This window comes from Acromyrmex echinatior, chromosome 12 (genome assembly GCF_024713525.1).
Source record: "Acromyrmex echinatior isolate Ae372 chromosome 12, ASM2471352v2, whole genome shotgun sequence".
NCBI classification, from domain to species: Eukaryota; Metazoa; Arthropoda; class Insecta; order Hymenoptera; family Formicidae; genus Acromyrmex; species Acromyrmex echinatior.
Genome location: NC_141863.1, coordinates 10,805,402 through 10,877,490, shown reverse-complemented (window position 1 = coordinate 10,877,490; position 72,089 = coordinate 10,805,402). Strand labels below are relative to the sequence as shown.

Sequence of the window (72,089 nt, the reverse complement as noted above, 5' to 3'; positions counted from 1 at the left end):
TTATGTTGATCGACATGTCCAATTCGTGACATCTTCGCGATCGCAGTATACGCTTCGATGAGAATCCCAGCAGCGATCCAATGTTGGGCTTGTCAAAATTTATTCTGCATGCACATCTAATCTCGCATCTCATCGTGTGTAGTTTGCGCGGAGCGTAATCGGATATTCTCCACCCTCACCATTATCGTCATTAGTGTCATTGTTGTTGTTGTAATTGTTGTTGTTATTGTCATCATGCACTAGGTCAACGGTTTCAAGTTCGTCGCGGTGCGAACGTTTCCATAAAATCGTAAGTTTCAAAAATTCATTTATGTCTCGCACTTCGTATGAACCCTCGGAAATGTAATTGTAATTTCTGCATCATCTTTGCCAAAATAAAATTTATTGTTCGATTCGTTTACATTCGATATCGTGTGATAAGTCTCAAAAATCGCCAGACCGAACTCGTAATCGTCGTCATTCAAATCTATAGAGGAAAAATAGTTCGCCGCAAGGACGGTGCTCTTTCCGCTCAGCGTAAGTGTCAGCGACATGACGGAAAAAGTGTTCGACTAATACTGAGATTTTACAGCACTTCGTCGTGCTTTTTAAATTCACGCACGTCTTACTGTTTATAGAAACCGCAGACACATCTGTCCGCAGAAACTCTGATTGTACGTCTGACAGGACGTATGATTGTACTCCATCGTGGTAGAACCGTTACCAAAATATCGCACCAGTTCCTTGGATGGTCAAAGATTACCGAAACTGTCAAAGTATACGACGCAGTTGTTCCTCTTCGCGTACGCTACCCAGTGAGTACCAGGCCCCGTCGCATCGTCCAGATTCACGATACTGCTTTCGTTTCGGCGCGCGCCGCTCATCGGTAAAGCGTTACGCATGAAAAACACCTCTAAAGTACGGTACGTGCATACGTCTTGCAAGTACGTCCAATTGCACGTTGATAGTTGCACCCGAGGACATTTTATCGTCTCTTTGGTGTTTTTTGTTCTTCGCTGTTACACCCTGTCCGCGTTTATAGGGGCTGAGATACAATTCGCGTTTGTATTTGTGCGGAGCGAAATACAGTCCGCGGCCTTTCCTTCGCATTGTGACGTTGCAGCTCCTCAAGCTAACGTCACGCGGCTTTGCTATCGTTTACTGCTTTCGCCACGCTGGCCGCAATCAAGGATCCGAGCGCGCAATATTGACAGAAAAGATAACGCATCACCTCGTTTTGCCGTTGGAAGTATCCACTTTTTTGTTGTCTTTTTCCTCGTTGTCGTCTTCTTCTTCGATTTCATGCCCATGCCGATCTTGGTTTTCATCACTGCCCAAACGGCAGCAGCGACGGCTCTTTCGCTCAGAGCCGAATCTCTCGCGGTGACGCGTTTCCACGCCTTCTCGGCGAGTACCTTGTCTGTCGCGTGTCTATCAGTGAAATCGTTGCTCCGAGAATACGCAATGTCGTGTTCTCGGCACGCCGCGTCCAGCGGATTTATGCCCGCGTTTGGTTAATTGCTTCGTAATCCGAATGACCGGGCCGCAAAACTGGTAGCCCGGAATATGTAACTCGAAAGGAAGTGCGTTTATAGCTCAATTCAACAGACTGCCGCCCGACGCTGACATTTACTAGAATTCTTTATCTGGTGTGGGACCGTCGATGTGCGTTCCTTGCCACGGCTGATTGTAGTGCTTGTCGCAGCGACGATACGTTCGAACCTCTGAATCCGTCTTCACGTGTTCAGGAAGCTTGTCCCATACGTAATTGATATAGTCACCGTGCACGCGTAAGAGTACGACCTTCGGTATATACTGCAGCTGCTCGGCGTTTAAGTTCTGAATGTCGAAAAGATGACAGAGCGAGATACATTTTGCTATTGCGCGACTAGTTCGCGCGCCTTTAAATAGTCGTTCGAAAGCGCGTAACCTTTAGTGTGAGCATGAAATTCGTGCTGCAACCGCTATCGATACGCGTTACGAACTGCGACGCGAAATCGCGAATGATGGGAGGCAGCGTGGAGAAGCGCAAGCACGGCGAAATGCTGCCGAGTACTATACGCGCGATCATTTGCGACCCATAAAATTAGTAAAACCAACGTTCTCATAAGCTTATTCGAGAGCCCGAATGGCATACATTTCGAAAATGTGTACATCTACTCGAAATCGTTGCAACAGCCAAAGTATCGATATCTCGAAAATTTGTTTACGTCTATCGACGACATCGGCTACTTTACGTTCTCCAACAACAGCGATGTCGTTCCACCGAGTGAGGCGCGTCCAAATTCTATTTTTATCTTTGATGACGTGCATGCAACAAGCAGGAAAGAATACTTTTCGATGAGTCGCCATGCGAACGTGATTTATCTCTGTCAGACGTACGCGAGGATACCTAAACATCTGATGTACGACAATGTGAAACTGTTGATTCTGTTCAAATAGTATGGTACTAACTTGAAACACGTTTACAACGATCATGAATACCGACATGTCGTACGACGAATTTTACACGTTGTGCCGCGACTATTGGCAGCAAAAATATGGATTTCTAGTGATAGACAAAGACAGTGGGCTCACAAACGGACGATACAGAAAAGGATTTAACGAGTTCACGATACCGTAACATGACCAGTCGTTGCCGATACTTAGCCAGAGACGAACATGGCAGATGTGCGCGAGCGTGAAAAAATCGCGAGGGAGATCGAGAAGACGAGCGAGTCGATCCGCAAGAAACATCTGAAGACCGGTAGAATCGAGAAAGGCATCGCGTTGGACAGACATTTTAAACCTCTTATCGAGCCGCTGCGACTTTTCGTCGACAATCCCGGCGTGCGCGCGACAAAGAGAGAGTCGCGCGATGAAGATGCAGCGTCTGCCTCTAAATGTGAGAGGAAGGAGGAAAAGGAACAAGAGGAGAACATTTTCGAAACGACGGAAGACCCGCTAGCGACGAAGGTTCAAAATCAGCTATAAACGTTGGAAGGTCGAGAGGCATTACGAGCTTGAGTCCGCTGGGTCAAAAGTACTTCGAGGCTGTCCTGAGGGGAGTGCAAAATAAAGAGAGCGGTATAGATCACATGTATGGCGTTTACCTACACAAGAATGAATTGATGTTTTGGGTAATAAACGTTTGGACGTGGATGACGCGGACAACATAATTATCAACGGTGTACGATACGCCGGTACACCCGATATTTACGAGTTGATTTTTAAGAGAATTCCCGGTGACGCCCTCTACACGGAAGATGATATGCACAAGTACAAGAGCATGCTGTGACGAACGCGCACTAATACAAGTACCATACGCAGGATCGATTATTGAGCAACAGGCGATACAAGTACAAACACGTAATCGCGCCGTTGATATCGATCACCCCCAAGAAACAGAAGAAGAAATCTGGAAAGGGATTACCTCATGCAATGACATTGAACGACAACGCGATCGATTACGTGCACTGGGATGATCCCAACGAGCTGATGGATCGTCTACGATTGCTCGACGCTTCGCACCGAGCAGGCAACAACGGTCACGACAACGAGATGCTGTCGATCATCGAGAAACTTCGTGAAGCTGATCTTATTATAAATTAAATCATGTATTCATGAAACGATTCAGTCGAGTAACATCAGCGAGAAAAAATACATTATGTTCTTGTACTCTATGTATTACACGTCGAATCATGAAAAAGAAATCTGAAAAAAAGAGAGAAAAAATTAGCTCCGAGAGACGTCGTCGGGGAATTGCACGCTTCTGCGAGAAGAAATTTTCCGTGAAGGCGCGTCTGGAGATACGACGATCTGTGGCAGGCTGATGTCGTTGAGATACGCCCGTACTCGGGCTTCAACAGAGGCCACCACTACATACTCACCGTCATCGATGTGTTGAAAAATACGCCGTACCACTCAAGAGCAAAGGTGGAAGCGAGACAGCTAACGCTATCGCTCAGATCGTTCAAAAGAGTAGATGTCCGAAAAATTTACATATGGATATGGGGAAAGAGTTTTACAACGCTGATGTGCAGAAAATCTTGAAAAAGCACGATGTTAATCATTATTCCACGTATTCGATGTTGAATACAATATAAATCATTATTCAATGTATTCTATAACGAAAGTCAATCGTCGAACGGTTGCAATTATATGTTGAAAAATGTGGAAACAATTTACGCACAACGGAAATTACAAATGGATCAACTTGCTGCCGCGTCTCGTGTCAGATTACAACGCGCGCAAGCAACGCATCATCGACATGCGACCGCCGACGTAACTCCCGCGATCGCCGAAAGACTCTTGGACACGGTGTACAGCGCGATAAAGATCGCTGGTCCTGCAAAATTCAAAGTAGGTGATTTAGTACGCGTGAACAAATATAAGATGAGAAGAGTTACACGCCAAATTGGACCATCGAGATTTACAATCGTTAAGGTGCAGCTACCAATCCTGTAACCTATTTACTCGAGGATTATCGCAGAAAATCGCTGGAATGTTCTACGTATGAGTTACATCGCGCTACTCATCCAGACGTGTATCTCGTGGAGAAAGTACTGCGCAGGAAGGGAAACAAGATGTACGTCAAATGGCTGGGATTCGATGGATCGCACAATTCATGGATACACATATACAATATTATTTGATAAAATTTTGATTCATGTATTTTATTTCTACATATAAAAAAATATATCAATATATGTATATAAACGTATATTTTATATTACTTCCTATTCATCTTCGTTTTGCAGTATACAGATATAAAATATGTATATAAATGTACGATATGTGAAATGAAAATAATAGTAGTCCATAATAAATGATACTACATAAAACATAATAGTAATACTTATATAAATGTAAAAAATATACATTACGTGTAAATTATAATGATAATAGTACGTAATAATAACATGTACACTGTATGAAAATATTTAAAAATGTAGAAAAAACTTACACAAAGTACAAATTAAGATAATACATAAAGCACAATAGTAATACATATATATATTATATGAAAATATAAAAAAAAATTTAAAGAACATAACAGTAATATAAATGTTGATACATATATTATATATTGTATATTACAAAGGTAATATATCCGCTAATGCCCCCATGGTAACGTCTCCGTCGAGTCTACGACGTATCGTTTGTGGTCGTATGGACTCAAAGCGATTTTCGGTTCGGATATCGTATACACATCACGTGTAGTTTAGATCGTATACACGATTGATGCCTAGTCATTTCGATCTCTTCGTTCAAATACCGCGTGTAATTGTCGAACGTTATCGTTCGCGCTACGACGTTACTCATTACGCCTTTCGCTTTTTTCTCTTTTGCCGTACACCCTCACCGCGTACATCTTCGCTCTGAGACCAACGAATTCGGTTATTATCACATTGTTATTTTCGTCCTTCATCAGACAGGGTATTTTTTTGTTCGCGAGAGGCATACCGTACGCGTTGTCCATCGGATAATCGCTCGTGTCGAATCTAGTGATATCGCGTTTCATAGTCTCGTAAACGTCCTCGCACTCGACGCGGTATAGAAGACTGTCGGTGTACATAATTTTACATTTGTCGCGAAACAGTGGTAACATATATTCGTACTGTAATGAAATTCGTACAAGCAGACTTTCGATATGTCGAGCATATACATATCCACGTAAATCGGCTTGTTAAACTTCATCTCGAGTTTGCGCAGTTTGACGGCGATCAAATTTTCCGCAAAGATGCTACGGCTGTGGAAATTCGGTTTCGCGATCATTGCCTCCGCACCGTACCGTCCATCCCATTTTGTTAATAATTTTTACGTCAACGTGGTTGCGCACATTCTTCATAGTTTTACCGAATACCGGTTCATTAATTTATATAAATTTTTCTCGAAATCATTTTTAGCGCGAGTTCTGAAATTTGTATTGAGTTCAATATAATCGCGAAGCCATGGAGATTGCGCGAATTGTAGTACTCGATGAATCTTTGTTACGCGAAGACCGTGACGAGTACATTGCTGCAGATTGCGGTAATGGATGAAGTAACACTGTTTATCGTACAGCGTCGTTAGAAGTTTAGCCTCGCGCTTGCTGGGCGGCTTATCATATATGCGTCGGACAGAACGGCAGATCAGTGTGTTGGTTGCGTAGATGTTGTGGATACTCGAGATCGATTTCGAAAATGTAACCGGTGGATGAATCCAGAACGATCGCGCTCACGTCAAAGTTCGCAGCGTCTTCGACCCATCGAAATTTCGGCGTATGGCAATGATTGATGCATCGCCCACCCGTATAAATTGTTAACATCGATAATAGTACATCAAGTACGACGACGGTTTCAATGAGTCGTTCGAACGCATGTATTTGTTATTAGCCTGCGCGTATCTGTTTGAACATTGACTAAGACTGCCGCGTATACCGCGCTCGATGAACATGATCATATCGATGTCGGTGAGTAACTCAAATCTTATATGCGTACGTTTTAGCAGCGCGTCCCACGTGAAACTAGGCAATGTATAGTAATGCGTGGAATCGAGACCGTAACTCGCGACACAACTTTCGCGGAAATTTTCGAAAATGTCGGCCAATAACAAGACATCGATTTTCAAGTACAGATCACTATACTAACGCTCGCCGAGTTTGAATGGAGAATCGCTTCCAGACATTCGCGGCGTGAGCGTAATCGCTCTCGGATACTGTATCGCCCGTTAATGAAAAACTGAAAAATGATTCGCGCGGTAGTAAACACGTGTCCTGCAATTTTTCGACGTAGTCAACGTACTCGTACGGAAAGACACCTTTACGAGTCAGTAATTCTTCATCCGATAGTGTTGAAAATTTGGAACGTACTATTTTTAATTTGTTTATGCGAAACGACGCCAATTTATCGAGGCTTGCATTTAGAAATTTGAAAGAATCGATAAACCTTAATTTTATGCATTTTCGGAAATCTGCTCTCTTGGCCGCATCTTGAACATATTTTGTGAACGAAATATATTTTTCTTTGGTTATCGATAACACATCTACATGTCCTTCGTACGCGATAGCAATTTCTTTAATTATAAAGTGCGCGTCGTAGCCTGATAAATTGTGAAAAACGATCGGAATATAAAACGAATTTTTATAATTAAGATTGTAATTTTTGCATGCGCTGGACCACGATATCTACCGGTGAGATGACAATGATCGCGGACTCGCATATCGTCCGGCACGAACGGTTTCTCGCAAATATGACAACGCGTCGCACTACGATACGCCTCCAATTGTTCTTTCGACAACATTTCCATGAACACGTTGGTGGATACAATATTTTTCCCTCGATGCGCCAAATCGTTGAGTTATCGCGCGAACCGATATGACGATAACGCGTCGTTGTACGAACATCGCGCGTAATATCCTATACTAAATACCTCGTGCCATTGATACGTGTACGACGACACATCTTCCGTAGAACGTACTCCAAGTCAGCGTAGACGATGAATGGGACACGCTGCTTATTACAGTGGTTCTCAAATTCGAGCCACTTGTCGTCCACGCTCGACAGTCGGATAGCCAAATCGTTGATTTTCTCGCAGTCCATTACGTGCGACTGCAATTTCGTATTGAAGTAGTGCAAGCATACTGAAAAAAAAACAAAAAATTATAACTATTACTATTACTTTATTAGTAAGACAGAAAATTTTAATAATTTTTTCATGTATACTTACTGATCGCAAAAAAATTTCTTGTTCTTTTTCCCACTAATCTGCGAGCTCACGAGATGGGATAAATTTTTTATCCACGCAAAATATCCAATACCGTCGTTGCATGAATCTTGCACATACAGCACGTTGACATGTTTCTCCTTCTTTTCATTGGTCGCAGAGGAAGGACCTGTTTATTCTTAATAATCGACACCGTGTTTAACCGTTCGAATTTAGAAATATCTTTTAAAGTCATTGGAAACTCAATGTTTGTGAGATTCAATACTGTCGCATAATGCGGATACGACGATTCCCGATCCGTATACTTTTCAGCCGGGTACAGCGCGACGACCATCGACCACGTGAAGCACGCATTGTCCGTCGTACGCACACTGAACATCGCTCGTTTCGTCGCTATTTGCCATGGCATTTTGGTATGACATCCCGCGCGAATGGGATTTATTTTGTTTACATTGATAGTCAAATTCACTATACGTGACAATGCTCGCTGTCGCGTTCCTGGAACTCTTCGAGCGATGCTAGGATAGGCTCGATGACACGCCGCTCGTATCACTCGTGCAAATCGGTGTATTGGTATATCTCGCTTCTTTATGCTCTTATTAACACGTTTATCCTTCGTCGAACTCACCGTTGAACGCGGTATTCACTTTTACGCTACCGTGTCTTTCTACAGCGTCTCGCACACGCTCGAGCACTATTTCTCTTCCAAAAACCGCCGCGGCTCAATGTGATTAGAGTTTATCACAGTACCTGTCAATATATGGCTTTCAAACGCGGCGTCGATCTCTCGCCAGGTGAGAGATCTTTCGTCGCGACTTGTGTACTCGTCACCAACGTGTATGAAACGTCGCTCCAATTGCAATTTTGCACCCGCGAGCCGCGCGATCCTCGCCACCACGGATTGTCTGTGTTCAATGGCGAAATGCGGAAGCTTGACACGACAAAGTTCTTCCATGCACTCGTCGAATCGTCGCAGCCATGCGAAACACTCCACTAGAGTAGCGACCTGATCGCACTGCTTCAACAATTCGCGTTCCACTCGCTCGTGATTTTCCATGTCTTTTTTTTTACAATCTTTAGATCACGTCATACTCTTCCACGGAGCACTTGTACGTAACTTACTGTACGTAACTCGTTCATACACGTTTCAACACCGTGACATATCTAAAATGTCATAATGTTCTAACATCTTTTCATTAGGTTTGTTTGCGAAAGTGCACTGTTCACACTCAAAACATTGATCGTCGCATCTATCGAAAAATAGTTTTAGCGCAAATCCCGATCACAAAACTCCATTCATATTGTCAATAAGCAGCAGTTCGACGCACTTTTCATTACCTGTGGGAATCTTAATGCATATGCATCAACTTTGGCTCTTATCTGCGATTTTCTTCGCCCAATAATAATCGTCCTTTATTACATTGACATTTCTATTTCACCAATGTCTCTTTTCATTCTCATCGTCCTCGTAACATTTGTCTCGTAACCGTGGGTACACTTTCTGTCGCGCGAGTAAAGACCAGTCAGAAACGTGCTCTTTAATAACTATTCCATGTTTCTCATCACGTATACCTAATGTTCGATCGCATAGGAATTGCACCGGCGATTTTCGCACACCTATGTCTCTTTTTTTATAGATTACGAGAACATATAGCACATCATCTACATTACAGTCCTCCCACATATTTTCCAGTGTTTCGTTCACAATACTATTCGCAACAATTTTTTCAATGTATGCAGTGTGAGCACTTGTTGCACGGAAATATAGTGTACATTGACACTCTGCAATTCGTGCAAGACCGACCGCTTAGCGCGTCAATATAACCGATATCTTCCTTACAAGATACATTTCCACAACATCGGTGTCAGCCAAACGGATCATTCATGCTGCACATACAATTAAAGCATCATCAGTTGTATAATAGCACTGGATCATGCATTGTTTAGTACGGCCATTCAGTGCATGGATTTCTGAAGACGGCACAAATTTCTCTGCGTAATCCATATGCGTGCTCGCTCAAATCGCTAGCATAGCCAGTGTCGTCTGATAACATTTCTTCATCGGAATCTTGATCCATTATTTAACTATTCCAGTTCCATGTTTCGAATATACTCGACTATGTTAGCTATGTTCGCACGATGATTAACTTATTATCAACAACCGGAGCGACCGATTCGTTTGTCTTCCAGGGCATCATCTGTGGTGTCGGCACTTATGATCTATTATATATTATATTACGTCCAGTGGACTTCAAGATTTCTCCGTTTCGTGAAAATTTCGGCCAAAAAAAGAACAGTCGTTAATACAAAGCGCGAACATAAAACTCGAGCTTTAACGATCACCGATCGGCGAGCGTGATAATATTCAAGAAACGTGCCATTAGAAAATCTTCCCAATGATATTGGAAACATAAACAAAAACATAGATCCTCAGAATCGTCAAATCCACGGCAATAAAATTTACGACAAAGGTTACAAACCATGTAGAGAAAATCCTATTTATATACAATCGGTTCAGTAAATACAAAATCTAAATATGGATCCTGTGTATATAAAGACTCATATTTTCAAACGTAAAAGCAAGTTGAAGGGCGTTTTCTCGTCAACAACAGGAAGTTCGAAAAACAAATGAGCAATCACAAAGGGTAGCATTTAATTTTTTAGATTGTCGATCATAAAATTTAAGTAAATATTTTCTATTCGTTAGAACGTATGTTCAAGTAATAAAAGAGAAATCGATGACAAAAAAGAGTGCGTTCGATTTGGAGTACTCGCCTTTGTGCGAATACCTGCACATTCTGCCTTCCACATTTACTGCAGAAGAGTTATGTTTTTTGTTTAGCAGCCGAAAAACATCGACGCTTCTATTAACGCGTGACGACATGTCACCGATCTGATAGTGTATATAAACAATATATATAGCTTTTTTTCATTCAATCATAAATATTAATTACGAGCGATAAGACATGGATCGAGTAAAAGAATATATCGTCGAAAATCGATCGAACGTAAGGAGTATCGTCCCTTGTTATCAGGTCCATCAAGTCCATCATCATCGAGGGAAAAAGCGAGATAATGGGAATGTCCTAGTGAAAAAGCATCAAAATCGTGTTGCTCATTATCAATGTCATCAATGTCATCAAAATATTAGGTGTAGTAAAAAGAAATCCATTATTTTTCCGATGACTTTAGTAATTTGTATTTCGTCTACACGTGATACAGATTACTAAAGCCATCTATTGGAAAAATAATGGATTTCTTTTTACTACAACTAATATAAGCCATAAGGTATCTTATTTAGAATGACTAGTACTAATGCATTTTATTCTCTGCTGAAAAAAGCGAATAGTGATTAAAAATGTTTCGTCCTCTTTTTCCAGAAAGCTGCTAGCGATGTTCGAGCCACCGATCGCATGTGGCGAACGCTGTGGATCGCAAAAAAAATATAATAAATAATGAGAAAAAATCAGTGTAATAAGTGTAATGTGAATAAAAGATTTTTGTTCGCATTACTATATATGTATTTTTTTTACTCCCCATTCTTTGTCTCGCCGCGCAGGAAAAATTGTATTGAAAAAATTGTATCGAAAAAAAAGGATATTTGTACTCTATTGATTCCTTTTTTCCATCCTTTCTTTAACATGATCTTAAGTGTTTCATATGCAGCGCAAATGTATCCTAGGTAGTCTCGTTATGACAAAGGATGCTTCTCAGCGTCAGTCTTGGCTGAATCTTGTCCGCGCGCGAAACTAATACGAAGAGTTTAATATATTGCAACGTGAGTGATTTTTTTCCCCAACGTAAAAAAGTATTTTACCATTAACGCTAAATAATACTTTTGCACGTTTATTAAGTGATTGAGTGATAGTGAAAGTGATAATATTGTGTGATTTTTGTTTTAAATTTCGTCGACTTTTTTCCGGGATATTTTTCATAACAACATCAACAACAACGATGAATAATTTACGGGATTTGAATAGGATTCGTTACGAATATCTCATTGAAGGAGTAAGTTTTTTCTTTTTATTTGTATCAAATATTTTAGTGAATTTGTGCTTCTAACATCTTTTTACTTTTTTTTTTTCCAATACCTTATAGTCGATAACTAGTAGCTCAGGCTACAGTTGCGAAACGAAGTGGGGATGCAAATTATCCCCTCAGTAAGTATAATAAATAGATTTATTTTCTAATTCACTTTTTATAATACTTCTTTTAAATTCACTTTATTCATTTTTCAGGGTGTACCTCGTTATTATATTCAAATAAAAGAATTTATATCATCACATGGCAAATGGTACGAGCTGACAGACAGCGGGACCGGGAGGAACAAGTTGACATATGGGAGAAAGGTGACTTCTTCCTAGCTCAACTGTTCGGTCTCCGACCGTACGAGCCCGATCCGGAGCCGGAAGATTGGAATTGTAAGTATCATAAATTTATATTATATATGACTTTCTCTTCTTATATGTTGCATGCTAATGTAACGCTTTTGTTTTACAAACGATGACGTCTCAAATATCATATATTTAAAAAATTTTTAATTTTCATTTTCATTTTTTTTTAATTAAAATTTTTTAAATTTTTTATTTTCATTAAAAAAAATTTTTTTGAATTAAAATTTTTTAATTTTTTATTATAATAAAATTTTTATGTGGTGTGAAAAAAATATATGTAAATTATATTACTCGGATTTCGCATCTATTTGTTTTCTTCTTTCCTTCTTATTTCCGCGCTGCTAAATTACGTGCGTCGACAGCATCTTCACTCGACGGTACTGTCACGACCGTATTAAGTGTTCTCTTTTTAAGTCATTAAATAAAAACGTATGATAAAATATGTTTGCATGCAAGAAGATATATGAGAGTGACAACGCAGCGGCGGGAAAGATGATGAAACATAAGAGAAAGAGAGATGGTAGGTATGTGCTATAAGTGTTTGCAAGCCTTTGTTACCGATGCATTTTTGGAGAGAGAGAGGCGGGTGACGACAAAAAATAAGGACCGGGATCCTACGTTTATGTAACATCAATAGCGCTGGGACCTTTCCCCCTCTTTCTCTGCGTTACGAGTATCCCCCGCGCCTATGAATATCCCCCGCGTCCCGCGTTTCCCTCTAGCCTTATGGGTTAGAACCCGCCTTGCTTTACTACTATGGATAATATTAATTCTATCCTTCACCGAGGGGTAAAGGTTGTATATAACGGAACAGAAGGAGTGGAGACTGCTTCGTTACATACAATAATAGTGAGAGAGCATTCTTCAGTAATATGATTTAGCATAAACAGTATAGATTTCCAAGATGTCAAATCTAACTTATTGTATATTTTCCGTATATTTATTGTACGCAATTCGTTAACACGTTGAAAAGAGAAAAAAAAACATTCATTAAAAATCGTTTCGTTTATTTGAATATAAAACCCTTCTTTTACAAATAATGACATAACCTTCAAGATAAATTGAATCAATAACGCGAACTTTTTCGAGCATAAACTCATTAATTTGGCAATTTTCTGACTTTATGAAATTCCTGAGTGCCATTGTCGAAAGGTCGTTCATCTATCATCGTTATTATATTATCAACCCGATTAAGTAAAAACGCTACTTTCTCGTATTCGGTTATGAATTTTTTGCGACGGATCTAATCCTACTGGATTTTCGAGGGAATCAATCCCGCTAATAATAGATTGTTCCCCTATCAACTAATTTCATCGGAAATGTCAACTATCTCGAACTCGTCATCAGAGGCATCCGAGTATCTATTACTAGATGAGGGAGAAGAGGGAATTCAAGGGGAATCGAAAGTAAACCGATGGTCTCATGATTCTTTTTCAAGGATTTCAAGGGATTGTTGGAAATAGAATTCCTCTCCAAGGTCTTAAATAATATCGATTTGATTCAGCCGAAGCGATTTGACTCGCGTCGGGATCGATTAATAGCGTCACCAGTAGCTGATATTAGTGGTTCACGAAAAGAAGAAAAAAGGAAGAAGTTATTGCAATATCAGCTGTATCAAATTCGTCGGAGGATTCAGTCAATGGTGGAGAACTTAATCTCACATCCTTACCTTCACCAGATCTTTTTCGAAGTCGATCATCATCTGTATTTGAACTGTCCATGATTTTCCACGTCTTGTCAAGACAAGTCTTTTTCCAAAATAGAAAGCACTGGAAGGTATGTGATATATCTATATCGGGATTCTTTGATAGCATTATTATTTACCATTCCTTTTTTATATATGATTTTATAGTCATATTCTTTTAATTTAGGACGCCACTGCATAAGACAGGATGTAGGATCTTTTAAATGACTACGTTTACACGGCTCAATTTACGCCGAAGTTATAACATCGATATTATAACTATTGACGTTAAATGCCATGTAAATTTTAAGATGAAGTTATTACTTCGATGTAGTAACTCAAAGTAATTTGATGAAGAGACTTAGAATTATAATCATCGACATAAAAAAGATGTGTAAATGCGCGTTATAATTTCAACGTAAATCGAACAATGTAAACGCATAAATTAAAAGAATAAAGCCAAAATATGAAAATGAAAAAGCGCAAAAGTTGGGAAACCGAAGAAACTCGATATTTTCTCAAATTAATGAGAGAACGGCAAGTAATGAAAAATTTAGACGGAAAAAGAATTCGAGAAGATGACATTTTTAACAATTTAGAATCGTCTATGAACGAAAAAGGTTACACTAAAACGTCAAAGCAAATGCAAACTAGATTTAGAACATTGAGGCGTAAGTAAAAATATATTTTATAGAAAATATTAGGTGTTGGAATTAATTCGTAGCGTTTTACAAGAGATGGCACAAGCAGTACACTATTTCGTTGTTACCTATAGTTCTGTATACATTACATCTAAACATCTGTAAACATCTATCATAGGACGTCATTTGCCGTACATAACCTTTCTTGAAATCATAAATAACAATACTGTATAATTCATTGAATATGTCAAAATTTGTGCCAGATAAAGTGTTTTTGCGGGGAGTTTTGCTTCATTACTTTAATATGAACAAAAGTGCAGCTGAAGCTCATCGTATTTTAGTGGATGTGTATAGTGAACATGCTCTAGCTGAGCAAACGTGTAGGAAGTGGTTTGCACGTTTTAAAGCTGGTGATTTCGACTTGGATGACAAGGAGCGACCTGGTCAGCCGAAAAAATTTGAAGATAACGATTTGCAGGCACTGCTCAATGAAAACTCATGTCAAACACTTAAAGAATTATCTACGTCATTGGAAGTTGACTTCTCAACAATAGGAAAACGTCTTAAAAGTTTGGGCATGATCCAGAAGGAAGGACATTGGGTCCCATATGAATTGAAACCAAGGGATATTGAGAGACGTTTTCTCACGTGCGAACTGCTGCTTCAACGGCAGAAAAGAAAAGGTTTTTTGCATCGGATTGTTACCGGTGACGAAAAGTGGATCCATTATGACAATCCAAAGCGCAGAAAGTCATGGGTTAAGCCCGGCGAACCATCAACATCAGTGGCAAAGCCCAATATCCATGGCTCAAAGCTCCTGCTCTGTATTTGGTAGGATCAGAAGGGTGTCATATACTACGAACTGCTAAAACCGCATGAAACCGTTACTGGAGATCTCTACCGACGGCAACTGATGTGCTTGAGCCGTGCATTGAAGCAAAAACGGTCGGAATACTTCGAAAGACACGATAAAGTCATCTTGCTGCACGACAATGCTCGTCCACACGTTGCAAAACCGGTAAAAACATACCTGGAAACACTTAAATGGGAAGTGCTACCGCACCCGCCGTATTCTCCTGATATTGCACCTAGCGACTACCACTTGTTTCGATCATTAGCTCATAGCTTGTGCGAGCAGAAGTTCACATCTTACGAAGATTGTACAAAATGGTTCGATTCCTGGATTTCATCTAAAGATGAACAGTTCTTCCGACGCGGTATTCATTTACTGCCCGAAAGATGGTCAAAAGTAGTAGAAAGTGATGGGAAGTACTTTCATTAATGTATTTTTTAATACTCATGTGAAATAAATAACATTCTTTCATTTAAAAAACGCTACGAATTAATTCCAACACCTAATAAATAAATTTATTGGTTATGCATGTTTTTGATTTATGGATAATTTTGTATTGTAATGTTATTTGTAATGTTTTTTAGTTCAATATAACAAAATCCGAAGACAAATGAGATAAAGTGGATCTGGCAATTACATATCCTCATTTCCATATGCCGAAGAAATGAGCCAATTTTTGACTTTTTGTCCCGTTGCCATACAGGATGTAAACAGCATATTATTACAAAATCTCTCTGAGAGCAGTGACAATAGTTAAGTGATTCTGTTACATATATAATTTTAGTATGTAAGAATTGTAGTAGGTAAGAGCCTAATGAAAGCATATTGTGTATGAGGTAATATTATTATATAATAGATGAAAATATTATTCTATACTAGATTCAAGCAATAGGATTTATGAAGATGCTCTAGAACCATGACGGTGTAGTCCCAGGATGTTCATCGATATCGGACAATAATTCGACAACAGACTCTATACAAAAAGATTCGTTAAGCGAATCGTATACTGTAAATGAAAGCATAGTTAATAATTTTATTCCTGCAAAAAGACGTCGAGTAAAGAGATGAAAACAAGCTATGCCCTTGAAATATGCAGACAAATTAAAAGAAAATTATGAAGAAATTCAAAACAAAATTATGATAGAGAATGGGCGCTTTGTTGAACAATTAATTAAATCTGAACAACAATTTGAACAAGAAATAATTAATAACATGCTTGAAAGCCAAAGAAGTATGTTAAAAGAAACAACTAACCAATTGTTAAAGGGTTTACAGAATATTTTCGCTCCTAAAGAACGCTCCCGTCTCAACTTTCTTTACAGTTTCAGTTCCTACATTCAATTTTGTCGCTTAAAATAATCTCTTTATAATCTTCCTATTTCATTATTCTTCTCTATTTTCACCACCTAATCTTAAATCGCAAGCTTTTTCTTCAAGTCCTTTTCCTAAAGTATTATTAAATTTAAAAAATCCAACTCCAAAGAAAACTACAGCCACAAGTATTCAACAAACTATCACTGTAAAGAAATATCCATAAGCTGAAAATCAAAAGTCTATTTCCGCACAATCAATATTGAACGTAACATCACAAGATTCGCAGAATAAACAATTTTCGAGTACTCAAGATTCGTAACAATTTTAAGATAGTGAGGACACACTGGGTATCGATTCTGTAATTTTTTTCTAGAGTAAAGATATGAAAAGTGAAATTTTTCATGTATGTACATATACACATGTACATACAAAAAAAGTTTCATTTTCTACGCTCAAAAAAAAGTTACATCATCGATCTCCTGATTAAACTTAAAAATTATATATCATTATATATTTGGCATTCGCTTAATTACTTTTCTTTTTGCGATATATTTTATATTGTACCTACTGACCGTCAGTGAAATATTAGAATAAGTTGAATTGGTTGTATTATGTGATTACCATAATAAAAATATAATTAGACATAAAGATATAGTTAAGATAGCAAAAAAAAATAGCTCGTGGAGGGTACAAGATTTTATTACATCGTTTATGTTCTTCAGAACTCAATTTTCAGCCAAATGATTTTTCAGAATATCTCTTATGTTACTGGCATCAAAGTTATTCAAATTTCGAGCTTTTCGTTCTAGTTGCTGAATTTCAGTTTCTATCTGTCTTGCTGCCCGTTCCCACACAGGTAAAAATATTTCATTTCACGTCTCGACTATGTTATGTAAAGTACATAGCTGATATTACATAGGCTACGTAAGTATAGTGCATGTTCATTCGTTTGAATAGTTGTCACTAGCGAGTTTTTAGCCTTCCAAAAGCTATTTCAACACATACGCGAGCAGAATTCAAATATACATTGAAGGATTCTTGCTTGAAGGAGTGAGGCAAACATTTTTAGTATATCCTTAACGAGCCATTGCAGATAGGCAGGATCTCCTATTATAAGATAAGGCACATTTAATATTATTTTCGTTTCCTGAAATCAGTTTTTTGTAAATTTTATGAAATTGTAATATTAACTGTAGTAAGGAATAAATCATCTTGTACCAATTTTAAGAATTAATAAATTATAATTACTATACAATTTTGAAGTCTGAAAAACCGCAACATAATGACACGATTCTGGTACGCCACAGCAAATATTACAAAACCTAAAAAATAATGACATTAATTAATCATTCTATTAAAGACAAAAACAGTTTTATTAAAGATAAAAATAAACAAATAATATTTTTGCACATTATAATACCTGTAGTTGTTATCTACAACTGCTTGCAGTATCATAAATGGTCATCCTTTTCGATTAATAAAATCTCTGTACCCATCGCTAGGAGAAAGAATGGGGATATGTGTCCCATCAATTGCTCCAATTAATTGGGGAAATATGCGTTTTTATCTCAAAAGCAACAGCTATTTCATGACACTCATCATTGTCAGGCATGATTATCCATAAACTCATTAGTTTTGTATTAATTGCATCAATTACTCTGTGAATACACTTCCATACAGTGGCCTTCTGAATCCCAAAGTTATTTCCGATTATACGATAGGTATTCACAGCAGCTGGATAAGAAATACAGACAAAAAGCGACTTGTTTTTTGACTCGAGTCTCTCGAGTTTCTGATTTAAATTTGGAGTTTCTCGTAATTGATTGAATAACCAGAAAAAAGTTGCTTTTGTCATCCGAAAATTTTCGAACCAGTCTTCGTCCTTAAAATGACCATTAACAATTCGGTCCCACCAATCAAAACTTCGTTTTTTTCATTCATATTTTTCTTTTTCGTGAAAATTGTAATAAAGGTTCGAGATCAAGCAAATGATTTGATAGCGTTGAATTTAACAAGAATTTCATTTCTTTCTGATGTCTTCGCCTTGTTTTAATTAAAAGATTTTGAATATGTAATATGGGTTGCATGATCACGTTTTTTACATTTGCAAAATATATAGCAACAAACGAATGGACGTGTTTCATGTTCTTTTCGATCACTTCATGTCCAAAATTTATAACAACCTAAAATGTTAATTTCACTTTTTAGTTATATGTATATTAATTTCATTTAACAAATAAATATTTAATAATTTCCAAACATACTAACCTAAAAGTTCACTTTGCTTCTAGATTTATTTCACTTTGATGGGAATAAGATAAGCGTTATTCACCTTAAGTAGAAATTAGAACATTAAACACGTTCTTGAACATGTAAACGCGACTCGCTTAATTAGGAATTATAACATCATCGTTAAAATAACTTCAACTAAATTGAAGTTGTGTAAACGTAGTCAATAATGTAGCCATGTTAAAGGTTGGTGATCAGTAACTAATGAAAGTATGATCGTAAATGTAAGGTCGAAAATTATTAATGCAATAAGTTATCGCGAGTAATTCTTTTTCTATCGTGGAATAATTTTTTCAGCTAAATTTAAAATTCTAGAGACGTAGGAGATAGGAAGATCCTGACTAATTTCCTCCTGACTTAAAGCTCCAGCAATAGCACAATTGGAAGCTTCTATAGTGATTATGAAATCGTGTTCAAAGTCTGGGTATTGGAGAACAAGCTCTTTACAAAGTAATTCACGAAGGGCATCAAATGCATTTTGAGTTGCATTATTATAAATGGCAATTCTTTTTTAATAAAGTTTGAGAAGCAATTTTCGAAAATTCGTGGAACCGAATAATAACTGATAATCGGCTAAACTTTAAAAACTGACGAACATTCTTGGCGTTACGTGAAACTGGAAAATTTCTTACTACTGTGAATTTCTCACTGCTGCGGAATCTGGACAGATTCCGTCCTCACCAATCATGCCTTAAGTATGCTACTTCGACGTAAAAATTCGCACTTGTCAGGTTGTAAAAATTTGCCGATCTTAGCTGATTCATTAATTTATTCATTTTAATGTCATGTTCTTTTAAGGCTCATCTATATCTATTGTAAGCGGTCGTGATCGTAAGAATAAAAGCTACCGTAAACATTGTCTGTCATAAGATCGTACCGCAAATGTAGATGATTTGAAACAGTGTAGGTAACTTGGAACGGCATGTACTTCTGTTAAATTCAATGGATGGATTAAATTTAACAAAAATACATGCTGTGCCCCAAGTTACCTGCACTATCCCAAGTCACCTACATTTACGGTAAGTATCTTAACGCAGCTAATAGCGAAATAATAGAACATTAGGGCCAAATAACATTGTAGGTATTGGTTTTTTATCATAAAAAATAATGAATTCGAAATAAACGTTACCGAAGATGATGGATTCGGCCTATCAATTGACCTCGCAATGCTCGCGGATTTCACCTAACTTCATTGACTATCATATCCCCTGCTTAAAAAGTCCGATAGAATCAGATAGGAAAAAACTCTATCTGATTGAAAGATCGTGTTTGGTTCGTAAATTTCAAATTACTTATCTGAAATATATGATAGATTTTCTATATTTCTCTATCCTTTTTGTCATATAGCTTATATATATATATATATATATATATATATATATATATATCGTATTTAATCAATTTCTATCTAGTCATATTTTATTAAAATCAATAATATTCTATCGTGTTTTTGATTCGTAAATTTCAGGTTATTGATCTGATATATTTGATAGATTTTCTATATTTCTCTATCGTTTTTGTCGCACGGCTTAGATATCGTTTTTAATCAATTTCTATCTGATCATGTTTTATCATAATTAATAGTATTATATTAATCGTAAATTTCATATTATTTTTAAAAAAGAACTTTTTATAATAATTAAAATTACAATTATTATTTTTTATTATTCTTTTGTAGAGTTCATTTATATTTTCATATTGCAATTCATTAATTACAATTATGCATCAAAAATTTATAATTTTTGAAACGCATATTGGAATTGACGGGATTTGAACCTGAGATCTACGGAGTGATAATCTAGCACTTTAAGTCTAGCACGCTGAACTATAATCACACGCTTGTCTGGATACTTTAGCATGTGATAATAGAAACAATGCGATTATAGAGACATTTTTGGATTAAGTTACATAGATTCTTATAAACATTGTATCACGTTTATAATATACCTTAAGTATTGTTTTTAATCTTAAATTTTAGATTACTTGCCTGATATAAATTTTCTATATTTCTCTATCATTTTCATCTTATAGCTTAATTATCGTTTTTAAACAATTTCTATTTGGTCACGTTTTATGAAAATTAATAATTAATAACATCCTATCGTGTTTTTGAATTGTAAATTTCAGATTACTTATCTAAAATATTTGATAGAGTTTGTATACTTCTGCATCATTTTCGTCAGCTCAGATATCGTTTTCAATCAATTTCTATCTGATCATGTTCTATCAAAATTAATAATATTCTTTCGTGTTTTTGCTTTGTAAATTTTAAAATCTGAAATTTAATTTTAAATTTTAGAATCTGAAATTTACGATTAAAGATATGATAGAATATTATTAATTTTGATAAAACACACGACTAAAATAATTGATTAAAACCGACATTTAAGTTGTATAATAAAAACGATACAGAAATAAAGAAAATATGTCACGTACTTTAAACGAGTTATCTGAAATTTACGATTCAAAAACATGATAGAATATTATTAATTTTAATACAACATGAACAGATAGAAATAGATTTCAAACGGTATTTAAACTATGTGAAAACGATAGACAAATACAGAAAATTTATTTAATATAGCAGGTAAGTAATCAGAAATTTACGATTAAAACGATATTTAAGTTATATCATAAAAATGACATAATGTTTATAAGAAACTATATAATTTAATCCAGAATGTTCCTATATGTTAGAATAAGATTTTATGAAAAAATTATCGTATTCAATAGTTGGCAACATAATGTGATATTTAGGTTATTAAATAATTAGTTACTCAATGACTTAAATGAATGATTAATTATATAACAACGGTGGAATAATTTTTTTATAACATCTATCTATTTAAACAGATAGGGACATTTTCGGATTAAATTGTATAGATTCGCATAAATCATTCTGTCACTTATTTTATATTAAATCAAAGAATGTGACAAAGGAGTTTGTGTATATAATTACTTATTCCATCGTTTAAATAAGATAAGATATAAAACGATATATTAATTGTATAACTTTATTATGTATGCTGAAATAATCTGTAAAATAATTGTTCAATGATCTGAAGAATGTCATATTATATTGCCAATGATAGGATATAATAATTTTTCTATAACATCTGTCTTATTCAAACATATAGGAACATTTTTGGATTAAATTGTATAAGTTCATATAAACATCTTTTCGTTTATTTTTTATTAAATTAGATAATGCAATGATCTATATGACATTGTATCGCTAATGATAGAATACGATAATTTTTTTATAATATCTGTCTTATTCAAACATATAGAAGCGTATTAGGATTAAATTGTATTGGTTCATATAAACATTCTTTCATTATTTATTAATAAATCAGATAATATGATAGGATATATATATATATATATATATATATATATATATATATATATAGAGAGAGAGAGAGAGAGAGAGAGAGAGAAGTGATTTCCGATAAGTATTCTATCATTTATTTAATATAAGATATAAAACGACAGAAATTTATAACTTTTTCATTTGTCGTGATTTTAATATCCAATAGATACGATAGATTCTAATAAAAATTATGTAGGATTCCTATCAGATTTCTATAAATTTTTTATCAAATTTTTTTTGCAAGGTCACCAGACAAGTATCGTAATAAGTAAGAGTTGAAGTTGAGTTTACGATAGCTGTTACGGCGAGTTATGATCATTGTAAGGAGCTTACGACATATATTACGATAGATGTAGATGGAATTAATGAACTCGCGTACGTTACTGTCATCCATGTATACGAATAAGTCTATCCCCTGTAAATCGCTAAAAATTTGATCCATAATAATCTTTACGACTGAGGCGGTCAATCAAATTAATTTTCTATTCAATCATTCGTTTTTAAATTACGCTTTAATTCGTTTACGACGTGGCGGGAGATTACAGAACAGCGAAGCACACGCTCTCATTGTCAAATTACCAGACAACGGGAGTCGGTAACGAAGCACTTTAGCAACTGCAGCTGAAATTTTCCTCAGTTCCTCATATTCCTTTGAAATTTAGCCAAAAGCGATTTCGCGTTTGTGCTCGGGTGATCGATACCCGGCCAATCGTATATTGATCGTGGTTCGCGCGAAGGGGTAGCGCAGGCAAAGGTGTAGATAGAGTGGGTGACCGTGCTGTGCCGTGCCGACAGATTTCGATAGCATTGTACATATATTGGAAGCGAAGAGTCCCTGAGGGCTCTTTGTCGCGCGCACAATCAGAACGAGGAATAAAGGATACCGAAATTAGTTTATTCTCTGATGGTCGCCGATAAAATTATCTGGTATATCTGCTGGAGCGGTCCATCCGCCTCTCAAGCGTATCGTTTAATTTCATTTGGAATAATTTCCTGCAACGAGAGTTCACAGGAAAATTTCTGTCAAAGATACTGATCATTGCGACTTATGCGCCAGGATTATCACATTGACCTAGTTTTGAGACGAAATAATAGAATACAGGACAATTAGATTAATCTGTAATACGCAGCAGATGATACATATTATAATGATTTAATATTGCATAATTTTATTATAATATATCTAGATATAATTTACGTAATACAATACGTAATCGTGCCATAAAATTAGTTAGAAATTAGTTAGAAATTTAACTTGCCTTATTAAATTGGCTAATTATAAAATAAAAATAATTATAATTATTCAAAATATGTTTGTCTTTTGTGTTCACAAATTTTGCAATCGGGTTTTAAACTTTCGCAGTGGGCATAGCTTTAACGAATATCTTCGACGATACTTTCACCAAATTAATCTTTAAATCCTCGATTGGATTTAGAACAAGCTTTATTTTTTTTTTATTTCATTTATTTCCTTTAACATTCAAATAATTTAAATGAAAGGTTTATTCTAAATACCGAGACTCTGAAAATTAATCTGATAAGAACATCAAGACTCAATGTATCACCACTATTTGAAAAAATTTATAAAGTCAAAAGATGAATATTTTTGAATTGTGATCATTTTTATATTGTACTTGGTCAATTCAAAATGAATATAGATTTTGTGTTGTTCTTTATCTTATTCTATTTTAGTTATAAAAAAAATCCATTTATATCAGAAATGAACTTCATAACGACTGCATATATAAAAGAAAAAAATTTTACATCCTTTATTATCCTTTAGTATGAATGTTCTGGTTTATAAAAAAATTGACTGATTCCCCAAACTGAAAGGATGATTTTAAACCAATCTTTTAGCAAAAAAGTGTTACATCTAAGCAAAACTATTTTTGAACCTTATTTTGAACTGATTTTTATAAAGAATTGCTTATTTCTAATAAAAAAAAGTCTATTTCAAATCGATTTTGTAAAATTCAGCAAAGGGATTCGAAGGTGTAATCTATTTTTTGATAATTATATTGTGCATTTCAGATTAAAATCGCATTAATATTGTTGATAAAAGTATAAAATGTCATTTAAATTTTGAGTTAAAATTTAATTTAATCTTAAATAATATCTTGAATAAAAATTTCCTCGTTTTCAAAATCTTATAAAGATGCATAATATGGTCCACTTAAAATAAAGGAAACATTTCTAATTGCAAAAATAATTAATTTACACGATATTATACAGTGTCCGCCAAAAGTTCCAGGCCATCTTAATAATTTCTGAATGATTCGAGATTGAAAAATTAAAAAAATGCTGTCTTAAGTGTTCTTAATTTTCGGAAAAATAAAATTAAAGAAAAAAACATGGATTTTTCTATTTTTTCCGAAAAATATAATTTACAGAAAAATTTTAAAAATATTTTCTTGTAGTATTTCGTAAACTTTCAGAAAAATAAAATAGAGGAATCCACTTTGTCCATTTTTTTACTAAAAAATATTCTTTTAGTAGATTTTCTTCACTTATATTTGAATTTAATGATGGAATGTTGCTTTAAATCATTTTCACAAAAAGAAAAAATAGGAAATTTATCTCCGTCTATGCGTCATTTTATGTATGATAAGTTTTTTGAGTGTGTTGACTGTAGGATGAAAAAATTCTTTTTCTAGAAATATTTTATATTGCAGCTGAATAACATACAAATATACCTGCAATCTTTGTCATACTACAATACGTACGTAATAATATCCTTATAAGAAATATGTTCTTTTTCCATACTCCGGGAAAATTAAACTTCTTATACAGTTTGTCTTTTCTCTTTTTCTTTTCATCAAAAAAAAAAGGATAATTCCGTGCAGGAGGTTTAGTTTTGGTATCGCGTACATAGTTTTTTAAAATTAATGTTCAATATCTTTACCAGGAGAGAGAGAGAGAGAGAGAGAGAGAGAAAAGTTCATAAATTTTAAAAAAAGAAGGTCAATACGTGATTAGATTTTAAAAACAGCAAATAATACAAAGATATACACCACAACGCAAGATGTTCGAAGCTAGAATTTTATGTTTCAATAGATTAACGATAAACATTTTGACCTCAAAATAGGCCATCTTAAATATTACAAAGTTTCTTCCTCTAACTTACGCATATATACATATTTGCGAAAACTGTATTATCTGTATGAATCATGTTAAATCTTGTACAACAAGAACGCTCGTTACACGTAGATATATTTTTTCTGGAAAATTATCATTAAAAGAAGTTAGCAGTTGTGTAGTCATCGCTCAAGAGAGAAATGTCTAACACCGATCCGTCATATTCCCATGGATCATTCTTAGTTATTGAATACATAATTTCCAAATTCTAATGAATTACAAGATTTGTCAAGACAAGTAACAATGGAGATAGGCATGCCAAAGATTTGTTTGAAATATTGGTTGTCAAATTTGAAGATTGCGTTGAGAACTAATGAAATGCCATTTAAAAATTCTTTCATAGGAATACTCGTGTTTTTTTATATAAACTTCCATCTTTTTTTAATGTTCTCTATAACCAAGTCTTCCGGAATATTGGTATACATAGATATAATACCGAATAAGACCATTTTATAATTAGACCATTTTATAATTAGAATCTTGAGCCATACCCTTTAATTTATTCATCAATTCCCAACTATTTTTAATGTAACTCAATTTTTTTTTATCAATGACATCTTTTAAATAAGAGGCGAGAGGATGTAAAAGACTGTTAATACAGTTGACAATCATTCTTAGCGGATTTCCCTCTTTGTGGATCTTAGGCAACCCATAAGATCTCGGCACTGCCCCATCCGTAACGTTCAATTTTTTATAAACGGCATGATCGATGTATTTCTTGGTCTTCCACCTGCTTAACAAAATGTGAATTTAATTCATCATTGTCGTCGGATTTTTTAAAATATTTATATAAGTATTACTATCTGATAACATTAAGTGCATTTTTTTATTATATTCCGCCAAATTCATTACTACAGTCGAATTCCCTTTATCTGCTCCTGTCACTAAAATCTCTGGCTGTTTTGCAATAAAATGTTTAACTTCTTTCATTCCTTTTTTTAAAAATGTGTCATCTGTATTCATTGCTGAATTGTTATATGTAATTTTCTTTAATGTTAGAATGGAATCATTTCTTCATTAATGGAATTTCGAATATTGTCATCTAGTTTATTAATATTGTATTCAATATGCTTCATGAAATCAATAATTACTTTATCATTGTTCATAGTATTATTAGGTAAATTAATTTTTTGTCCAAGTTGAAAAAGTATTTTTACATTTTCTAGTATTTCAACATTGCTCAGATTAATTAACCAATTATCGTTAATATTATTTTACTTAATTATATTACGTTAATATTAATTTAAAATTGTCATCAAAATTTAATGGACTAATATTCATGTGAAACACTATTTCTGAATTGGATGTGCTGATCTCCTGAGTAGAGATTTTTTTAATATACGAAAACAGAAAAGAAAAATATATCTACGTGTAACAAGCGTTCTTGTTGTACAAGGTTTAACATGATTCATACAGCTCTAATACGGTATTTGCAAATATGTATGTATGCGTAAGTTAGAGTAAGAAACTTTAACACTGAAGATGGCCTAATTTGAGGCCGAAACGTTTATTTTATCGTTAATCTATTGAAATATAAAATTCTCGCTTCGAACATCTTGCGCTGTGTATGCCTTTGTATTATTTGCTAATTTAAAAAATGTTTCATATATAGTCACAACACAGAACTTTAATAATTAATGATATTACTCTTTAGAATTCTTAAAACTAAAAAAAATTAACAACTTAATGAATGTCATTGACATAAAAGATAATAAAAATAAAATTATATTAGAAAAAATCTGAAAAAATGGTAAGAAAAAAAACCGGAAAAAAACCCATTTTTTTTCATCAAAGTTTCCGAGAATTTTTTCGGACAATGAACATTAGACTGAAGTGAAAAAAGTTTCTAAGTACCGTTATATATTTCCTGAAAGTAAACGTTTTGCAAAATTGAATATTGTTAAATGGATGAAAATTAATAATTTTGTTTATAAGAATGGTATATTGATTATTACAAAATGGGAAAGAAGTAAAACTACTTTTAACTATATTCATATAATATCTGTAGCCAAAGATAATATGTATTTTTATTTTTGTATTTTTTATTTAAATAACTCACTACAATAAATACTCATTTCTATGCTTATGAAATAAGCTTATACTCCATTTATAAAACGTTCCTAGTGTGGGAATATGTGACTCAATGGATAAGTCAGAGTTCTCTTGACAAGCCCACGCTTGTCGTGTGATGTGATAAAGAAAATAATAATCGAGACTTTATTTGTAACTGGTAATAATAATATTTATTTCACGAGCACAATTTTATATGACCGTACAGGACGAACACCTTTATTGATCTGTTATTATAATATTTCTTTTTTTATTATTTTTTTACGCTGCTAGGCAATTCGTTGCCAACATAATCCTTAAGCTTTCTACACTCGCTGCGCTAGTGAGGTATTAAGAATTCCCCACACTAGCGTTCCTAGTGCTGCCATCTATAAGAGTGCCGTGAACTTCTTAGCCAAAATCCAACATGGCACTATGCTCATATACGTATATATATATATATATATATACATTATTTTTTTTTATATTTTAATGATAAATTTTGAGCTGCTTTATATATATACGAGGGGTATCCAGAAAATAAGTTCCGTTTGTATTATACGTTTAGTAAGGTCGATGTATGAGCGAGCTGGCAACACAGCATTGAAGAGGGGAAGCTACCGAATAGAATGAGCGGTGTTCGGCGTCAGTAGCTCGTGAAACACGGTCAGGAGAGGTTATCACAATGGAGTCCTCCACTTCGCGTCCCGCCACCTCCATTCCGATTCCTTCTCGAGTTGTTTTGCGCGGCATCATTCAGTTTCTTTTTGCTCAAGATTTTAAATCGGTTGATATTCACAAACAGCTTGTTTCTGTATATGGAGAGAGTGTGATGAGTGAATCTATGGTGCGGAGATGGGTCCGAGAATTTAAGGCAGGAAGACATTCGCTTGAAGACGAAAGTGGGAGAGGCAGACCCTCCCTTATCACGGATGAGTTGACGACAAAAATTGAAAATGCGATTCGCAATGATCGTCGTTTAACTTTAGATGAACTCCACAACCTTTTTCCAGAGATATCCCGAAGTCTTATCCATGAGATCGTTTCAGAAAAACTCGAATTTCGCAAGGTTTGCGCCCGTTGGGTTCCCAGAGAACTGACTCCTCTACACAAGGCCACACGAGTCAGTTTAGTTGGGATGTTTTGACCCACCCACCGTATAGCCCGGATCTAGCACCATCGGACTACCATCTTTTTACGAAACTGAAGGAGTCCTTGGCCGGAAAACGCTTCCAAAGCGACGAGGAAGTTCAGACAGCTGTAACTAACTGGACTAAAGAACTGACGGGAAGTTTCTATGCAGAAGGGATTTCGAAGCTTGTTTCCAGATATACAAAATGTATTGAGATTGACGGGAATTATGTAGAAAAAGACTAGTAGTTGTCAAGTATTATCCATGTAAATTTTAGATTTTTTCAATAAAAACTTTATTTGTAAAAAAAACGGAACTTATTTTCTGAATACCCCTCGTAATTATCAAAATTGCTATCATTTTTTCCGAATAAAATATTATTCATAAATATGCATTATATTTTAATAAATTGTTCTATAATTGTCATTAATAATATTGTTTTTGAAAATATGCAATAAAATGTACACGTTGAAAAACATTCATTGTCTGATATTTTCATTAATTTTTTAGAAACTTGAAATTGATGGCAGACATTTAGAAATTCGATTTCTATGACTTCTAAAGCATATTTAATACATTGTAATATATATGGAATGTTACGATAATGGCGGCATATTTCACATTGCATTATATTATTGCAATTAATAACATCTATAATTTTATTTGAATCTATAAATATCTTATTTTGTACTGAAATTGATATGTCTTTCTCATTAGTGTTAATTTCGTTTGTTGTTTCAATATTTTGCGATGTTTTAATAAATTCATTTAAATTTATTAATTCCGTAAATGCTAATGTTACTCCTTCATCAGTGTCTATACAATCTATTCGATCCAATAAAATGTTTAGAGGTTGAATTAGAAATTAATTTAGTTTTAAATTCCTTGGAATTGTTCGGGAATTGGATTAGTATTTGCGTATGAATTACTTTTAACTTGACTGAAATAATTCTCTATAACATCTCGATTAAGGTATTTTAAATTCAAATATTCAAAACCAGCATTTTTCAATACAAACTATATATCTTTTGCAGCTATAATGATCCATATCCAATTAGCAAGACATTTAGGAGGATTCTTTCTTGGAATTTGATGAGATTTTTTGTCGATATACCGCATCTTTTTTAATTTCTCGCAAGTTTCTATCCAAAATTCAAAATGTCCACTGGAAGAAAATAATATGCTATTCAATCCTTGATGTTCTTTGCCGTTGAAAGAGTCAAATAAATAATTGAAAAATGATAATATTTCGGACGTTGTTTTAGCATTATTTGGTAACTGTATTACTTTGTCTCGTGCTTGGACAATTCCGAATAAAAATAGTTATATTTAATAATGAAAATGAACATATTTAAACACATTTTAAAATAAATATTGTAAGCTTAACAAATGAAAAAATCAAGAGAAAAATATTTTATGTATTATTGAATATTGTTACATTAATTTCAAATTCTTGCCTCCACATAATTTTAAGACGACATCTATAAAATTTGCAATAGTATTGCTGAAAACTTCGGCTGCATATTTAACTCTCATCTTAGGTATGAGTTTAGGATCAATATGTTTTTTCATTATCTTAGGAAGTTAACGTTGTTTCATTAAACACAGTTTATCAATTTTATACGTTAAAATAACGTGATCCCACGAGGCATATTTAATTTCATTTATACTTTTGTTGGTAATGTCTGTATCCAAATCTTTGGTTAATAAGTTATTTCGAACTCTTTTTAACAGATGAATGTAATCATAAACCGGTACAATTTCTCTATTTTCTATTATAAAACTATTTTCTGTAACACAAAAAATTTTATTTATTTTTTTATAAAATAAAAAAATTAATTTGTTTATAACATAACAAATATGTACATTTCTAATGAAAAAATTATATTATATATATATTTTGTTATATATATTTAGTGATACTTAGACATAAGCATTTTGTTATGCGCATCTGATTGCTTTCATTTATTAAATATTTTATCACAGCCACATTAGTCCCACCTTGCATATTGTAGCAACAGGTATTAAACTAGCTCTAATAATATTTAGTAACCATTCTTTGATGCATTGTATTAGTTAATGAGTAGGTGTGCTATTTCTGCAAAAACCGTATCCTAATGGCATCTTACTGCCTGTTGTCAAATTATTTCTTAAAAAAAATACTGACATGATCCGCAATTTTTCTGCTCTTCTTTATACCCCAGTCTTCCAAATCAATTATCTCATCATACTTTTTATTATATGATAAAAAGGGTTGCAGAGACATTTCATCCCAGACTAACGTAACATATTTGTCTCTTTCATCACTAAAATCTTTTGTTATATTGTTGCAAATATTGTTTTATTAATCGAGTGCATTCAGTTTGTATTGGGATTTCAGAAAGTAGAAAATATAAAGTTGTTATGGACAGACAAGGTGGGTACATAAAAACCTATAACATGCAGGAAATTTGTTTATACAAACTAAGGCAAAATGCCTTATCTTCAATACTATAGCGTCTGCTCTATAAAGTAATACAAAGAAAGCAATAATTAAAAACATAATAAATACAAAATACAGAACTTGAAAAAATATATAGTATAATATAATATAAATTATAAAGATAATATTGTAAAACATAATGTATAACTTCATATAAAGAAATGCTATTGTTATACGGAATATTTTTATTCATACAATACGTATATATATATATATATATATATATATATATATATATATATATATATATGTATCATATATATTATAGATATATATATTGGATGGTATAATATTATCCACAAAACCAAACATTTTAATTATTTATAACTCAAAAAATTAATAATAATCGCTTAGTTTACTTGCTAATGTTTATTTAAGCTCAATTATTTTTACTTAATTTTTAAATTCTTTTACAACGTGTAATATTTAAATAAGAAATTAATTTATGATATTTTAAATGCACTCAATATAAATTAATTACCTCAGAAGGAACATCGTTATTTCTGAAAATCATATTGATAAACCGTTCTCGGACTTTTATCGAATTATTAGGTGTTGGAATTAATTCGTAGCGTTTTTAATGAAAGAATGTTATTTATTTCACATGAGCATTAAAAAATACATTAATGAAAGTACTTCCCATCACTTGTAAAACGCTACGAATTAATTCCAACACCTAATATTTAAATTTTTCTTGCTGCTTTTTTTCGAGATAATGTTTTCGTCTGTTCTTTAATTTTTTTGTTTCTCTGCAGAAGACGTTTTAAACGTCCTTTTTCATGTTTTAATTTTGTTATTGTTTTGTACAATCTTTGGGCTGTAGGAGAAAGATTAGTTTTACATGTCATTTGATGTAAGTCTGGGCGTGTTGATGAACTTTGCAAAACAAGGTCAACTTTTTTTTCTAACAGTTGTAGTCGATCTGCGTGATTTTTTAATAGTTTTCGTTGATCTGCTTGTAATTTTCTAATTGATTTGTATGTTTATCAATAATTTGCATGATCTGTTGTAATTGGTTTCGTTCGTGTATTTCTTCGATTTGTATATCATGAGCATTGTTCTTCATTATACGTTTGTTCAATCAATAGATTGTGATTAATATGTTCAACATTTTGCTCAATTTGTTGCAATTTATTTGGTTTCTGTATTTCTTCCACTTGCATGTTCTTCATATTCTTCTATAAATGGAATTGCTGTATCTTTCAAAACATGATGAAGTTTAGAACAGGAATAATCTGTCTTGCGGAAATGTTTATGACAAACTTTAGGCTTTTGCAATTCGTTGCTATTACAATTTCTTAAGTGATTTAAATTCAAACTTTTTGTCCATTCAGCACACCTGTATAGATTTTTGTGAAGGTTCTTTAGCGGTAGAAGTGCAACCAGAGACATAACAAGTTCGTCCCATCTTTTTACCTAAAAATTATCGTTTTTTAGGTAATTATGTATACAATGTATTTAATTAACACAGTTTAACAATGTATAATTAATTTTGGCTGCTTTCTTTTCAGAGGACACAAATGTTGTTCTATCTTTCTTAAAGTTCAACGAATGATAAAGATAGAACGATGTTTGTGTCGAGTGTGTCCTCTAAAAGGAAAGCATACTATGTATACAATGAGTAGATCTCATCATGAGTCATCATACATGTACATATAAGTAAAATAAACAAATACAATTGCAAAAACTTAGTATAAAGCATGAAACGAAGCAGATATAGAAATCAATTACAATACATATATAGTAACTCATGTATATATAAAATCTACATCAGGAATGTACAGCTTTTTTTAAGAGCACTTACCAGCTCTCAGCCAAAGATCAGTGTCTTGAACAGTCTTGAATAAAACGTAATAACGTGTCTTGAACAGTCATGAATAAAGTGTATATGATGATTAAACCAAGTTGAACTGGATTGAATCAGGTACAAAATCCTCATTCAATGGAGAGATCAGGAGATCCAGAGCATCCAGAGAGATCTTTCTTGTTTACGATCATTTACGATTACACAATGTTACACAATATTACATAGCACATTCACGTTTGTCGCCATGTTAAATTTTGACGCCATATTGAATTTTGGCCAAGAAGTTCACGGCACTCTTATAGATGGCAGTACTAACGCTAGGATTGGAGCTACGTTGCGGCTGCTGTGTCCAATGTGGCACCGAGCATGTCTGGGCGCCGGCGATGGCCAACTAACGGCGAAGGACAATTGGCGGGAAATCGTCAGGTTTCCGAATGAATGTTACCCGTTGATTCTGACTTATATGCCAGAAAGCGGTTTAATACAAACTTGAATGATTATTTAGCAAATACAGATTACAAAAATAGAGACGTGATTGCGGGCGTAAGTCGGTTCGAATACCGGTATCGCATTGCTAGGTTAGAATGAGAAATTAAAAAAATATACATTATGAGTATTTATCCAACGACGCTAATAATTACCGAAAAAAGTGAGCAGTGATCGATGTCGATCTCGCAGTGAACACAACGTGATTCCGAACCTTACCGAGTCTTAACTTACTAACTATCGCAAAGGCTTACACGAGGTCCGCACGCAGAACGCCATGACACCAGAGAGAGAGAGAAAGAAGGAGGAGCCGGAAACAAGAACCAACTCCAGCGTCGCGACAAACGCTCGCAACGCCGCAGCTAGCGCTCGCAGGTCGCAACTAAGGCTCGCAACGCCACAATACTCCCCTCCCAATGTAAACGTTAAAGAAAGAAATACTGGTTACATTATCGCTAGAATGAAAATAACAGAAAATAAAATTAAATGAAACAAACAGAAACATTGTGCGAATTAATTCTTAAATCTAACAGTCTTTCGCTTAGTTGCTGGACTAGGATGTCTTTGGTTCACCTTACACTAGAATGTTAGTTGAAGACGGAGACACAGGACGGAGTAATTTCTGAGTCTTAAATAAGCAGGCTTATGTCTATCTACAGTGGCGTTGATACATTTGCCGTCGACTTCTATAGCAAAGACTTTGTCCGAAATGCGCTCTAACTTCATGCGGTCCGATGTATGATTGGTCCAGAGGACTTCTGTTACCTTCTACTTTGAAGAAGACATGAGAGCAGTTATACAAATCTTTATGGAAAAATAACTTAAGTTTAATGTGATGAGAGGTTGGTCTAGGCCGCAACTTTTGCATGATTAGGCGAAAATCCTCGACGAAAATTCGTGGATCGCTCGGCATTTCTTCAGAGCAGAAAAATTTACCCGGTACTTTGAGCGTAGTGCCGTAAACTAATTCCGCTACAGAAGTGCCTAGATCTTCTTCGAGACAAGTTCTCAGTCCGAGTAATATTACGGGCAGTGTCAGTCCATTGAGTTTCACCGTGGCACATTAATGCAGTTGTCCGACAACATTTAGAACCAACGAGTTTGGTTCAAACATGTGTTCAACAGCTGCACTTCGAATTGTGAGCCTTGATCAGTCGTGATCAGGCGTGGAGCTCCGAATCTGGCTATCCAGTGAGTGAAAAACATCTTCGCCACTGTGTTTGCTGTACAATTCTGTAATGGAATAGCCTCCGGCCAACGAGTAAATCAGTCAATCATTGTTAATAAATACCTGAAACTTTTGGATGTAAGTAGAGGACCGACGATATCGATATGTACGTGCTCGAAACGAGTATCTGGTACTGGTATTTTGGTAGGCGAGGTATGATTATGCTGATGAATTTTAGGTTGCTGGCATGCTAGACAAGTGCGGGCCTACTCTTTAATGTAGCCATGAAGGGCCACACGAAGTTTTGCGCAATTTGCCGGTGAGTTGCTCTGCCGCTTGGATGAGACATTTGACGCACCATGTTAAAAACTCGTCTTCGTAATGGTCCAGGAATGTAAGGTCTGATCTCTTCTTCTGAAGTGTCACAGTAAATGTTAGATGCTGTTTCCGATAAGGTAGACTTTTTGAGCTTCAAAGACATTGATAGATTGCTTCAGTTGTTGTAATTCGTCATCCGAGGTTGGAGCTTCTGCAATCTCTTGCATATCAAGACTAGTTGGCATCACGATAGTGTCGACGCGAGATAATGCATCTGCTATAATGAAACGTGACGTACATCAGTTGTGAACTCCAAAATGAAGAGTTGACAGGTTTGTCTTGGCGACATTTGATCTGATTTCCTCTTGAATGCATACACGAGGGGTTTATGATCCGTGATAACGTGAAAATTTCGTCCCTCTAGCATATATCGAAAATATTTGATAGCTAATAATTCTCTATCATGTGCGCTATACTTTGTTTGCGTAGACGTAAGCTTCCTTGAAAAGAAATTGAGTGGCTGTAAAAATCCGTTGCTATACTGTTGCAATACCGCATCGATTGCTTTGTCTGAGGTATTTGTTTGCAACGAGAGTGTTGCCCTGCTGGAAATGCGAGCGAAGTGGCTTGAGCGAGATGTTCCTTAACTCGTTGAAAGAATTGTTTGAGCTCAGGAGTCCATTCTATTTTCGCATTATTGTTGCGTTTACGTCCCGAGATTGCATTTAGCAATGGTGCTTGCATGCTTGCGAGATTTTTGAGAAACCGGTTATAGAAATTGAGTATTCCTAAGAAACGTCGAAGTCCTTTGACTGTAGCTGATTTCTGAAATTCAACGATAGCTTGGACTTTTTCGGATAAAAGTTTGATGCCTTCAGCGCTGATTGTATGTCTCAGGAAGCTGATCCGAACACGCATTTATTCGGATTGATTGCTATGTCATGCTGTTGAAGTTTAGTGAACAGTATTTTTAGATGCTGCGAAGCGATTAAAATATCATCGATAAGTGAAACAGAAGTCAAGTCCTACAGTTACCCGGTCCATGAATCTTTGAAAAGTTTATGCTGCATTACGAAGTCGGAATGTCATGTAAGGAAATTCGAAAAGTCCGAACGGTGTAATGATTGCGGTTTTTGGAATATCTGATTCGCGGACTGGAAATTTGTTGGTATGCATGCACTAGATCTATCATAGAGAACATGGTTTTGTCATGCAGGAAATGTGTGTTGTCTTGCAAGAACGAAATTGAGTAATGATCTGGCACGTTACCTCATTGAATTTGCGGTAATCTCCACATGGACGCTAATCGTTATTCTTCTTCTGCACAAGATGTAGAGGACTAGCCCAAGGGCTCTTGGAAGGTGCCTTCATCATAAGTCTTGCTGTATCATATACTCAAATTCTTGTTTAGCTGCTTTGAGTTTTTCTGGACAGAGTCATCTGGCTTTGTTTGACATAGGAGGACCCATTGTTTCGATTACATGTTCCATCTCGTGTGCGGTTTGTTTGTCCGTGATCGTTCTAATTATTTCAGGAAACTTGCTTAGAATATCTTTGTATGGGCAATCGTCGGCAAACTCTGTTAACAGAGGAATAGTTTTGCTGACAAGCTGAGAGACTTTAAGAAACATGTTATCGTCGATTAAACGCTTGTGCCGTATGTCAGGCAGCAAGTTGAAACGTGATAGAAAATCTGAGCCAATAATGAAGGTGTCCACTTCGGCGATTATGAAAAGCCATTGAAAAACACGACGGAATCCCAAATCGAGCTGGAGTAATTTTTGTTCATACGTAGGGATGATCGTTTCATTTGCAGCGTAGAGTACCTGTTTGCTAATGTGAGTACAATCGCGTCTTGAGACAGGAATAGTCGAGACATCCACTCCAGTGTCTACCAAAAACTTGATGCCATTGATACGGTCTCTGATTATGAGACGGCGAGTTGCCACGGCCAAATTATCTGCCGCCGGGGATAGTTCATCTTCTAGTTTTCTTGTTTCGCTGGCTTCCAGCTGCGTACACTTGATAGCTTTTCCGCCAAAACGTCAATGATACCAGCACAGCTTGCTCTCTGATTGTGATCTTGAACGGCTTCTACGACGAGAATTCCGTGAAGCCCGTGACTTGTGCGATAAACGAGTTTCCAATCTCTCCATTAGATCTAGAAGCGCGGATATTTGCGAATCGAATTGGCTTTTTTCGGTGTAACCGCTGCGACAGCGTTAACGCCAATGGATAGCACGTCTGTTATTCGGTCTGCTAGTTGCGATAACTCTTCGAGTTCGTGCTTGCTAACTGTTAATATGTTAGCCTGCACTTCTTGTGGTAAGAGCTGCAGCCATAAAGATTTAAGCACTTCTTCTGACACGCCATTTTGCGCAAGATCTTTTATCCGACGGAGCAATTGCGACAGGCGGCGGTCACCTAGATCAATCTCGTTTAATAACCTACGCAGTTTCTTTTCAGCGCTATTCCCGAAGCTTTTGACTAATCTATTTTTGAGCGCGGCGTATCTATTCATCGCGGACGGATTAAATATCGCTAATTTCAAAGAATCGTCGTCAAGACACTGTACATAATTGTATTTCGTCTCATCTACAATTATATCCGCGGTGAGGAATTGAGCTTCCATCTGTACGAATCATAGGTCTGGCTTCGATTTCCAGAACGGCATAGATTTCGACTCGCGTAAGTGCAGGCACCTCAATTATACACGACGATGTCCTGATTGCCCGAACAATGATCGCCTGAGCCACTAGCCATGTCTGAGGCTTATTGAGACGCGCGCGTTAGGTTAAAAAGAACGCTACGCAATCACATCGGGGTCACCAGTTTGTGGCTACGTTGCGGCTGCTGTGCCCAATGTGGCGCCGAGCGTGTCTGGGCGCCAGCGACCAACTAACGGCGAAGGACAATTGGCGGGAAATCGTTAGGTTGCGAATGAACGTTACTCATTGATTCTGACTCATATGCCATAAGACAGTTTAATACAAACTTGATGATTATTTAGGAAATATAGATTACCAAAATAGAGATGTGATTGCGTGCGTAAGACGGCTCGGATAGCGTTGCTAGGTTAGAATACGAGAAACTAAGAAAATATACAGTATGAATATTTGTCTGACGACGCTAACAATTATCGAAAGACATGAACAGTAATCGATATCGATCTCACAGTGAACACAAGACGATTCTTAATCTTATCGAGTCTTAACCTATTATATTATCGCAGAGACTTACGCGAGATCCGTACGCAGAACGTCATGACACCAGAGAGAGAGAGAGAGAGAGAGAGAGAGAGAGAGAGAGAGAGAGAGAGAGAGAGAGAGAGAGAGAGAGAAAAGGAAGCCGGAAAGAAGAACCAACTCGAGCGCCGCGACTAATGCTTGTAGCGCCGCAACTAACGCTCGTAATTCCACAATACGTTATCTGAATGGAGTTGAGGGACTCTGCTGCCCGCGCGCTGCGCTGGACCGTCTCTCTTTCTCTCTCTTCCCACTCTGCGTTCGGTAACGACGCGTCGCACAATGCAACGCAAAAATATTCAATCCGTGACTGTTAGCTATTCTTAACATAAGAATTCGTAATATTTCTGGTGACAGCGGTGGGATAGTAACAAGAATCTGCATCCTAACACAGTAATTCATAAACGCGAAAATAAATTTGTTACGGTTCATGACGTAATAATGTTAAGAATTGTGCGTTATAAAATGTATTTAAAATATACAATTGATAGTCGCAATGCTAAAAAGAAATGTATCGAGTTTAAAAAATAAAGTATAAGATTTCTTTTTAAATATATTTTAATTTCTTTTCCCCTTTCCCTGGAGTCAAGAATTAGTTATTATTTATAATATAATATAATAACTGTTCAGTAATAATAGTAATACGATTCAGCATTACATTTGTCGATAAGAAAGCACGCTTGATCATTTATACTACATTGATAAAAAAAAATATTATCATAATATTATTAGATTATATCATTAAAAAATCCATTACAAAGAGAACGCGAGTGAGAGAGAAAAAGAAAAATAACCTCCTTCCTCTCTAACACGGACCCTTGTGATGCGCTTCCCTTCTTCGAAACGTCTATGTATACTTTCCCCTCCCTGACACCTCACATATACACATAAATACCGCATATACATATACGCACTAACACATAGTGGGTTAGAATCGGCTTATTATATCTACTCAAACAAAGAGTAAGCAGCTGATAATAGTATTAAATTAATTTATTAGTTTCATGTATACATAGGGTGTCTCAGATTACCCGTCTACTGTTTTTATCTCCGCAGAATAAGGTCCAATCAAAAATATGTTCAGATCAAAATTGTGAGGTTTAAAAAGATCTATTTATTGATCATGTCATAGTTTGATCTTGGGTGACTTTGCCAAGGTCAGATCAAGATCACATCGATTTTTTAAAATGAAATATCCTACTTTTTATTCTAGAATCTAATAGTCGATGTCAAGAGCTTTTCAAAACCCTATAATAAAGTTTCTTTTGATTAAATAACTCCCGAATTATGAAGATTAAAAGTTACAGTACCGCCGGCATTAGCATTACCCAAGGTACGCGTGGATGTTGCCCGGTCGGATTTACACTTTTGTGTGTGTGTGTGTGTGTGTGTGTGTGTGTGTGTGTGGTGCGCGCGCGCGCACACATCTATATGCATATGTGTACTTGCATAAGTTGGTGTTTCTGAATAAGTAAATGTTTATTTGTTTAGAGATGTTCAAAATGACCATCGTTTTCTACAATGTAAGCATCTACTCTGCTTTGGAAGAAATTAATTGCATGTAAAATTTCATTAGCATTCAAGGATCCAATTATTTCAGTTATTCTACAAATCATATTGTCTCTAGTAATTAGACATTCACGGTATACCAAGTCTTCTATCCTTTCCCATAAATAACAATCAAGAACGGTGAGGTCCAGTGATCGAGGTGAATGATTGATCGGACCGTATTTGCCATTTATTCGGAAACATAGTATTTAGTACTGCACGGGCAACTCTTGATGTATATGGCAGACATCCATTTTGTTGGAACCACATGTCTAGGCGTAATCTCAATGAAAAATTTTCTAACACAACTGAATATCTATTACTATCTAGATTGTTTTCAAAGAAAATAGGACTTATGATCTGACTTCCAATAATGCCGCACGAAACATTAATTTTCCAAGTATGTTGATGATCTATTTGTCTTAATCAGCGAGAATTATTTTCTGACCAATAACGATAGTTTCAAGTATTGACAGATCCATCATTTTTCAATGTACATTCGTCAGAAAATAAAATTTGAGGTGAAAATTTGGTGATTGCTTTCTTATCTAGTTGCAAAATGCAAATTTCTGTTCAAAATCATCATAAATCAACGATTGATGAATAGACATTCTGTAAGGTTTCAATTTGTTTTCTTTTAAAATGAGTCAGATAATGTTACGACTAATATCAGAATCCCTTTCTCGACATCTTAAAGAATCATGAGGATTCAATTCTGCCGCTGCAAGAATTTTCGTTGTTCTTTCATTCCTAATTGAACAGCGGATCTGTCTACTTTTATTATGTTGAGGCTGAACGACACCATTAATTCTGATTCGATTAGTCAATCGTGAAAAGACTTTCCGCGAGTGAGAAGTCCGATTAGGAAAATGCTGTTTTCGCCATAATCTTTCACCGATAGCAAATTAACCTCGACACTCACCCAAAATTAGCAACATATCGTATGCTTTTTCGTTTGAATAAGACATGACTGAATAAATCTATGAAAACTTTGAGAAATAAAACGAAATAGTGAATATTTATTTATCTCTGATTCATTTTTATAGCAAGGAAAATATAGGAAAGTCTCTACTAAGGTTGAATATTTATTACTAAGGCCCGGACGTTTGGGTTCGGTCCCAACAAGCTGCGCGCGGAGAGTCGTTACGTGCGAATGAATCAGAGTGCTTATTAAAACGAAACAGCAATAAAGCTGTCAGCGACAGCTTACTAAAGCTGTCGCGCAGTCAGCTTTAGTAAGAAAACGGTGATCATTTTGAACATCTCTCATAAACAAGTAAACATTTACTTATTCAGAAACACCAACATATGCAAACACACGTACATGTACACACACACACACACACACACACACACACACACACACTACGCGCGCGCGTAAAAGGTGTAAATCTGATCGGGCAACCTCCACGCGGTGCACCTTGAATAATGCTAATGCACTCCGACAGTACTATAACTTTTAATCTTTACTATCTAACTCGAAATTTACTTAATCAAAAGATACTTTATTAGGGTTTTGGGAAGCTCTTGATATCGGATTGATATTAGATTCTAGAAAAGTAGAATGTTTCATTTAAAAAAATCGATGTGACCTTGATTTGATCTTGGCAAAGCCATCCGAGGTCAAATTGATATGATCAATAAATAGATCTTTTTAAATTCCACAACTTTGGTCTGAACATATTTTTGATTGGATTTTATCTTGCGGAGATAAAAAAGATGGACAGATGATCTGATCATCCTAAATATTTAAAGCAGGGCCTGGCATGATTTGTACTTTTCTACCGATTTTCAATTCGGCTCCGCCTTTCGTTACTCCCCTCACCTTATTGCCTCGCACGCAGTCCAAATGCCGCTCGACGCTTAGGAGTATATCACTAGTAGACATGAGGTTCATCCTCTTTGGGCGCTCATCCTATAAACATCATTCTATCTTTTTTTTTTCGTTTATTATTATATATAACTAAAATTGATCGCTTACGCGTTGCTTCATTCTTTCTTCGTTATGTAATAAACGAAAAAAAAAAAATAAAATAAACTTTACAGTGTGAACGTCCAAAGCGGGTGGACCTCATATCTACGAGTAGGTATACTAGGCGGGTTCTAACCCAGGGGAGGGGAACGCGGGGTGCGGGGAAGTACTTGTAGGCGCGGGGGATACCTAACGCGGGGGAAAGAGGGGGAAAGGTCTGGGCTCCTACACAATAGAGCTCCTATACAATAGGGCTCCTACAAAATAGGGCTCCTTTTTTTTGTTATCAAAATTTGACTATGTTTTTCTTTAAAAATGCATTGATAATAAAGGTTTGAATTTGACCATGACATATTTTTCTTTAAAAATGCATCTATAATAAAGGCTTGCATGTTAGAGAAAGATAGAGCGCGCGTACTATGAGTGAAGAAAGGATGGAAGAATTAATAGAGTACGAGTTTCTTTTGTATGATACAGTTTTTTTAATTTTTATAGCTTTTCCTGGCGGGTCGAGGCAAAGGATGGGAAGTAAAAGACAATACACATGAAATAAGGCGAACAAAAATGTTTTATTTACATCTTATTACACCGGTTTTCGTACTTATTAAAAACTAAAGCTAATAGTTCGCAATCGATGAGCTGATGTCCATTGAAGATGTCGCTATCACATATAATGTTCTCAGATGCGATGTTGGAGAATCGCGTATACTTGGTATCTACCGTCGACGAGTCGAGCTAATCGTTCGAACATTACATCGATACACCCGTTAAAGTCAAACATACGGCGTAGCGTCGTTTCGGTCATCAATGCGTACGGATGAAGAATCGAGACGTACGACCGTAGCATAGTTCAGCATAAAAACACTGACGGTTAGCGGTCCAACGCTTATAAAATTATCCTTGAATTCGTTTCGAAACACCTTGTAAATATTTCCTCGCTGCTCGTAGAGGCTCTTCCACGTTTCGAGAGACAGCGATAGTTCGTGTCCGCGATGATCTCTAAGGACGATCTCCACGTAACTCGATGGGCCAACGTTGATTCCAATTTCCAAAAATTTGTAGCCCGTATTCGTCTGCTCAGTAAACGCACTGCACGATGCTCCGTACTGTGTACATACATAATGTTAAAAAACGTTTCTTTTGTGTAGAATGTTGGAACTTACATGTTATATTCCTTCTTCACATCGTATGATGCACTGTTCTCTTTAGCGTACATTTTTTCAACCGTTCGTACAAGCGGGTATCGTAAGACTGATTGCATCCGTGTAAATGGTAATACTTCTGGAATCGATGAGAGAAGACAGGTCCTCCCCCCTCTTTCCAAGAATTTCGAATATGTTGCGACACGTCTTATCAAGTCTTTCTACGTATTTTCTTTGTCACGAATTTATACATACGTTTTTACATACGTTTATACACATGTACATACGTACATACGTTTATACATACGTTTATACGCACATACGTACGTTTATACATACGTTTATACATACGTTTATACATTACAAAGGAAGGGAAAAGAAATACATAATAAATACGTTAATGTATTTTTATTTAAAAAATTTTTTTGCAACCACTAATTATATATTTTCAATACATTTTGTAACGCGCAATTCTTAACATGTTGTCCACATCGTATAATATTAGTAACATCTAGATTAGATAAAGATTCCATGTCTTCGTAAACTGCATCCAGGGTCTCAATGTAAATGCGTTCTCGCTCATCGTCCAGAAGCAAGTTCCGCAGCCACGTTCGTTTTTCGCGTCCCTTGACATACACGACAGCATCATCTTCAAATACAGCCATCGTAATTAAACGTTTTGCCTCGTTGTACGGGATCGTCCCATCCTCCTATTGCAATCCATGATGATAAGCAATCAACCAGGAGGCGCAAAACTTGTCGGATCTTATCAAAAATTTCCATGGCACGGGACTCGAAAAAATGTAATGCGTGAGAACGGTCCCCTGTTTCAGCACCGCAACTTCCTTCACGATAAATTTCTTATTAACGATGAATCCTTGCAGATCCACGAACGTTGGCACGAGCATGTTGTCGAGAAGACTGCAGTCGATTGCGACGTATCGTAGATCTTATCGTGTTAGAGGTACACTTAGGTGATTTTGCGCACAACGTTGGTCAATGGATTATACTGAATCACGCGATCGTGTATGATGAGACAATAGGCTGTTGTATTTGCAGGTACATCCTCTTTACATTCAAAGTCTAATCGCACGTCCACGGTGCCACTCTTGATTGATTCGTTCTGTCGAGAGCAATCGATGATCACGAATGGACCATTATGTAAAAAAGTTGTAAAGGTGAGATTCGGCTCGAGATACTCGTATCCGTAGTAGCCCTTGCAGAAACGCGCGTACAATTCGTATAGAATCGCACATCTGTTTTTGTCAAAATCCAGATTCAAGTCATCGTAACATCGGATAACATTCCGAATTCAGATAAAGTTTCGCATTGGTTAATTTGCAGTCGTCGAATCGACTTACATCCTCGGACATGATGTTTTTTCGACCTGTTTGCATAGCGAAAATAACGTAGCGCAGCTTCTCGAGCTGAGTAGCCTTGAATGCGGCCCACGAATGCTTGGTTGTGCTCTGTAAGAGTGGAAATTCGTACAAATCCCACGAGCGAAAAGCCATGCTCAGATATCGTCCGCTCTCCAAAGCGCGCAGCATCGACAGCTTATTTATCTCGCTCAATAACACATGCGGCATTCACCACTGTACTTTGAATAATTCGAGCGTTGGCTCTACCGCCGGATCTCCCGTCAGACAATTGTTGTTGTTGCGCGCTCGTATTAAAATCAACTCGTGACGAGCATTAATCACTACGCGTTTGTAATCTTCGCAAAATCCCAGCAGTACGTAGAACGGTACAGAAATTAAAATGTCCGGCTGCAGTAGTCTGCGAATCTCAGCCGGTATTCCGTAGAATCATGCTTCTGTCGAATGATACTGTTACACAGTTTTTGAGCGTGCTAGTTATACCACATTTCTATTACGATTAATCTCCACACCATTGAGTTCATATCGAATCTCATCGAATATGAACGCAATTATTTCCCAATGCCACATGAGCATCCTGGACTGCTTTGTTCTTCGTCAGTTTTCCCTCGACATATAGAAAGCTTTCGTACGGCAGTGTGTACAGATCCTGTTGCTGTATGGGTATTCTTATTTCGTCGCTGTATCCAAATGTTGTATTAGCGAACGGGTTGTACGTGTGAGTCTCAATCTTGACGATGCGAGTGTCAAAGATTGGCTCATCTTTAATGTTTAAGATATCAGTCATCTTAAAAGTTGCGCACAACGAATTCCAAAGATTGTAAAAATTTAACGTCCGACGCACTGAGCTTCTTCTTGCTGACGCAGTTGGATAAGCGAGCGTTAGTTTTGTAAAGAATGCGTTATCTCTCTGCGTGCGCTCCGCTCCGTTCAATACGAGCATTTCACGCTCGCTGTCGCTGTCGCACGTGCAATCTGACGGTGATCTCCTCTCCGCGAAAATCGAGCAATCGTCCGTTCTGGTCGACGACGCGTATCGTTAGATCCGTAATGCTCCGTACCGTGATCGGCAGGTAAATGATCTGCGTCAGCCTCTCCGATATCTTATATCCTGGTGGCATGCTCGGCGAAAATTCGTGTATCGTGTGCACGCTTTTGCCGTTGCTGTACGCACCCGCGGTCACGTTACACTCTACGCGGATAACGTTTACGTTCATTATGTTAATCGACATGTTCGATTCGTGCCATCTTCGCGGTCGCAGCATACGCTTCGACGAGAATCCCAGCAGCGATCCAATGCTGTTGGGCTTGCCAAAGTTTATTCTGTATGCACATTTAATCTCGCATCTCATCGTGTTGTAGTTTGCGTGGAGCGTAATCGGGTATTCTCCACCCTAATAATTATCATCATCAGTGTCATTGTTGTTGTTATTGTTGTTGTTGCTGTTGTTGTTGTTGTTGTTGTTGTCACCACGCACTACGTCAACGGTTTCAAGTGCGTTGCGGTGCAAACGTTTCCGTAAAATCATACGTTTCAAAAATTCATTTATGTCTCGCACTTTGTACGAACTCTCGAGAATTGTAATTTCTGCATCGTCTTTGCCAAAATAAAATTTATTGTTCGATTCGTTTACATTCGGTATCGTGTGATAAGTCTCAAAAATCGCCAGACCGAGCTCGTAATCGCCGTCACTCAAATCTATGGAGGGAAAGTAGTTCACCGCGAGGACGGTGTTCTTCCCGCTCAGCGTAAGTGTCAGCGACATGACGGAAAAAGTGTTCGACTAATACTGAGATTTTACAGCACCTCATCGAGCTTTTTAAATTCACACGCGTCTACCGTTTGTAGAAACCGCAGACACATTTGACCGCAGAAGCTCTGATTGTACGTCTGATAGGACGTACGATTGTACTCTATCGTCGTAGCATCGTTCTCGAAATATCGCACTAGTTCCTTGGGCGGTCGAAGATTACCGAAACTGTCAAAGTATACGACGCGATTGTTCCTCTTGGCGTATGCTGCCCAGTGAGTACCCGGCCCGGTCGCATCGTCCAGATTCACGATACCGTTTTCGTTTCGGTGCACTCCGCTCGTCGGTAAAGAGTTACGCATGAAGACACCTCTAAAGTACGGTACGCGCATACGTCTCGCGAGCACGTCCAATTGCACGTTGGTAGTTGCACCCGAGGGCATTTTTATCGTCTTTTTGGCGTTTTTTTTTCTTCGCTGCTACACCCTGTCCGCGTTTATAGGGGCTGAGATACAGTCCGTGTCCATATTTGTACGGAGCGAGATACAGACCGCGGCCCTGTTCCATCGCGCAGTCATAACGTTGCAGCTCCTCGAGCCGCTCCGCGGCTTTGCTATCGTTTACCGCTTTCGCCACGCTGGCCGCTCCACCAATCAAGGACCCGAGCGCGCCCAACATTGGTAGAAAAGGTAACGCACCACCTCGTTTTGTCGTTGGAAGTATCCGCTTTTTCGTTGTCTTTTTCCTCGTTGTCGTTTTCTTTTTTGATTTCATGCCCATGCCGATCTTGGTCTTGGCTTTCATCGCTGCCCAAACGGCAGCAGCGGCTGCTCTCTCGCTCAGAGCCGAATCTCTTGCGGTGACACGTTTCCGCGCCTCCTTGGCGAGTACTTTGTCTGCCGCGTGTCTATCGGTGAGATCGTTGCTCCGAGAATATGCGATGTCGTGTTCTCGGCACGCCGCGTCCAGCGGATTTACGCCCACGTCACCTCTGGCTAATCGCTTCGTAAGCTGAGTGCCCGGGCCGCAAAACTGATAGCCCGGAATATGTAACTCAAAAGGAAGCGCGTTTATCGCTCAATTCAACAGACTGCCGCCCGACGCTGACATTCGTTACAGTCCTTTATCTTAGGACCGTCGATGTGCGTCCTCTGCCACGGCTGATTGTAGTGCTCGTCACAGCGATGATACGTTTGAACCTCCGAATCCGCCTTCACGTATTCCGGAAGCTTGTAGAAACACGTAGTCGATATAGTCACCGTACACGCGTAAGAGTATAACCTTCGGTATATACTGCAGCTGCTCAGCGTTCAAGTTCTGAATGTCGAAAGGATGACACAGCGCGAGATACATTTTGCTACTGCGCGACTCGTAAATTCGCGCGCCTATAAGTCGTTCGAGAGCGCGTAGCCTTAGTGTGAGCACGAAATTCGTGCCGCAACCGTTGTCGATACGCGTCACGAACTGCAACGCGAAATCGCAAATGATGGGAGGCAGCGTGGAGAAGCGCAAGCATGGGGAAATGTTGCCGAGTACTATACGCGCGATCATTTGCGGCCCATCGAATTGTGGTTAAATCAACGTTCTCATAAGCTTACTCGAGAGCCCGAACGGCGTGCGTTTCGAAAACGTGTACGTCTATTCGAAATCGTTGCAACAGCCAAAGTATCGATATCTCGAAAATTTGTTTACATCTATTGACGAAATCGGCTACTTTACGTTCTCCAACAACAGCGACATCGTTCCACCGAGCGAGGCGCGTCCAAATTCTATTTTTATCTTTGATGACGTGGCATGTGACAAGCAGGATGCGATGAGAGAATATTTTTCAATGGGTCGCCACGCGAACGTCGACTGCCTCTATCTCTGTCAGACGTACGCGAGGATACCTAAACATCTAATACGTGACAACGCGAACCTGATCCTGTTCAAACAGGACGGTACCAACTTGAAACACGTTTACAACGATCATGTGAATACCGACATGTCGTACGATGAATTTTGCACGTTGTGCCGCGACTGTTGGCAGCAAAAATATGGATTTCTAGTGATAGACAAAGACAGTGGGCTCACAAATGGACGATATAGAAAAGGATTTAACGAGTTCGCGATACCGTAACGTGACCAGTCGTTACCGATACTTAGCCAGAGACGAACATGGCGGATGTGTGCGAGCGTGAAAAAATCGCGAGGGAGATCGAGAAGACGAGCGAGTCGATCCGCAAGAAACATCGCGCTCTGAAGACCGGTAGAATCGAGGAGGTCATCGCGTTGGACAGATATTTTAAACCTCTTATCGAACCGCTGCGACTTTTCGTCGACAACCCCAGCATGCGCGCTACAAAAAGAGAGTCGCGCGACGAAAATGCAACGTCTGCCTCTAAACGTGAGAGGAAGGAGGAAGAGGAGAACAAGAGAAGGAGGAGGAAGAAGAAGAAGCGAATGAGACGTTCGAGCGATCCACGACTCTGCATAAATACAATGATCGATCGTACGATCGCGCACAGCCGATAACCTCCACACCATGTGCCAAAATCGTACCGACGATAGAGTCGTTGGAGAATGTTTTCGAAACGACGGAAGATTCGCTAGCGACGAAGATTCAAAATCAGCTGCAAACGTCGGAAAGTCGAGAGGCGTTACGAGCTGGCTTGGGCCCACTGGGGCAAAAGTACGTCGAGGCTGTCCTGAGGGGAGTGCAAGATAAAGAGAGCGGTATAGATCACATGTACGGAATTTACCTACACAAGGATGGACTGATGTTTGGCAATAAACGTTTCGACGTGGATGACGCGGACAACATAATTATCGATGGCGTACGATACGCCGGTACACCTGGTCTTTACGAGTTGATTTTCAAGAGAATTCCCGACGATACCCTCTACACGGAAGACGATATGCACAAGTACAAAAGCATGCTGTTGGTGACGAACGTGCACAAACACAAGTACCATTCGCAGGTTCGATTATTGAGCAACAGGGGATACAAGTATAATCGCGCCGTTGATGTCGATCACACCCAAGAAACAGAAGAAGAAATCTGGAAAGGGATTACCTCATGCAATGATGACATTGAATGACAACGCAATCGATTACAAGCACTGGGATGATCACAACGAGCTGGTGGATCGTCTACGATTGCTCGACGCTTCGCACCGAGCAGGCAACAACGCTCACGACAACGAGATGCTGTCGATCATCGAGGAATTTCGCGAAGCTGGTCTTATTATAAATTAAATCGCGTAGCCATGAAACGATTCAGTTGAGTAACATCAGCGAGAAAAAAATACATTATTTTCTCGTACTCAGTGTATTACGCGTGGAATCATGAAAAAGAAATCTGAGAAAAAGAGAGAGAAAATTAGCTCCGAGAGACGTCGACTCATTGAGGAATTGCATGCTCCTGCGAGAAGAAATTTTCCGCGAAGGCGCGTCATAGTTCGGGGATACGACGATCTGTGGCAGGCTGATGTCGTTGAGATGCGTCCGTACTCAGGTTTCAACAGAGGCCACCATTACATACTCACTATCATCGATGTGTTGAGCAAATACGTGTGGGCCATACCACTCAAGAGCAAGGATGGAAGCGAGACGGCTAACGCTATCGCTGAGATCGTTCGAGAGAGTAGAAGATGTCCGAAAAATTTACAAATGGATATGGGGAAAGAGTTTTACAACGCCGATGTGCAGAAAATCTTGAAAAAGCACAATGTTAATCACTATTCCACGTATTCGATGTTGAAAGCGTCAGTGATCGAGCGGTTCAATCGCACGCTCAAGAACGACATGTGGAAGATGTTTACGCTCAACGGCAATTACAAGTGGGTCGACGAGCTGCCGCGTCTCCTGTCAGATTACAACGCGCGCAAGCATCTCACCATCGGCATGCGACCCGCCGAAGTAACTCCCGCGATCGCCGAAAGACTCTTGGACACGGTGTACAGCGCGATAAAGATCGCGGGTCCTGCAAAATTCAAAATGGCGATTCGGTACGCGTGAGCAAGTACAAAACGATTTTTGAGAAGGGTTACACGTCAAATTGGACCACCGAAGTGTTTACGATCGTTAAGGTGCAGCGTACCAATCCTGTAACCTATTTACTCGAGGATTATTGCGGAAAATCCGTCGCTGGAGCGTTCTACGAGTACGAGTTGCATCGCGCAACTCATCCAGACGTGTATCTCGTGGAGAAAGTACTGCGCAGGAAGGGAGACAAGGTGTACGTCAAGTGGTTGGGATTCGATGGATTACATTTCATGGATACACAAAAACAATGTTTTTTGATAAAAATTTTGATTCATATATTTTATTTCTACATATAAAAAATATATCAATATAAGTATATTTTTTTATTACTTCCCATTCATCTTCGTTTTGCAGTATACAGATATAAAATATATATATAAATGTACGATATGTGAAATGAAAATAATAGTAGTCCATAATAAATGATACTACATAAAACGTAATAGTAATACTTATATAAATGTAAAAAAAATGCATTACGTGTAAATTATAATGATAATAGTAACATGTACACTGTATGAAAATGTAGAAAAAACATAATAGTGATATAAATGTTGATACACACACACACACACACACACACAGGTATCCGCCAATGCCCCCACGGTAACGTCTCCGTCGAGTCTGGTACGACGTATCGTTTGTCATCGTATGGACTCAAAGCGATTTTCGATTCGGACATCGTGCAGTTTAGATCGTATACACGATTGACGACGAGTCATTTCGATCTCTTCATTCAAACACAGCGTGTGTCGAACATTATCGTTCGCGCTACGATAACCCTTTACGCCTTTCGCTTTTTTTAGTTTCTCTCATGCCGTCTACCCTCACCGCGTACATCTTCGCTCTGAGACCAATGAATTCGGTCATTATCACACCGTTATTTTCGTCTTTCATCAGATCAGGTACTTTTTTATTTGCGAGAGGCATACCGTACGCGTTGTCCATCGGATAATCGCTCATGTCGAATCTAGCGATATCACGTTTCATAGACTCGTAAACGTTCTCGCACTCGACGCTGTATGCAAGACTGTCCGTGTCGGTGTACATAAATTTACATATGTCGCGAAACAGTGGTAACATATACTCGTGATGAAATTCGTACAAGCAGACTTTCGATATGTCGAGTATACACATACCCACGTAAATCGGCTTGTTGAACTTCACCTCGAGTTTGCGCAGTTCAACGGCGATCAAATTTTCCGCAAAGATGCTACGGCTGTGGAAATTCGGTTTCGCGATCATTGCCTCCGCACCGTACCGTCCCATTTTGTTAATAATTTTATGTCAACGTGGTTGCGCACATTCTCCATAGTTTTAACGAATACCGCGTTGTTCATTAATTTATATAAATTTTTCTCGAAATCATTTTTAGCGCGAATTCTGAAATTTGTATTGAGTTCAATATAATCGCGAAGCCATGGAGATTGCGCGAATTGTAGTACTCGATGAATCTTTGTTACGCGAAGACCGTGACGAGTACATTGCTGTAGGTTGCGGTAATGGATGACGTAACGCTGTTTATCGTACAGCGTCGCTAAAAGTTTAGCCTCGCGCTTGCCGAGCGGCTTATCGCGCGTCGGACAGAACGGTAGGTCAGTGTGCAAATCGTGTAGATGTTGTGGATACTCGAGATCGACTTCGAAAATGTAACCGATGGATGAATCCAGAGCGATCGTACTCACGTCAAAATTCGCAGCGTCTTCGACCCATCGAAATTCGGCATATGGCAATGGTTGACACATTGCCCATCCGTATAAATTGTTAACATCGTAGTATATCAAGTACGACGATGATTTGGATGAGTCGAACGCATGTACTTGTTATTAGCCTGTGCGTATCTACCGGAACATTGACTGAGACCACCGCGTATACCGCGCTCGATGAACATGACCATATCGATGTCGGTGAGTAACTCGAATCTTATACGCGTATGTTTAACATCGCGTCCCACGTGAAACCAGGCAATGTATAGTCGAGACCGTAACTCGCGACACAACTTTCGCGGAAATTTTCGAAAATGTCGGCCAATAACAAGATATCGGTTTTCAAGTACAGATCACTGTACTCGCCGAGCGTTTGAATGGAGAATCGCTTCCAGATGTTCGCGGCGTGAGCGTAATCGCTCTCGGATACTGTATCGCCTGTCAACGAACTGAAAAATAATTCACGCGGTGGTAAGCGCGTGTCCTGCAATTTTTCGACGCGATCAATGTATCAATGTACTCGTACGGAAAGACACCTTTTCGTGTGAGTAATTCAAATTCTTCATCTGATAATGTTGGAAATTCGGAACGTACAATTTTTAATTTGTCTCTACTTAAAAACGATGTCAATTTATCGAGGCTTGCGTTTAGAAATTTTAAAGAATCGATGAATCGTAATTTTATGCAATTTTTCCGAAAATTCTTTTCATTTGTGTCTTTGGTGCTATCGACATTTTTAGTGAATGAAATATATTTTTCTTTAGTTATCGGTAGTATATTTACATGTCCTTCGAACGCGGTAGCAATTTTTTTAATTATAAAATGCGCGTCGTAGCCTGATAAATTGTGAAAAACGATCGGAATATAAAATGAATTTTCATAATTTAAATTACAATTTGCATGCGCTGGACCACGGAATCTACCGGTGAGATGACAATGATCGCGGACCCGCGTATCGTCCGGTGCGAATGGTTTCTCGCAAATATGGCAACGCGTCGCGCTACAGTACGCCTTCAATTGTTCTTTCGACAATGTTTCCATGGGTACGTTGGCGGATACTATATTTTTAACTTGATGCGCCAAATCGTTGAATTGTCGCGCGAACCACGTTATGCAATCTTCATCGCGACGGAACCGATACAATGATAACGCGTCGTTGTACGAACATCGCACATAGTATCCTATACTAAATACCTCGTGCTGTTGATGCGTGTACGATGACGACGATGCATTTTCCCTTTCAAGTTCCATCTTCCGTAGAACGCACTCCAAATCAGCGTAGACGATGAATGGGGTGGTCTGCTTATTGCAGTGGTTCTCAAATTTGAGCCACTTGTCGTCCACGCTCGGCAGTTTGATAGCGAAGTCGTTCATCTTCTCGCAGTCTGTTACGTGCGACTGCAATTTTCGTTGGTATTGAAGTAGTGCAAGCATCTGAAAAAAAAGAAAAAAATTATAACAATTACCATTATTTTATTAGTGAAACGGAAAATTATAATAATTTTTCATGTATATTTACCGATCGCAGAAAAATTTCTTGTTCTTTTTTCCACTAATCTGCGAACTCACAAGACGGGATAGGTTTTTTATCCATGCAAAATGTCCAATACCATCGTTGCGTGGATCTTGCACGTACAGCATGTTGACGTGTTTCTCCTTCTTTTCATTGGTCAGTCGCAGAGGAAGGACCTGTTTATTCTCGATGCCGTACAAGTTGATCGACACCGCGTTCAACCGTTCGAATTTATAAATATCTTTTAAAGTCATTGGAAACTCAATGTTTACGAGATTTAGTACTATTGTACATATAATGCGGATATGACGATTCCCGATTTAGATATCTTTCTGTGGGGTACAGAGCGGCGACCACCGACCACGCGAAACATGCATTGTCTGCCGAATAAACACTGATCACCGCCCGTTTCGTCACTATTTCTCGTGGCACTTCGATGTGACATCCCGCGTGCATTGGATTATGCTTATTCACATTCACTATCAAATTGAGGATTCGCGACAATGCCCACCCGCTGTCGCGTTCCTGGAATTCTTCGAGCGATGCTAGGATAGACTCAACGACGTGTCGCTCGTACCACTCGTGCATATCGGTGCAACAATATATCTCGCTGTTCTTTGTAATTATGCTCTTATTGGCACGTTTATCCTTCATCGCAAACTCGCCATTGAACGCAGTATTCACTTTTGCGCTACCGTGTCTTTCTACTGCGTCTCGCGCACGTTCGAACATTATTTCCTTCACGTCTTCCAAAAACCGCCGCTCAATGTGATTAGAGTTTATCACAGCACCTGTACACGGCTTTCAAACGCGGCGTCGATCTCTCGCCAGATGAGAGATCTTTCGTCGCGATTCGCGTACTCGCCACTCGCGTAGTCGCCACCAATGTGCACGAAACGTTGCTCCAATTGCATTTTTGCACCCGCGAGTCGCGCGATCCTCGCCACCATGGATTGTCTGTGTCCAACGGCGAGACGCGGACGCTTGGCACAACAAAGTTCTTCAAGCTGCTCGATGCACTCGTCGCATCGTTGCAGCCATGCGAAATATTCCACCAGAATAGCGACCTGGCCGCACTGTTCCAACAATTCGCGTACTCGCTCGTGATTTTCCATGTCTTTTTTTTTACAGTCTTTAGATCACACTCTTCTACGGAGCACTTGCATGTGATTCATTCACAATTCTATTCGCAACAGTTTTTTTAATGTGTGCACTGTGGGCACTTGTTGCATGGAAATATAAGGTATGTTGGTAGTCTGCAATTTGTGCAAGACTGACTGCTTAGCGCGTAAATATGTCCAACATCGTGCTTCCTTACGAGATACAATTCTGCGATATCAGTCTCATTCAAACGTATCATGCATTCTGCACATATACGTAAAGCACCATCCGTCGTTGTATAATAACAATGGATTATACAATGTTTTGTACGGCTGTTCATTGCATGGATTTCTGATGATAGCACAAACCTTTGTACATAATCTGTATCACGCTCGCTCAAATCGCTAGTGTAGCCAGCGTCATCCGATAATGTTTCTTCGTCGGAATCGATTTCTTGATCCATTAGTTCTTCGAAGTTCACTTCTTCGAGTACTTCGAACACTTTGTCTCTGATATGTGCGAACTGTTCCGGATCTGCGTTTCGAACATACTCGTTGGCTATGTTCGCATGATTAGTCATATTATGCTTATCGTCAATAACTGAAGCGACTGATTCCTTGGTCTTCCAAGACACCACTGTGGTACATCGAGCACTTATGTTCTTTTATATATTTCATTATGTCCAATAGACTCCAAGATTTCTCCGTTTCATGAAAATTTCAACAAAAAAACAAAAAAAGGAAAAAAAACAATCATTAGTACAAAGCACGAACATAAAACTCAAACTTTAACGGTCACCGATCTGTGAGTGATAATATTCAAGAAACGTGCCATTAGAAAATCTTCCCAACGATATTGGAAACATAAACAAAGAAACATAGATCCTCAGAATCGTCAGATCTACGACAAAATTTATGAAAAAGATTACAAATCATGTAGAAAAAATCCTATTTACATAGGATCCACATTTAGATTTTGTACTTACTGAACCGATCGTGTATAAATAAAGACTCATATTTTCAAACGTGTAAAAGCAAGTTGAAGGGCGTCAACAATAGGAAGTTGGTAAAATAAATGAGGAATCACAAAGCGTTTTATTTTTTAGATTGTCGATCGTAAAATATTTAGGTAAATATTTTCTAAATGAGAGAACACAAGTAATAAAAGAAAAATCGATGACAAAAAAGAGTGCGTTCGACTTGGAGTACTCACCTTTGTATGAATACTTGTACATCCTGTCTTCCACATTTACTGTGGAAGAGTTGTGTTTTCTTTTAGTTTTTTTTCTTTTTTGTTTCTTGTTTAGCAGCCGAAAAACATTGGCACTTCTATTAACATGTGGCGACATGTCACCGATCTGATAGTATATATATATATATATATATATATATATATATATATATATATTAGTTGTTGGAATTAATTCGTAGCGTTTTACAAGTGATGGGAAGTACTTTCATTAATGTATTTTTTAATGCTCATGTGAAATAAATAACATTCTTTCATTAAAAAACGCTACGAATTAATTCCAACACCTAATATATATGCCTCCACGCGCCAGGAAAAACCATAAAAATTGAAAAAACTGTATCGTACAAAAGAAACTCTTACTCTATTAATTCTTCCATCCTTTCTTTACTCATAGCACGTTACGCACGCTCTATCTTTCTTTAACATGCAAGCCTTTATTATCGATGGAATTTTAAAGAAAAACATAGTCAAATTTTGATAACAAAAAAAAAGGAGCCCTATTGTGTAGGAGCCCTATTGTGTAGGAGTCCAGACCTTTCCCCTTCTTTCCCCCGCGTTAGGTATCCCCCGCGCCTACAAGTACTTCCCCGCACCCCGCGTTCCCCTCTAGCCCCTGGGTTAGAACCCGCCTAGCATACCTACTTCTACGCCTGCTTTCCTTTTAGGAGACACAAATCAACACAGTTTAACACACTAGAACACAGTTTGTCACATTTAAATGTATGTGCAGTGTGTGTGTGTGTGTGTGTGTGTGTGTATGTGTGTGTGTGTGTGTGTGTGTGTGTGCAAACTTTTAATATCTAACCTTTTAAATGATTGTAGTTACAGATGATCAAAAAATAGAACAAAATGATAGGAACTGATTTGCGTACATTCTAATATAAATTCGTCAAAATTTAAATTTGTGCTTGACACATTCTGACTCTCCTCCCTAGCAGAGGCGAAGTATCGATTAAGTTTGAACAAAATTGTAAATAGAAAGCGACGTGTGTCGATTTGTGTCAAGTATGTCGACTGTATCTCCTAAAAGGAAAGCAATCTACAAATGTTATTTTTCAATTTTTGGTGTTAACATTCAAATTTAGGTGTTTACCATCAAAGTTGAGTGTTAATCAGTATTGGGTGTCACTTAAGCGTTGAGCATCAATGTATCGGTTGAGTATGACCGTGAATATTCGATGTTGCTTTGTAGATACTCAATATTGAGTATCGTTTGAGTGTTTACTCGATTATAACACTCAATAGGTGAATGTATAAATCTTAAATGACTTAACCTTTGAATGTCATTTTCAAAATTGTAAGAGCCACTTGAATATTAATTTTTATGATTGAAAATTAACGCTGAAATGTTAAATATAGATGCGCCGCAGATTTATTTATAAAAGAAATATATTTTACTATACGCGTTAATTAAACAACTTTTTGACAAACTTTATCTAGGTTGCATTCGGAACTCGGATATCATCCGAGTGCTCCCATGTTTCACCCAACGTGAAACAAGGATAAGAAACACGGAGGCACCCAGATGATATTTCCGAACGCAGCCTAGATAAAGTTTTTCAAAAAAATGTTCCACGCAGCTCTAAAGATATAGAACGCAGCTCTATTGTGATATACTCTTACAAAAAAAAACCTTCAATTTATTGTGTTAACACTCAAACACTTTAGGTCCATCAAAGTTGAGTGTGGACCTGCAACATTGAGACACTTAAGCGTTGAGCATCAATGTTGGATGTCAGTTGAGAGTGACCATAAATATTCGGTGTTGCCTTGGTATAAATATTCAATATTAAGTATCAATTAAGCATTGAGCATCAATATTGAGTGTCAGTTGGGTATGACCATTAAATTTGAAAGTTTGATGTATACATCATACTTTACACCGAATTTGATGGTAACACCCAATCGCGGTTTATTCATAACATTCAATAAATGAGTGTAAATTTTAAACGGCTTAATAACCTTCGAGTGCAATTTTCAAAATTGAAAGTGTAAGTGTCACTTGAATGTTAATTTTTATGATTGAGAATTAACGCTGAAATGTTGAATATAGATGCGCCGCCAGATTCATTTATGAAAGAAATATATTTTAATACTATACGCATGAAACATCTTTTTGATAAACTTTATCTAGGCTCCGTTCGAAACATCATCCGAATGTCCCCATATCGTTTTATCCTTGTTCAATGTGAAACAAAGATAATGTAAAACACAGGAGCATCCAAATGATGTTTCCAAACGCAACCTAGATAAAGTTTGTCAAAAAAATGTTTCACGCAATCTTAAAGATGTTGAAGCCCTATTGAGATATATCACAGTTATGTACTAACATTCTGTGCTCTTGGATCATGAATGCAGCAGTTCCCATACGATTGCAGTGGCAATCACCGTCAAGCACCGTTGGATGGGGTACGATATTCGATGAGTGACCGCTTAGAAAAATAAGGAAATTAATTCCCAAATGAGAGAGAGTTTTTTTTAATTATAATTTTGTCGTGTGTATTTTGGAAAAACTTAAAAATTAATAATATTATTTTAAGAATAAAACAGATTTAATAAATTAGAATAAACAGATTTAATTAATTTCATATAATAAAGCCATTTATTTTGATGGTTTTTTTTGGGCATTAACCTTTAATTAGGTGTAACCTTCAATTGACAGTCCAAAATTACACCCAAATTTGAGTTTTTTAAAGTGTTTAATATCTAAATTTAAACGTTCTTTTTGAGTGTTTTACGTCCAAAATTGAGGGTATTTTTTCGTAAAGGCTCTTAAGCGTCGAATAGCATTTGGACTACGAGCAAGGCAAGAGATGAGAAGAGTAGCGGAGTCGAGTCGAAAATCGGTCGACATGTGCAAATCGTGCCGAGTACTGATTTAAAGCTTAATAATATTCAATTTTTATTTATAACTCTGATTTTAATGTTATCATCCGAGTTTGATTATCAATAGAGATGATAACTGCAGAGAAAAATTTTTCGACAATGTATATTAGGTCAATCGGAAAGTTTTGTCCATTTTTTTTGCAAAAAGTACAATATATATTTATTTAAGAAACAAAATGAAAAAGTAATTCAAACATCAATTAAAATATTGTCCATCATTAGCGATGTCTTTTTCCCATCTTTTGGGCAGCGAATTCCGCGGCGAAAGAATGACTCATTTTTGGAAGCTATCCAGTCAGAGACCCATTTTTCGATGTCTTCATAAGAATTGAAGCGTTCCTCAGCAAGTGCATGTGTCATCAACCGAAACAAATGGTGATCGGAAAGGGCACAGTCTGGTAAATAAGCCGCATGGGGTACTTTCCAGCGAAGTGTTTCCTTGACAAATTTTGTGACGTGAGACCGAGCGTTGTCATGAAACAAAATTATTATGCTGTCTCTCTCTCATTGTTTTTACAATGATCGACTCAAACGGATAATTTGTTCTCGGTAGAGATTCCCTGTGACTATCAGATTTTAACTCATAGTATATTACCTTCTCATCCCACCAAATACAGAGCATTGCCTTCTTTCCGCTTCGACGTTGATGTTAAGGATTGGCCGGAGTCGTAAATGATTTTTCGACGTTTGGGGTTGTCAAAATGAATCCATTTTTCATCTCTAATGACGATACGATGCAAAAATCCCTTTCTTTGTTGCCTAGCAAGCAGAATTTCGCTGATGATTTTTCGCCTTTCAATGTCTCTTGGCCTCAGTTCATATGGGATCCATTTTTCTTCTTTGTAGACCTTTCCTGTAAGGTTTTCAAAGGAAATAACAGATTGAGCATAATTTAATGTTTCTGCAAGTTGTTTTTGCGTTTAATATGGATCTTCATCCACTAATACCTGTAATTCTTCGTCTTCGAATGTTCTTGACCTCCAGAACGCTCTTTGTTCCTCCACATCATCACTTTTAAAACGTTGTAATCATTCTCTTCCTAAAACTATGTTTTATCGGAAGGAGCACTATCACCATAAATTTCTACAAGCATTTGATGAGCTTCAGTTGCAGTTTTCTTTCATGAAGCAAAAGATTAACACTAGCGCAAATGACGCTTATTTGGTTCAAATTTCGACATTTTCAATGCAATAAGAAGCAATGTTATTGATGCGAACGTATATATACTTTCATATTCTTTTTATTGATAGATGGTAAAACTAAAAAATTAAGCTTGGTTTAGATATTAGAATTATCGACAGTTCTAGCTACAGCTACTCGCCAGTAAACGGAACTTTCCGATTGTCCTAATAAAATATTATAGCATTAAAGCATGCGTACTTATTTATACAGCATTTATATAATAAACGAATTTAATACTAAATTATTTAAATATTTATGTTAATTATCGTAAATTTTAATTAATTGTTAGTAATGTCATCGTTCTTCAATTATTCCCCCCCCCCCCAGGCCTAGTTAACCACTTCCCCTGGCATAGGACTTGTTTGTCCATTGCCTTGTGGAGGGTGAACAGATGGACATTATTGCTAAGGCCTATAGAATCACCGAATACCCATACTGGCAGTGATGCGCTGTGTGGGAATTATTCTTACACGGGAATGTTCATGCGTAAGCTGATGTCACACTCACATGTCGACAGCTTTCACAGACGTATGTGAGACTGTTAGCATTAGCCGTTAGGTGCCCGAGCCGACCATGTCCCGTAAAAAGCTCTAGTCTACGAATTTTCGAGAGAGGTAGGTAATCAATGTGTAACAAAAAGCAAAAATAAACAAATGGGATCAGCGCAGTAAACAATGCGCAATAGAAAATTATAATAATATAAGTTTGTTCGCATCGTATGCTCTAATATATCTGAACAACCGCCAACATGCTCCGACCATAGCTCCTACTTTTATTCCAATCTGAATATCAAATATAAAGTTTGTTTGCGTCACATGCTCCAAAATGCTTCAACATGATCGTAGCATAGTTCCTACTAACTAGCGTATCTCTAACAAGCGTATTGGAGTAAGTAGGAGCTATGGTCGGAGCATGTTGAAACATATTCAGATATATTGGAGCATACGACGAACAAATCTCTATTATCATAATTTCCCATACAGCACAGAATATTTATGATAAATAATTATTAATATTCATTTTGTGAAATGTTATATAGATATTTCGACTTCTGGTTAGGAATAGAGAGCGTGATGACGTGTGAATGTTTGACAGAGGGAATAGTAACAGAAAACAGTGAAAAACAAAAAGAGAAAGAAAAAAATAATAAGTGGATCAGGAAGAAAGAAAGTGGGAAAAAGTCGGGAAAAGAAAGCGGATAAAGAAAAGAAGAATCTGAAGGAATAAAAGACTTGAGCAGGGAAAGCCGCTAGGTTAGGCGGAAGACAGAACAATCTGGAGAAGGAGGAAGAGCGAAGAGCTGCCCACGGTAACAATCGTTAGATGGCAATGGTAGGAAGACCGACAGACAATAAAAACAAACCTAAGGAAGAAAACATGCAGAGATACGTAACAGGAAAAGAAGATCCTATGATAAAGTTTATGGAGGAAAATATTTGCAAACGGATGGAGAAAATGAATGAAAACATGATGAGACAAATCGAACAAATGAGGAAGGAATGGAAAGAAAGAAAGCTAGAGATGGAGGAAAGAAGAAGAAAAGATAAAGAAGAATGCAACATAGAAAGGATTTACAATATAGAATTTTTATAGAGTCATATCGTTGCATTATACTGTGCACATGTCGAACACAATTTCACTCGCGTCTTCGAAAAATCGACGAGGTTCAATATGTTTAGAGTTTATTACCGCACCCGTCAGAATGCGGCTTTCGAACGCCATTTCGATGACACGGAATCTGTACCCGGCGCCCACATGGACGAATCTTCCACGCACAGATTTCTTCAGATTCTCGAGCCGCGATAATGATTGCGATCAGTAATTGTCTATTACTGATTGATAATCGTGGACGTTTGATATGGCTCTGCTCCTCCAATGATTCTATAAATTCGTCGCATCGCTGTTCTCACGCGCTGTACTCTTCTTTTGTATTAAGCAAAGTAGCTTGCTCAACCAAATTGTGCTCCATGTTGTCACTTACGCTGTCGAATTGACTAATGATGTTATTGGACTATATCTTGTCATTTTTATATCATTATGTGCGCTATTTTTATTAATGATATTAGACATCTCATGCCCTGAATAAATCTTAAATTATGCTAACAAAGTAGCTATATTTTCATGAAATTGCAAATGTTATTAGGTGTACAAATAAGTTTCCGCCGTTTTTTTATAAAAAATTAAGCATTTATTGTGAAAGAACGATACATAATGTTTTATTGAAAGTATTGTCCATCGCTAGCCACTACTTTTTCCCATCTTTCTGGTAGCATACGGATACCGCGTTGGAAGAACGCTTCTTTTGAGGCTATCCAATTATCGATCCAATTTTTGATATCTTCATATGATGTGAAGTGCTGCTCAGACAGGCCATGCGCCATCGATCGAAATAGATGGTAATCGGAAGGGGCAATGTCTGGTGAAAGGCGGGTGGGGTAGAACTTCCCAATTGTTTCCATGTAGGTTTTGACCAGCGCCGCAATATGTGCTCAAGCATTATCATCCAGGAGAATAATTTTGTCATGCCTGGAGTAGTAGTGGGCGCGTTTTTCCTTGAGTGCTCGGCTCAATCTCATCAATCGTGTTCGGTAGAGAGCCCCAGTAACGGTTTCGTTCGGTTTGAGCAACTCATAATACACGACACCAAGCTGATCGCACCAAATACACAATATGAGTTTTTTTTCCATGAATATTCGGCTTGGCTGTCGATGTTGAAGCATGGCCAGGTGATCCCCATGATTTCCTCTTCTTTGGGTTATCGTAGTGGATCCATTTTTCATCACCAATGACTATACGATGTAAAAAATCTTTTCGTTTATACCTGACAAGCAACATTTCACATATGGAAAATCGGCGTTCAACGTTTCTCGGCTTCAGTTCATATAGAACCCAATTCCCTTGCTTTTGAATCATGCCCAATGATTTCAAATGATGTGAAATTGCTTGTTGAGTCGCTTCTAATGTGCAAGTTCTTTTTGCGTTTGGCATGAATCTTCATTCAATAATGCTTCCAATTCCACGTTTTCGTACACTTTCGGCCTTCCGCTACGTTCTTTGTCTTCGACGTCAAATTCACCGTTCTTAAATTTTTGAAACCATTCACGAAAACTTCTCTCACTTAAGACAGCCTCACTATATGCTTCTACAAGCAATCGATGAGCTTCAGCTGCAGATTTCTTCAAATTAAAGAAGTAAATCAAAAGTTCTCGCAAATGACGCTTATTCGGCTCAAAACTCGGCATTTTCGCACAAAAAAAATATATGATGCTGATACAAAATCTAGTATTTCAAGGTTATGTTGTTGAGATGTCCAACCTTACGATATAATGTTTTACATCAAACAATTTTAACCATAACTTGCTAGTGGCGCCGTCTTTTGTCAAACGGCGGAAACTTATTTCTACACCTAATAACAGATTTATATAATAAATGAAACAAAATATATTTTAAATGTTTACAATATAGCAGATCCTGCAGACCGTTTTAACCTTGATAAGTTATGTCAAACATACGATCAGTGTTACTACCCCAATAGAAATACATGTAACCTTTAGTTTATTTAACCGTAAGGTTATGAAACAGTGTAAATATCAAACAGTTAACTATCGAGTTACAGTTAACCTAACCTTTTAATTAATCATGTATTGTGAAATCGGGCCTAAATTGAAGAGCGGCATTAAAGTGATGATTTCCTCTTTGATTTTGCCAATTAGTTATTGCAGATGTAGGCTCTTGTTGCCATTCTCCTAGTACAAATTTATCCATAAATTCATCTTCATTATCGAGAAAAGCAGAAAGAGTATACATATTTCTTCCTATCACCTGTCCTAAGCATATTGTGTAAACAGCAACAAGCCAATATAATTTTTGTTGCATTGTCGTAACACATTGCTACTCGAAAAATTTGAAATTTTATTCCTAATGTCCCAAAGTATTTTCAGAAGTACGTCATGCTCTGAATAACCTACAATAGAATATACCTACAATAGTGTAACTATGAACACATAGAAGCACATATACAGGGTGCGGCAGTTAAATCTGGACAAATTTCAATTTGAATTTCCCACCATATCGTAGTACCATCAGAGGTCGCGATTGAGGTTCTTGAACGCCATGGGCGTCTAGTAAACAGTCATAATCTTAAAATAACCGAGATGGTACGTACAAGTGCGGAGTACAATCGAAGAGCCGCGATTATTGAAAGCCTTCGCGCTGGGCGTTCGGCGACCGAGATCATTCGATTCTTCGGGTACCCGAGATCGACTGTTTATAATGTTGTGGCGAAATACAATGCTTCGGAGAAGTCCGAGGAAGGTTCCGCTAACCCATTTAGTCTAAAACTGGCTATCAGACAATGCGGACATGTTCTGGTCCAAAGAGTTTTGGCCCCCGAATAGCCCGGATTTGAACCCCCTCGACTACTATGTTTGGAGCGTTGTTGAATGGGTTACCAACAAGTCGCGGCATCCTAATGTCGCGTCTCTACGCGCCGCTATCGAAGCAGCATTCGCCCATATGGACAGCGCTGCGTTACAGAGAGCGTGCGGGCGCTTCAGGACGCAAGCATGGAGGCGGTAATTGAGGCCAACGGCGGTTATATTGAGTAATTGTACTCCTGACAGGTCACACGAATATTGACTAAAAACATTTTCTTTTACATTTGTACTTTGTGTCAATAAATTATATTTTAAAACAAAGTTTAATTTGTCCGGATTTAACTGTCGCACCCTGTATATATACCAGCTTGATCAAAAAGTTTCCGGAAGAGACCACCCGGTGATGCTCTGAGTCAGATTTGAGTTCTTTTTTTTGGCTAGGTTGCCACATCTATCATTGACATTTCCATCAAATTTTATCGCCATAGCTTGACATTTGTAAAAATTACGCCGTCTTGAGTACATCTACCTCTGCGCGTGTTTTCGATTTTTTACAGTTTTAAAAATGGAGTTGAATTTGCAACAACGAGTTTGCAACAACGAATACCATCCAACAGCCATCGAATTCACCCGATATGGCTCCCTGCGATTTTTTTCTGTTCGATCGAATCAAAAAACTTGCGGGGAACGCGTTTTAACAGCCGAAACGAGGTAATGGAAAAATCGAAGACGGCTCTGATGGCTATACCAATAATAGAGTTCCAGAAATGTTTCGAGAGTTGGATCAAGCGCTGGCATAAGTGCGTTGCAGTCGCTGGAGAGTACTTTGAAGGGAACAATATCACTTTTGATGAATAAACTTGTATTTTGAATTTTCTAAATGAATTCCGGAAACTTTTTGATCAAGCTATATATATGTATATATATATATATAAGTATATATATATATATATATAATTATGTATATATATTATGTGTTTGCTTCCGCCGTTTTTTTTCCGACATTCGAGGCTTTATTGTAAAAAATTGTTATACATTTATGATTCAAAGTATTGTCCATCGCTGGCCACTACTTTCTCCCATCTTTCGGGCAGCGTACGAATCCCGCGTCGAAAAAACTGGTCATCTTTTGAGGCGATCCACGAATCGATCCAATTTTTTACTTCTTCATAAGACCGGAAGTGCTGGTCAGCCAGTGCCGTGATTCGCCATTGATCGAAACAAGTGATAGTCAGAGGGAGCAACGTCTGGAGAATACGGCGGGTGAGGTAGGACTTATCATTTCAACGTTTCCAAGTATGTCTTGACCACTTTCGCAACATGGGATCGAGCATGCTGCAAAATCACTTTATCGTGTCTCTCGTTGTATTGCGGCCGTTTGTCTTTCAATACTCGGCTCAAACGCATCAATTGCGTTCGATACTGATCGCCTGTGATTATTTTAGTCGGTTTTAACAGCTCATAATACACTACGCCGAGCTGGTCCCACCAAATATAATACAGAACATGACTTTGGAGCCATGAATATTCGGTTTCCATCGACATGGAACCATGGGAACTCTCCATGATTTTCTGCGCTTGGAGTTATCGTAAGGAACCCATTTTTCGTCCCCAGTCACAATGCGATGCAGAAATCCCTTTCGTCTTTGCCTTTCAAGCAGCTGTTCATAAACAAACAAACGCCGTTCAACATCTCTCGGCTTCAACTCGTATGGCACCCAATTTCCTTGTTTCTGAATCATTCCCATGACTTTGAAGCGTTTTGAAATGGCTTGTTGAGTCACTCCCAATGATCGTACCAATTCTTCTTGATTTTGACACGAGTCTTGATCAAGTAATGCCTCCAATTCTGCATCTTTGAAAACCTTCTCTCTTCCGCCATTATGCCGGTCTTCGACGTCAATATCATCGTTCTTGAAGCCGTCGTTGAAACCACTCACGACACGTTTTTTCACTAATAGCGGCCTCATCATAAGTATTTGAGAGCATTCGATGAACCTCAGCCGCAGATTTCTTCATATTGAAGCAGAAAATTAAAACTTCCAGCAAATGACGAGAATTTGGCTAAACTGATATTTTCAATCGAGAATAACTTTATGATGCAGACACAAATCGACTAATGTTTCTATGGGGTTATGTTGACAGATGCCCAAGTTTATTGTATTATGTCTATGATCTATTTATTTCGACCACCACTTACCGCTAAAGCCATCTATAGGAAAACGGCGGAAGCAAAGTTGTACACCTAATATATATATATACAAGGTGCTTCCCAAAATTTTCCGAACTTTTTCAATAGGGATAGGGTGGCGCCATCCGTGTGTTCGATTGCGCGTTTGAAAGGTACATCCCTAGCTGACTTCCAGTAAAAATTTCATGACATTTGGTTCAGTGGAAACGAAGTTATGGCGTCTCAAGTGTCAGTATGTTGTATACATCGGTACGAGAATGAACTTCGAACAAAGAGCCAATATTAAGTTTTGTTTTAAACTTGGTAAAACATTTACCGAAACCCATAATTTGATGAAACAAGTTTATGGTGATAATTGTGTAGCCCGTGTCAGTGTTTATGAGTGGTATACGCGATTCAAGAACGGTCGTGAGGACATAAATGACGACGCACATACAGGTCGCCCAAAATCGACAATTAACGAAAATTCCATCGAAGTTGTGCGTAATTTCATCAAGCATGAGCCAAAATCTTCAGTGAGATACATGGAAATGGAATTGAACATCCCCAAATCAACGATTTATCGCATTTTGACCGAACATTTGGGCCTACAAAAAGTCTGTGCACGATTTGTTCCACACAAGTTGACTGACGACCAAAAAATGCATCGAATTCAACATTCAAAGGACATTATTAAGGAAGCAAAAAAGGACCAAAACTTACTTTATAGCATTGTTACTGGTGACGAGACGTGGTGTTTTCAATACGATCCAGAAACCAAGCGTCAAAGCGTGGAATGGAAGGCGCGAAACGACCTAAAACCCAAAAAATCGCATTTAGAGAAGTCAAAAGTGAAGACAATGCTCATTTGTTTTTATGATTCCAAGGGTATTGTGCACAAAGAATTCGTTCCAGCAGGCCAAACAGTTAATGCTGTATTCTATGTAAGCGTTTTGAAGCGTTTGGTGCACCGCATTCGTCGTATTCGGCCAGAATATCGCGAAGGAGGAAGTTGGCGCTTGTTACACGATAATGCGCCATCTCACCGTTCGACACTTGTCACTGATTTTTTGACTAAAAATCACATTTTAACAATCAACCATTCCCCGTATTCGCCTGATATGGCACCTTGTGACTTCTACCTATTCGGCAAAATGCATTTGTCCATGAAAGGAAAGCGGTATGTGGACGTAGAAGACATCCAAAGAGCTTGTACCACTATTCTGAAGGACGTGCCTTTGAACGACATAAAACACTCATTTGAAATGCTTTTAGATCGTGCCAAACGTTGTATTGAGTCCGACGGGTACTACTTTGAATAAACAATTTGAATTTGAAAAAAAAGTAAACCGTTGTTGTTTTATTTCAAAAGTTCGGAAAATTTTGGGAATCACCTTGTATATATATATATATATATATATATACACACACATACATGTATATATTTAGAATACACAATATAGTACATTCTATCTTCTAATCTATAATATATTACATAATAGATGTCTTTTAAATTATTGGGAGTACAAATTAGTTCGGTCCGTTTTCCAAAAGATGGCTCCGGCTGTTGTGAATGGTTCATAATGACAGCTAATTTTGGCGTTTTCAGAGAGGTTAGACATCTGCTAATAATGTTCAGTTTATATCACTTTGAGTGATATTTCATACAAAAACCTTGATTTTTACTGTGTTTGAAATGTCGAATTTTGTGTTAAGCAGTATTTGCGGGAGGTTCTAATTTTCTGCTTTAATTAGAAGAAAAGTGCAGCTGAAGCCCATCGAATGCTTGTCGAAGTTTATGGTGACACTGCTTCAACTGATAAATTATGTAGGGAATGGTTTTGACGTTTCAAGGATGGAGATTTTGAAGACAAGCCTCGCTCTGGACAGCCAAAAAAATTATAATATAATATTATGTATATGTATTTGTTCGAGATCGGTAATTCGAAAAAAAAGGTAAGAATTCCTTCGGTCGACCGACAGTAATTGTTATTGAACGCACGCACAAGGCGAGCTCGTGATTTCATCTCGAGCCTGACTTTAAGCCTCATCAAAGTCAGAGATTCATTGTTCTGTAGTCTTTTCAAAACAATTCGGTACACGCAAACAGGCACCGGCAACGGAACATCGAAAGTTCTAGAACAATTCGATTCGCGCACGCGAGCGCCGCGCTCCGACGAATACGTCACGCGCTGTCACCAATCCCGCGTACGGATTTTCTGTCGCGCATGACTGTTACGTTGAACGTCGCTAAAAAAGAATCGAAAGCGCCAATCAATTTTGTACAACCAATGCCACGTGATAATTACGATTGTGGCAAAATTTAATTGGATTTCTCCCAAGAAGAAAGCCCGGACCGGAAACAATAAATGCTTCGATCTCGCCGGTCCTCAGGGCAGATTGGGCAGATTGCTTAAATAGTTTACACCGCTTATACCGTCTACACCGCTTAGAGTTCTTAGACTTCTTAGAGTTCTTACTTCTAAAAGTTCTTCGAGTTCTTGGAATCATAGTCTCGCTACTATACCGCTTCGTTAAATCGATGTGCTAACCGCTTAGTGAAATCGCGATAAAACGAATCTTTCCGAGAAAATCGCCGAGATTTTCCATCACCGCGATTCCGAATACAATTGCGGAAAAGGTGACCGCATTTGATATTTTGTTATTCTAATTTTTAATTAATTATATTTTTTGACTCTGTAACTGATTATATTAAAGAAAATTCTTTTGTTAAATTAAATGAAACGGAGTTCTGTTCACTGTCGTGCATCACATCACCTTGTGCCGTTCTCTCACTCGAATCTTTCCGCGCGGTGCATTCTCGCACATTTTCTGGTCCTTCGAGCCGGATTTGAACTAGCGAGAAAGACAGTAAGACAAACGTCGCATCACTTTAAAAATTTCACGATCAGCGCTCTCGCTCTGGTTCGCTCTCGCACATTTTCTGGTCCTTCGAGCCGGATTCTCGCCGGCATCCGCAGTGTCGAGTGCATCGCGTCCAGTGCGCGCATCATCAAGAAAATCAGAGAGAGAAAAATTCGCCATTGAAATCATGAGTGACGAAATAGCCGTCTTGCTGACCGCCCAGAGGGACATCCATAGTCGCATGGCCAGGTCAGTGACCAATTTAAAGAAAATGGAGACGGCCAACATCACCCTCCGCGCTGTCGAAATCCGCTCGACGCTTCTCGACAAGATGTGGACGGACTTCGAAAGGCACCACGAGCTTATTCGAGCACATTACAAGGAAGCCTTCAAACAGAGTGAGTACTATACGTCTCAATTTGTCGATTCCGCCGAAAACACGTACGTGCAGCAGCACAGTCTGCTGAACGATTACCTGATAAGGCTCGGGGCTGAGAAATCAAGTGCGGCTCCTCCAAGTGAGTCGGGACCCGATTGTTTTACCAGGTCGGCGCTGCCGCGCTTAAAAATCCGATCGTTTGTGAGCAATTCCACGGACTTGCCAAACCATAACACGTTGCTGGACTTTGTCACAAGGAGAACTCTAACTCTCAAAGACGCCAAAGCAAAATCGGTCAAGGTCTCCGACAACCCGTCGCGATCTGCCAAGTCGCATCACGTCAAGAAACACACCGAGTCTTTCCAATGCGTCCTATGCAAGGGTAAGCACCACGTGATGGTGTGTGAAGAATTCAAGAAAAAATCCGCGGCCGACCGCAAGGCCGTCGCCGAAACTCACAAGCTGTGCTTCAACTGTCTCGGCTCTCATACATTCGCGAAGTGCCAGTCGACGAGGACGTGTGCTACGTGCCAGTCTCGTCACCACTCAATGTTACACGACGCGTACGTTTCATCGAAACCTCACGAGGTCAGCTCACTGTCGGCGGTGCGCCGCGACAACGATCACAAGGCTACCTTGCTCGCAACTGCGCGAGTTTCCGTCGCTGATCGTCACGGCAATCAGCATACCACACGCGGGCTCATCGACCAAGGTTCGGAAACTTCTCTGATCTCCGAGGCTCTGGTCCAGCGCCTACGCTTGCCACGCTCTCGATCCGCAATCGAAGTCATCGGCATCAACGGCAAAAGCTCCGGGCCCAGCAGGGGAAAGGTGACTCTCAAGGTGACCTCGTTAACCACAGGGACCGACTTCAAAGTCAGAGCCTTTATTCCGCCACGTCTTTTGCTTTACCAAGGCTCTCACGCCAGGATCAGAATGGAGGGGCCACATCTAAAGGGGCTCCAATTGGCTGATCCGGACTACGCAGCGAACGACTCGATTGAGCTACCTTTTGGAGCGGAGGTATGCTCAATCATTCTCCAGGGTGGTCTCCGCAAGGGAGGCCCCCAAGCGCCTATCGCTCAAAAGACACAGCTCGGCTGGATCTTATCGGGAGATTGCGACTAAGTAACCAACTCAGCACAGCGCCACTCGCTTCAGTGCACCGCAGATCATGAGCCAGCCGACCTTGTGCACCGCTCAACCGCCGATCACGCCGATGGTCAACTCGCCGATGACGATGGACCACGTTTCCCTCGAGGCGCAGATCCGTTACGACACGACTGCTGCGTCGACGATGTCGCAACCGGAGCGCATGAAAAGGACAACGCTATCGCTCTCCAAGTAGAGCTCCGCAACCTCTGCATGGCGGGCGGGTTCTCTCTCCGAAAGTGGGCCGCCAACTGCCAGGAGCTTCTTCGCGACATTCCGTCTGAGTACAGTCTCACCAGAGACTCGAGGTCGTGGGAACTAGAGAACCACTCAACGCTGGGATTGCGCTGGTATCCAACCAGGGACGAATTCGCCTTCTCTGTTCCTCCTCGCACCGTCGTCGCGTTCACCAGGAAAAGTCTGCTGTCGGAGACCGCTCGATTCTTCGACCCGCTCGGATGGCTGGTTCCAGTGACCATTCAAGCAAAAATTCTCATGCAGTCGGCCTGGCTGCAGCAGCTAGAGTGGGACACACCATTGCCGTCAACCATCGCTGGAAAGTGGAAGCGGCTCTGGGAGGAACTTCCACTGCTTGAGAAGCTCAGAGTCGGCCGCTGGCTCGGCACCGGCGACACGAGCTCTCAACTCGAACTGCACGACTTCGCAGACGCATCCGAAAGAGGTTACGCCGCTGTGAAGTATCTCCGCATCACCGCAAACAACCAAACGAAGACTCTATTGTTGACAGCCAAAAGCAAGGTCACGCCGATCAAACCTGTTTCTCTCCCGCGACTTGAACTCTACGCCGCCGCCATACTGTCAAGTGTACTCGTGCACACGCGCTCTGTGCTAAAACTAGTTGCAACGCCAGTGATCTTGTGGTCCGATTCCAAGGTCACGCTCCACTGGATTCGAGGTCACGTCTCCCGCTGGATTCCACAAGTCCAAGCAGTGGTCAAGCGATGGCTGCATCAGTGCGTGACATGCACACGGTGGAGGGCTGCCACTTCGCAACCAAAGATGGGAAACCTTCCTCCAGGAAGAGTGACTCCCGCACGACCATTTCTTCACGTGGGCATCGACTACGTCGAGCCTATCTTCATCAGGACGAGCAAAGGGCGTGGGCACAGCGCTCACAAAGCGTTCATCGCTGTCTTTATCTGTTTTAGCTCCAAGGCCGTTCCTCTCGAGGCTGTTTCAGCTTACACCACCAACGCCTTTCTGGCTGCTCTCCGTCGATTTATATCTCGCCGAGGACTGTGCACGGACATCTGCTCCGATTGCGGCACCAATTTTTCGGGCGCCGACCGGCAACTTCGTGAGATGCTCCGAGCCTCCTCGTCACGCGAGTACTTAAATACTCTGGCTACCAGACCGAAATGGACCAAGGATGCTTTGCCACCACATCTTGGATCGCTATGCATTATTCGTTCCGAGCTCTCACCGCCGAATAAGTGGCCACTGGCACGGATCACGCAGCTACATCCTGGGGACGACGGCGTAGTGCGAGTGGTCACAGTCAAAACCGTCTCATCCGAATTAATTCGTCCTCTAGTCAAATTAGTTCTATTGCCGAAAAATACTACCGCGTTTATCTCGCACGCTAATGCATCAAATGTAAAGGAGCGCTTGAATTAATCGCGTGTACTTTCGTG

At 38.3% G+C, this 72,089-nt stretch overlaps 1 protein-coding gene and 4 pseudogenes across 1 annotated transcript; 2 read left to right on the top strand and 3 right to left on the bottom strand.

Annotated features, from left to right (window-relative positions):
- Nucleotides 1–11,956: 11,956 nt before the first annotated feature.
- LOC105144947 (uncharacterized) lies at nt 11,957–16,924 on the top strand (annotated as a pseudogene).
- Nucleotides 16,925–39,279: 22,355 nt separating this feature from the next.
- LOC147907883 (uncharacterized) lies at nt 39,280–44,948 on the bottom strand (annotated as a pseudogene).
- A 3,036-nt stretch (nt 44,949–47,984) lies between these two features.
- On the top strand, nt 47,985–51,052 carry LOC147907882 (uncharacterized; annotated as a pseudogene).
- A 782-nt stretch (nt 51,053–51,834) lies between these two features.
- On the bottom strand, nt 51,835–53,076 carry LOC147907881 (uncharacterized). Its single transcript, XM_087412145.1, has one exon. The coding sequence runs from the start codon at nt 52,991–52,993 to the stop codon at nt 52,001–52,003; it is 993 nt and encodes a 330-aa protein (XP_087268271.1). The 5' UTR covers nt 52,994–53,076; the 3' UTR covers nt 51,835–52,000.
- Nucleotides 53,075–61,461, bottom strand: LOC147907880 (uncharacterized; annotated as a pseudogene).
- Nucleotides 61,462–72,089: the final 10,628 nt, after the last annotated feature.

Bases quoted from the DNA above. Each gene is read 5' to 3' on its own strand.
- LOC147907881 (XM_087412145.1), bottom strand. From the start codon at position 52,993: ATGCTTGCACTACTTCAATACCAACGAAAATTGCAGTCGCACGTAACA.